Source organism: Euphorbia lathyris, chromosome 9 (assembly GCF_963576675.1).
Source record: "Euphorbia lathyris chromosome 9, ddEupLath1.1, whole genome shotgun sequence".
In the NCBI taxonomy this organism is placed as follows: domain Eukaryota; kingdom Viridiplantae; phylum Streptophyta; class Magnoliopsida; order Malpighiales; family Euphorbiaceae; genus Euphorbia; species Euphorbia lathyris.
Window position 1 is genome coordinate 10,428,619 of NC_088918.1, and position 71,353 is coordinate 10,499,971.

The window sequence follows — 71,353 nt, forward strand, 5'->3', positions numbered from 1 at the left end:
TGGTGAGACACTTATAAAGTTCAGGGAGTCAATCTACTATTATGGACAAGTTTAGGGAGCTGGTGATGTATTAGGCTTTTTTTAAACCTAACCAAATACTATATTTTATGCGATTTAAAAACGTTAAATGATGCTTCAAAAAGCTGAAATAAACACCCGTAAATATACACCTCGCTTGAAAATTATAACCAAATTTGCCCTTATCTCATAAAAAAAAATAGAATAAAAAGAAAAACAATCTTAGATTTTTTTTTATTCTTAGCAACTAAATAAGTCCAAAGAAAATCAAATTAAAAGAATAGTGTAAGAATGGTGCTAGATTAATCTTTTGAAATCCAATTAGTTAAAAAAAATATATCTAAACTAAATGCTTGACTTTTATTATTACAGTAGAACCTCGATAAATGAATACCTTTGAGACCAAAAAAAATATTCATTTCGCGAGATTATTTATTTATCGATTAATGAATATAATATTTATTTATCGATAAATGAATAATAATTCATTTAGATTATATTTTTAGCTTTTTTTTTGTAATTATATCATTTTGTAATTACACAAAATCAAGGATCAGATGCATTTTGGGGGAGGAAAGAAACAATCAACTTTGGAGGCATTTTTCGAAAAAATATGACTTATTAATGTGTTTGAAAATTAGTCATTGGATGAAATGTATTCATGATATATTATATAAATAAAAATATATTATTTGAAATATAGTGATTATTCATTTATATTTACATAGGGCCTATAAAGACTTCATTTGTATTTATTCGTTAATGCATTAAGCGAGGTTATTCGTTAAGCCCATTGGACCAAGTTGGGACCGAAGAAATTTATTCATTAGACGAGGTTATTCATTTATCGAACATTCATTTATCGAGGTTCTACTGTATGCATTTTACGATTTTATCTATTCATTTTTTTGGAAAAGACAATTTATTTTAATGTTGTATTTAACGATTTTGGTAAAAGAAAAAAAATTCAAGTTGAGTTAGTTAAAAGTCAAAATAGTATTTTTAATAAACAAAAAAATCATTCTATCCATTCTATCCTCAAATTTTCGATTCAAATAGCAGTATCCTTTTTTTTATTTCATATTATTTGTCATGTTTAGTTTTTAAGACAACTTTTTCTTATATTACCCTTATTAATGAGCTTAATATTAATTGCACTTTTAAGTTTTTAATGTATGAAAAGTGGATTAATTTAATGAGTGGTACAAAAAATGAGAATTGTAAATAATATAGATAATTAGTCTATATTTCCTAAATTTAATGAAAATCAATTATTTCCTTAATATGTATGCATTGTTAAATGTGACAATTATTTTAAAATGGATAGATATTATTTTAAAGAGTTAAATAACTAATTAGTGTTGAAAATGTTATAAAAAGAGATCGTACCTAATTGATGCTTGTATATTTTATTTCCAATACTATTTTCTCTTTGTTAATTAATCTATATTTTATTACTATGGCGTTTGGTTCAAACTTCGGAATCGGAATTGGAATCGGAATCGGAATGTTACGAAATGAGAATTGGAATGACTATTTATTATTTTGTTTGGTTTAATTCCGGAATCGGAATCCAATTACTTTTAAGAGTGTTTGGTTCAAATTTCGGAATTGGAATCAAAATCAAAATTCAACAAAATCAAAAAAATTTAAATTTAATAAAAAAAATGAAATATGAAAACCATTCATTATATGATAACCGAAAAAATATTAATTATAAAATTATTCATAAAATAAATTAATATATGAATAAATATACTATATTATTATAATATAAATATACCATATTCTTTTTCAAAAATAAAAATAAATATACCATATCATACAACCATGACTAGTTGCCTTTTTATTTTTTCTTATGTTATATGAGGCAGTTTTTTTTTATTGGTTATATGAGGCAGTTACATTACCAATGTGGTGGGTTGTTTTTTACTTTTTATTTAATTAAATTTACGTGTTTTTTTTATTTTTTATTTAATTAAATTTGATAAAGAAATGAGATAATGTGAATCAATTTATTATGGAAAGATTAAGTATTTTTAAAAAATGTGAATTAATTATTATAAAGAGAGAAACCTTTTTGAAAAAAAGAAAATGATTTATCATAGAGATAGAAATATACCTTTAAATAACCTGATAACCTATTGATAAATTGTTATAGGAAGTGACTTAATCAAAATACATTAATCTCTATGGATGGAGACTCTCCATTAAATACTCTTCCGTATATATATTTGTTTAGGTATTCTACATTCCGTGCGTCGCACGGGGTTGAGCGCTAGTAAGTGCTAAAGACCGGAGTTGCACAGACACGATAGACAGAAGGACGACTTCGAAAAGAAAAATGCTAGAGATTCCATTGTTAGGGTTAGGGTCTTTGTTGGAGGAGAAAAAATCGGTTGTACACAACAAGGGCGGGGATTTTTTGGCCCTAGTCATGCTGCTGGAGATTCAAGATGAAATCGACAAGGTACGTATTCTGAATCTTCAAGTTCATAGCATAAATTTGCTTGCTGTGTAATTATTGTAATGTGTTCGCAGATCAATAAAAATATGGTAGACACGATTTTGGAAATCGAGCACAATTTTAACGAGAGATGCAAGCCATTATATCATAGTCGAAATGAGATTATCAAAACAATTCCTCACTTCTGGAAACTTGTGGTTAGTATTACTGTATTTCATCTTTAGGCTTAACATATTAATGACTCGGTTCATCGAATTTTTTACTGATTTATGCAGTTTCGAAATCATCCGGTGATTCGGCCGTTCCTGCAGTCGGAGGATGTTGCTGTATGCATTTTATTACTCCTTTACTCTGTTTATCATTATTAGTATTATTATATAACCCACGATTTTTCATTTTCCCAACAGATACTGGATCACCTCATCTCCCTGGAGGTGGAGGAATTTAAAGATGGGAAGTCGGGTTACTCTATAACTTTTGTGAGTCTGCCTACTGTATCCAATGCTTGTCCAATTTCATAAACATGAATTGATTATTAGCTCGATTTTTCTTCTTTCCTATCAGAACTTCAAGCCCAATCCTTATTTTGAGGACAAGGAGCTTACGAAGACTTTCACATTCCTTGACGAAAGAACAACAGAAATCACTGCTACACCTATCAAGTGGAAACTAGACAAGGTTTGGGCTATATTTGGTTGTGCACTTCGATTTTTTTTTCACCCCGACTCTAATGTTAAATTTAATTTCTCACTATGAAGGCAGGGTATGTTGCTAATGTGAAGAAGAAACAAAAGATAAGACCTATTATTAATCAGAGGTTGGTTATCTTGACTGTACTTTTTTTAAAAATTCTGAATAAGTGCAGGAGAGAGGAATGAGTTCTTCACTTGGAAACAGGAAATGCTTATTCTGAGAAACTTTTTGTATCAACTCTGCAAACATGAAATGCATATTCTTGGAAAAGTTTATTGTGTTTTTCCTCTGTTGTTTTTTTTTGCACTGGTGATATTTCTTTTCAATGCTATATATGTTGGTCTTTGCTAATTCTGTTTTGATAGGAGGTAATTTGAGTTTACATATTATAGTAAGGTAGGCTTTGACAGGGATTCATAAATGGAAACTGTAATTTGACATGTAATTTTATGCAGCCTCCTTGTTTTCAACTTTTATGTGAAGTGAAAGTACTGTCAGGTTTCTAAAGGTTTTGAACTCATTGTTGTTCAAGTGTAGTTTTGCATGTCTTTTTTATAGTTACTTGCTATTTTCCATCTTATGCACTGGCCTAGTAAATAATTAATATTACCTAACATGGTGTTAAACAACATTCAGTATGGAACTGCATAGACATACTTTGTTTCTGTCCTGACCTGCGAATTTACCTTGAATTGCAGCTTCTTCACATGGTTCAGTCTTGTGGAGGAGAAAGAGATATTTGAGGATTTCGAGGATGAGGCATGCACTACCTGGCTGGAAATGCTGTATTTTCGTTTTTAAACTGTACTTTGTTACTGAAATTGTTTACAACTCACTTGAATTTGTGCAGATTGCAGACAGTATCAAGGAAGATCTATGGCCCAATCCACTCTCATATTTTGTGTTTACAATACTACCTCTTATTGCTTTTAACCCCAAACGGGATATAGTTGATGCCAGGGTAAATGCATAGCACCTAATGAACACATACCCACACACATCACATACCTACACGGGGTGTTTGTTAGAAGGGATATAGGAGGTGAGATAGGGATAAAAAATACGAGATAAGTTATTTCGGGTTTGTTTGGGAGATAGAAGAGTGAGATGGGTGAGGGATAAGTTTCTTATCCCTCAAATCCTATACCCAGAAGGGGGTGGTGTAAGGAGGTGGGATAAGCTCATGCAATTTTAATAGGATGTAAAAGTCCATCTTATCTCTCAAATTAATGTTATGTAGTTTAAATAGGGTTAAAATAGTAAAATGTATTATTTTATCCCTATCCCTATTCTACGCACCAAACATTGAATAATAATTCTCGACTATCATATTTTTATCTTTATTCCAACCATTTATCCTTATCCCTATCCCAACCTTTAACCCTATCCCTATCCCAATGGAATACCAAACGCCCTGACAGTACATAATCAATTAATTTTAGGAAAATAATTATATAATATATTAATGGGTATTACCAGAAGGAAATTGTGAAATGTGAGGTTGAGAACAACCAAAGCGATGATCCCCTCGTGGCCTCCTTTGAGAAGGTGCTGGAGATTCAAGATAAAATCCAGAAGGTATATATATATACTCCCATCTGCTCCTTTTTATTTATATCACTTTTGTTGTTTTCACTAGGAGTCAAGGAGCATTCATTAGTCTTAAATTCATAACATTATTAATAATTATAGAATGAAGATCTAAGGGTTAAATTAGAAAAAAGAACAATAAATGCTATGGAAAATCTAAAAACAGCATATATAGTGACATTTGGATTTTTCTCAACAGCGACAGATGAAAAGGTGCGGAATAAATTTGGTTTTAATGTGCACAGATATTTGCTTCTCTTTTTGCTGCTTGTAAAATGCCAATACTTAATTTAGTAAATTATAGCTGGGCAAGTTGAGCCGAAGTAAGACAGAATATTTGGAGTGTAAGTTTAGAGACGATAGGAGTAGGGAGGCAGGCACAATCACCCTAGATAGGAGAGTTGTTCAGGTCTCGGATTGCTTCTAGTATTTAGGATCTATTATCCAAACGGATGTAGAAGTAGATGTAGATATTGCTCATAGGATTAAATCTGGTTGGGCGAAGTGGAAGAGTATGGTAGTGGATAGAATAGAGTGGAGGGAGAGAATTTGTGTCGCTGACACGACTTGATTGCACGGTTTTATATGATGGTTCATGTTAGCTGACCCTGAATCTTTTCGGGACTAAGGCTTTGTTGTTTCTTGTTGTTTATAGCTGGGCAAGACATTTTCAGTGTAATTTCTGATGGAAACCGATAACAGAACTTAAACATCACAAACTTTGAAAAGATCAGATGTTTATTAATGCACTATCTCTGAGAGTGTTGCCGGGGCCATTATTATTTCTATCAGTTTTCTTGAATCTGAGATATGAATTTCTATTCTCGGCTGTGTGATTATTCTAGATGGATTTTATCGGTTATTGTTTTTTTGCTGCAACTTGATAGAGGAGCTGTTGTTTTTAAATGTTCATTTTTTTATTTTCTGTTATGAATTATATTCTCATACATAGGCTCAAATTACACTGCTGTTCAGTTAGATTCACGTAGTGCCCAAAACACCTTTTTTTCTTTAATGCAGAATTACAATATTTTGTGGCTGCAGTTTATTTTCCATAACTTGAATACACATGGTCAGTGAACTTTATAGCAAAGCTCAATGGTTACTGCTTTTGTTCTGTGGCTTTGTTCTCTAGCTGTGAACGTTACTTGTGCCGCTACAATATACATCTGCTTTCATGTTTTCTAAATAAAAAAACTTCGTATTTTGTGATACATAGTTATTAAAGGCGCGCCTTTGGCGCACTAGGCGCAAGCCTTAGTGCCATGACACCCCCATGGCGTGGCGCAACCGCCATGGCGCACACTGTGTGCGCCATTTTGTGCCAAGGGCCAATTGCCAAAGGCGTACCAAGGCGCGCCTTGGTGACATAGGGGCAGTTTTATGGTTTTTTTGACAGTTACATATCTGAAGGGTCCCAAATGAGAAAAGAAAAAAAAATATTAAAAAGGAAGAGAGAGATTATACGTTTGAATCAAGAGTTTGATGATGCTTTAGATGAGTGTGATAGTGATGATGAGGAGTGATGAATTTGGAGAGTTTTTTTATGAGTAGAACTTAGGATTTAGTATTCAACTTTAGCTTTCCAACATGAGGTTTATTTTGCATTTTAAAATTTATTTATGCTTAAGAATATTGTCATGATTTAGTATTCATTGCGTTTTTATGTTAGTTTTATAGTTTTATAATTTTTGTTTTTGTAAGTGCGTCTTGTCTCGCTATGGCGCATGCCGTCACGGTGCGCCAAGGCTCCAGGACCCATAGTGCCTTAGTGCGCGATGCGCCTTTAATAACTATGTTGTGATATATGTAAGCCATGCATCATCAGGTTTGTGGGATGAATGTTGTTGCTTACAAGGTCTAGTGTTGTTTATGTGTGTTTCCAGATCAACAAAGAAGCTAAGAATAAGGTATCGGAAGTGGAGCAGTGGCATAATGAGGTGTGCAAGGCAGCCTATTATAAGCGAAACGAAATTATCAAAACCATTCCACACTTCTGGTCAATTGCGGTTAGTGTTTATTTTCTGCTGCTTGTTTAGCGTCTAGGATGCACTGACACTTGTAGGAGGTTAACTTACGAGTGCCGGACACTCCGACACTCCGGGGACATGCACCCAACCTTACAGAGTGTCCCCACTTTCTTTTTAATTTTTAATTTTTTAATATGTCGACGCTTTTTCAGAGTTAATTAAGTAGAATGTAGGTTTTTTTAATAATATTACAAAAAAGAGGGGTTGATTTATAAAACAAAGAAATTAAAATCCAAAGAAAACATTTTAGGAGCCACCCTTTTTGGTAGTTCATATAGTTTGAAGTATTAAATGTTTCTTTTTGATGAATTTATTACTTATTATGGATGTTATTTATTGTTTATAATGACTTGTGAATGTTATATATATATATTTGGTCCACCGAACCCATCTCTCATGTTTTTTAGAAATATTGTTTGCCGCACCGCACCTACTCGTGTCGGTGCTTCCTCTATATTGGTCCATCAAATTTATGTTTTCCTGATTTATGCAGTTTTTAAGCCATCCTGTTCTTACTTCATTCATACGGGATGATGATGAAAAGGTTTGTATGTTTATTAATCTATGAAGTGAACTCATTTTTACTTTTCCTTTATTGCCCTCGTCACTTTTCTAAATTACTTTAGCTAAAATGGTGTCCTTACAGATATTCAAACACTTGACCTCCCTGGAGGTGGAGGGCTCTATAAATGATCCGGAGTTGGGTTACACGATATCATTTGTGAGTCTGTCTACTGTGTCCAATGTTTGTGCAATTTCATAAACAATTCATTTACTTTTCTTTCGATTGCCCACATTTTTGAAGAATTTTTTTTTTCTAGATTTCAACAAATGAGTTGAATAATAGCTCCTCTTTTTATTTTCCTTTTTCTTCTATTATTGCAGACCTTTGAACCCAATGAGTATTTTCATAACACGATGCTTACAAAGACTTACACATTCGTTGGCAAAGAAACAAAAATTACTGCTACACCTGTCAACTGGAAGAATAAGACGGTAAGTGCTATATTTAGTGGTGCACTCGGAAGTTCTAGATTGTTTTCCTTTTTTTATTATCTAATTTATTTTTCTGAGACTTTTGTTAAATTTGATTTTTAACTCTGGAAGGTACGTAATGTTGCTTATCCGAAGATGACGCCTGGGAGTAATGCGAGGTTGGTTTTCTTGATGTTGATTGCTGTGGCGGAGTCAGGAATTTAAAATGTGTAGCCTAACCAACTCAATTATCTTAAAGTATTGTAATAATACTACAAATACACTAATATGAACGAAAATTAGAGGGAGATGCAACCTACCGAAACACCACTACTCAAGGGTGGAGCCAGCGGCCGGAGCCCCCCAAGCCCTGGGCTGGCTCTGCCCCTGCTTGATTGCATGTTTTTGGAAAAAAATTTACTCCTTTTTTTTAGATGGAAGAATTTATTCTCAAAAAGTGCAGGAGTGAGAAAAGAGGTCTTCACTTGGGACCCTACCTCATAAACAAGAAATGTATTGAGTTGGATAGACATGTTCTGTCGCTATCCTGACCTGTGAATTTACCTTGAATGCAGCTTCTTCATGTGGTTCAATGTTTTGGAGTCTGCAGTGTTGAGGCAAATGGGGATATTCCAGGATCTCGACGATAAGGTATATTCTACCTGTGTGGAATTAAACTGTTCTTCATTACTGAATTTGTTGAACATCTGCAGATTGCAATCAGTATCAAGGAAGATTTATGGCCAAATCCACTCACATATTTACACTGTAAGCTTTTCCTTCTATGTCTTACGTATAAGTTCCAAATTTGCGTCTATCGTGTTTGAGAGTGCCGATTTACTCACGGATTATAAAATTTTACCTCTATAAAACTTGAAAATCAATGGATGAAGGGGGAAGAAGAGGCAACGTCGATGCAAAGTCTATATACGCGCGGTGGCCAGAACTGGAAAAGAGCTATGAAGCTGTCTAAATTTATATCAGAGGCCCAAAAACTTCGGTAAGAGATTTATTGTTTTGGAATTTGCATGCTAGAGTTTTGTTTTCTAGGTTCTAAATTGAATTTTTATTCAAGGTCACTAGAACGGGAAAGACATGGCACCAGCCATTTTCAGTTCCAGAATCGTGCTCTTTCTATGGCCAAATTTATACAGAAGCATACAAAATCTGGGTAATAGTTCTTGCTTTCTCTCTTCTTAACGTTTAAGATTTGTTAACTGTATTTCTTGTTTGGTGATTGACTAGGCAAATTGAAATTGATAAGGGGAAACAGCCATTTTTCCGCACCGATTTGAAATTGGTAACTGGGATAATGTTTGGTCGGCCGATAATCCAATCATTTTCGAAGATGCTGTCAGAATACCATAGAGAAATATATGTTCGTTTTCTCTTCTTATCTTAATAAATTTTGCAATCTGTTTATTTCATTTCATTTTATTTATTAATTCTTGGGCTTCTTTAGGGCGTTGATTTGGAGGTTGTGGATGTACTGTTAGATAGTTGTTGTCAAGGACAATCTCTTTCACCCGACGGTACCCAATGCAGTCAATGGTTTCATGTGAACTTCAAAGCTAATGTCAAAGATGATGATGATGGTGATTATGTGAAACTCTACTTTGCTGAATTGGTGGTGTTTAAGTTTCGGTTTATTCCCTTCTGCCATGTGGTTGCATCTCTTCCGATTGATCTGAACGCTTGTGGTAATTAATCGGCTTTTTTTTGTTGTTCATTTCCATTTGTTTTGTTTAATTTAATGTGTAAATCTGATTATATATTTTTTACTTGCTGCTTGTAGGAAATTCCTGTACATGCTTACTCAGTAACCCTTGTCCCGGAATTTGTCATCCAAGTCTGGACGTTTTTGATGATAAACTTTTTAGGTCAGCCAGATCCATTCCTTTGCACGTAGTAGCATTTGAAATGCTTCAGTATATTACTAGCAACAAAAGCAGGCAGGAAGATCCAACTTGGGTGTTTCTGTCCCGCCCATCATTCAGAGGGCCCATGAACACCTGTGACCCCATTAGGGGAACTCCCCCTTATGTGGAAGAAGGGGAAAGAGGAGGCAGCGGTGGTGCCACTACATGGATGGAAGAGGCAAAAGAATATCCGTAAGATGCATATCTATTCAGTTTTTATGTTTGGGAATTCTTTCTTTATGTGCTATGATTTGAGTATATACATATGCTTCTGTTTTGATTGAAGGTATGAGTGCTCATTGAAGGACATTCACATCTCTAACCGTATGAAGGAAACTCCAGCCCCATCACGTGGAGGTCCTTTTATTTCAAATGACATGGACATCCCTAATCAAAGAAACGGAACTCCAGTTTCAACTGAAGAAGGGGGGAGAGTAGGCAGAGGTGGTGGTGTGTTTACATGCGTGGAAGAGGGAAAAGAATATCTGTAAGGATGCAAATATATCCACTTCTCTGTTTGGCCATTTTTTCTTTATATGCACTAGACTTTGAGTCTATACATATACATCTGTTTTGATTGAAGGTACCAGAGGCAGGTGTCTAGAGATATAACAAAGGATCTGCACATCCCTCACCACAAAAACGGAACTTCAGCTTCGATCGAAGAAGGGGAAAGAGGGGGCAGCGGTGGTGCCATTATATGTATGGAAGAGGCAAAAGAATATCTGTAAGGGATGCATATCTATTAAGTTTTTCTATTTGGCATTCTTTCTTTATGTGCTAGGATTTGAGTCTGTACATTTGCATCTGTTTTGATTGAAGGTGCCGAAGTAAGGAAACTAATAAGATGCCTAGAGATATACCAGTGCCCAAAAAAATAATGTAAGGGGTTCGGGTTTAGTTTTTTTTTTATTGAAATATGCTTCTTTCTACTTTTCTTTGGTTCGAAATGTAATTTATTTTATGTGAAATTTTATCAAGGTTGTTAGAAGGGAAAAGAAACACCAAGCTTGTCCAGCGTTCAGAACTCGCACTTCAGATGGCCAAACGTATAGAAAACTATGGCAAACCCAGGTCATCTATATAACGGACACTGTTTTGTTTTTGGAATTTGTTTTCTGAGATATGATTTTGAAATGTAGTTTCTGTTTTTTGATTTTTCAGGCCGGACAGAAATCTGCAGGTTGAGACCTTTTTGAAGCTGCTGCCAGCATGCTACAGACAAAAATATGTTCGTTTCCTACACTCCACCATTTTTCTCATGCTCAAAATGCTACATAATCTTAAACTTAATCCCATATTGCTACACCTTAAACTAGTTTTTATGGAAGAATTAGTTAATTTGGGGTTTATTTCCTTCATTTTATGATTAAGATTGTTGTTATTTATCTATTTGTTGCATTTGAGAAATGTTGTTAATGATTTTTGTATAGTGCGCTCACCTATGTTTTAGGACCCTCTTGCGCCTTTAATAATCATGCTCATCAAATTGGTACCTGTTTCGTTAATTTATTCAATTTTTCATTCCTTAGGGTGGAGATTTGGAAGCAATAAATGATCTCAAAATTCAGGAATCATCATATTGTGAGCGTAGGCGTGCCGCAAAATGGTTCCATATGAACTTCAGTGCTAAGCTTAAACTAGATGATGGCAGTGATTCTTTGTCACACTATTTTGCTGAAGTGGTTAAGATTTCTGTTGCTTATCCACCAATACACCCTAGTTCATATTATATGACTGTTTGTGTTGCCGTAGACCAAAATGACCCTGCAGGTAATCAATCGTTTTATTTTTGTGGGGTTGAAGTCCAATTATACTCCCAATGTTTTTAGGCAAAGCGCAGTTATAACTTTAACTTAATCAATTGGGTTTTGCAGGAAATTACTCTACATGTGGAATGTGCAACAACCATGATGTCCAAATATGTCATCCAAGTCCCGGCTTGTATGATAGTGAGAAAGATCCATCCAAATTCCCCTTTTGGAAGAAAGCTGAAGTGTTTCTTAGAAAAAAGTTCCCTTTGGATTACACTACCCGTGACTATGGCAATCCCGTTGCAGTGTAAATATGGCGTTTGTACTTGAATTTGCGGTATATATATATGGGGACTATTTTGATAAAATACAAGTTCTGAAATACAAGTTATAGGGACTCTTTTGAATATGGCAATCCTTTTGTAGCCTAACTATAGAGACTATTTTGATATAATACAAGTGTTCTGAAATACACAAATTTATATAACTTGCCTAATGATCCTTGTTTTTATTTTTAGCATCCAATATTAGCACGTAAATAAGTGATCAGCACCCGGGCTGGTGAACAGGTCTATTCAAACTAACCCATGAGAGAGTAGATGGGTATAATTTATATTGGACACGCTCTTAAAAGTAAGGCCCTCATAAAAGGCTTCTTTCTCCCTTCTGGTTTTTGTCTCCACAAGCTTCTTTTTTATTTTTTAATTGCTCCAAAACTTATTATTTCAAAAATGCATATTTAATGTTTTATTGATAAAAACATAATTCAAGTAATGGTTATATTATTAATACCATATTTTAATTAATTGATATATTTATATAGTTTATATTAATTATAAATAGTATTTAATATGTAATCTTAGGGGTAATTTCCTCTGAAAGGAAATTAAAGCCTTGTAATTGCAATGATAAGTTTTCTATCTAGAATTGAGAGAATTTTGAAAACTCATTGGTATAAACTGCTTTTGATTTTCTAACAAGAATAGGACTAAGAGTGAAAGAAGATTTTGTGTGAAACTAAAAGAAATCAAAGGTTTATCATCATTCAATTTTTTTTTTCTAAACATAGTGGAGCCTCCCGATCTTTCAGTCCGGTGAAGCCTATTTGCTAATAATATAAGCAATGTTTATACTAATACAAAATAGTTTCATCAAAAGTGAAGCTCCATGGGAGCTGTGTGTGTCGTGTATGATAACTCTACGATCACCTGAGATCACAGAAGACGTCAGAAAAGGGGGCCGGAGTTTCGGCGAACCCTCTCTAATGCTGAAATTAGAAGATATTAGAGATAATAGCTAACCAACAAGTAACATAGAAATGAAGTATAAACTAGTTGAAATAAGATACCTGAACTTGTGGAATGTGTGCTATTTATAGATAAAATAAAGTATATCTGGACAAACGACAACTTCTGATAGGTCTTCGGATCCTATCTTTCCGTGCCACAACACCTCTAAACATAGAGAGTGTGTATTTAGAACATGCTCATTAGTCCACATGTTTCCAAATACATCTCCCGAAGACGTCCTTCGGATGAAAGGTGACCGAAGCCATGATTTTGGCAAGGCTTCGACCAAGATTGATTTTGTAAGGGGCTTTGGTGGAATTAGGCGCATTTGAAGACTTCAGACCACAATGGGGCCTGACTTTCCAAAAGCTCAAATGACTTAGTACTCCCCATAGTGCACTTATGAAATTCTTCTAGGTTTTCATTGATCAGAATGCAAAAAGTCATTACTCATACCTAATGACGTCACCGTCTTATTACTCAGTCGCCTTCTTCTGGAAAGATGAATGAAGAAATCTGCAGGGAAGAAAAACTTCTGGATTTCTACCATTTTTCAGATACTTCGTTTACAATTTAGCCAATTTCATTTTGTACTGTTTCAATTTTGATTTTAAGTTCTGATATTTGAAATATTTCGAGAGATTTTTTAAAACAAATTGTAAAAAGCTTTGAAGATAAATTTGGTATTAATGGCTTTCTTTTAAGTTTTGAATATAGCATGTCATGTCATGGTAGATTATTTGTTGAGAAACAGTGTAATTAGGAATGAATTGGTAGTGATTATCTGTTGATAAAATTTTCAAGTTTTTAGCAATTGAAAATTTGTATTTTGAGATCGCTTAGAGCGGTAAACAGGGAGATAATTGCATTAACCATCTTCGAATTTTGGCTACCATCTCCGTCCCGCCAGGAATCCTTGTCCCCTTTATTATTATTATTATTGTTATTATTATTATTATTTTTTAAGGTTTCAAAGGTTTTGATTGTCCAAAAATCCCCATACCTATCGGGAATTCCTATCTCTACACTGAAGCAATTTTTAGTTGGATGTCTGCTGGATGAGATCATCTCTGTCAATAATTCAACAGAGATGATCTCATACAGCAGACATCCAGAAACTTCAAAATGCAGTGAAAATGGGCAAGCAAAAAGACGGATGAATCCTCCAGGGTACAGTACTGCTCCCGAACACGTTTATTCGAATTATAATTTGGTTGTGAATTCGAACGACGTTTTCACATCGATCCGAATTAATTTGGTTTACGAATTCGAATGACGTTTTCACGTCGATCCGAATTAATTTAGTTATAAATCCGAATGACGTTTTCACATCGATTCGAATTAATTTGGTTATTTTTATTGATTCGGGATAACACTCGAATCGATTTATTTCCGTTTTTAAATTACGTGTACGGCGTACACGTAATCGCTTTTTATTGAATTAAAGTTCAATATGATTTTACGTATATCACATATACGATAAAATAGAATAAAGGATCTAAGGAGCGTATCGAATTCTAACAACGTTTTCACATCGATTAGAATTAACTTGGCCGCGTATTCGAATAACGCTTTCACATTAGTTCGAATTAATTTAATTATTGACTCGGATGACGTTTTCACACCAGTCCTAATTAATCTGATTAACCACATCGACTCGAGATGATATCTCGAAGTTCGTCGTGTTATTTCTCCGAATACAATATACTACATGCGTATATTCGAAAGCCAATGCAAAAATTTCTAATGAGGAATATCCTCACGCGTATCATTGAATTTATGCTATATTTTGTTTATTGACTTAAACCAATTTAAAAGGATCACGCGTTGCGTGTTTTAGCCTTTTTCGAGTTACCTTAACTATTATTATTTTTATCAAAGTAGTGTGTATCACATACACACGAAACCTTTACATTTATTCCACGAATCAGGAAGATTAAGCAAACGGGGATATGATTAATTTGTAATGGAACGGGACGAAGGGATAAGTGATTCACGTTAGGTTAAATCTGCCCTAAGAAAAATAATTTAATTGTTCATTAGCAATGATAAGAATGGGTTAATTATATGTTTGCGTAATGCACTAATCTTACCCCGGGTAACCCCGTATCTTATCCTAGGAGGAAATACTCCTATTTATTATCTTTTTTTAGTCTAATTTATTTATGACGTTATTAAAAGGATAATATTCGAACCATATGTTTAGCTATCACGAGTCAACGAGACACGAAACCGTGTAACTAGGCTTGTGGATATTAACTAAATCATATTGGGCTTCTACTCTCATTGCAATTTTGGCCCGTAAGAGCCCATGCCTTAACCTATTCTCCACACATCTAACCCATCCCCATTTCACAAACAAGGATCCCTAACTCTCCTCTTTCCTTCTCTTCACGCGGACGCCCTTCTCCCTCACTTCTCATGTGGCGATCGACTCCCCCTCCTCGGCTCCCATGGATTCCGGCGTTCCTTTTTTGTCGATTTCACTCTCATTTACTCGCTTTACCCGGGTCTATGGTTCTCGTTTGGTTTCGGGCCTGTAGGAGGCTCTATCAAACTAATTCCGGCGACGGCGGCGGTGATCTCCGCCTCCGATGAAGAAGCCTAGTGTCCTGAGGAGGTCCGGTCCGCTCCTAACTCAACATGCAAGGTAAATTTCTGGTTTCTGGTGTTCTCTCTACTCCTTCTCTGTTTTGGCTATTTCTCTTTGAGTTTACCACGGGTTCAGAGAACTCTTATGACCATGTTTGGTGTTTTTTGGGTTAAATGCTTGCTGAGTTGGTGCTTTTGGTTCTTTGAATTCCTAGAGTTCAAGAGCTAGATGAATGTTTGGTTATTCCTGTCTGGGTTAGTTTTTTGGTTCCTTATGCTCCTACGATTCGATTGCAAGGTAAATGTTTGCTGTGTCTATTCTAATTTAGGACGGCTATGGTTTCGTTTACCGTATTGGTTTGCTGCTTGGTTGTGATCACTGTGTTTGTGGTTCTGCTGTTTCCTATTGTTCTGAGCTTGAGTTATATACGGGGGATAACCTTCCGCACCATTCAAACGGTTCCGAAGACGCAACCAGAGCCGTGGTCGGCTCTGGAGGGTGCTTCGGTTCTCCGGGAGTGAATACGGGTCTCGGTTATTGTCTGATTACTTCCTTATTGTCGTATTCTTTTTATTACTGAAATTAAAACCATATGATGCCTAATTAGTAGTTAGTGTTGCTATATACAAAATCGTACCATTTTATACGGTTGAAGTTAATTTATACTTTCTTGTAAAATGATAGGAGTAAATTTGGACTTCATCCTTAATCTGTTTGAAGATTTTGGACCTCCCTTAATTAACGGGTCCTGGGCGGTCGCCCCCCAACTCATCCTTCAAGACCAGCCCTGAGTTCAGAGGACTAATAAATCGCTCTAAGAAAGTTTACGAGGCCAATAGGATTTTTTAGGCCACGTTAATTGAACCAGCGATCATTTATTCTTTTGAATTATGCTCTTAAACTTAATTTTCATACACATTGAACCTCTTACTAACTACTTGAACAATTACCAATCATAATTATCATTTGTATCATAGTTGTTAGAACGTACGAGTCGCGAGTCGATTCGATACGATTCAGGAGGATTTTGAGTCGACTCTATGGTATGACTCGACCATGAATTGGCCGAATCGGTGGTGACTCGGTTGAATCGGTCGAGTCACCCGATTCGGTCAATTCATGACACTATTTGAAAAAAAAATTATGAACTTACAGATGAGAGTTATGAAATAATTTATGAAGATGAGAGTTATGAAATAATTTATGAAGATATAGACAGTATCTAGGGTGGGGCTGGAGCCCCCGGGTCGCCGCCGGAAACGGGTGGAAATTTAATTTTCCAGCCTCCTGTGTATGGCGGCCGAGAGCTGGTTCCATAGATAAAGAGGACAAATAAGTACAAATAAGTTTAGATTGAAGATGATAGAATGGTTTATTATTATTTTTTAAAATAACATAAAACAATGCTGTTTTTATTAGATGAAACACATCGTTTCATTAAATTACACAAAATAATAGAATATGATGAATCCAACCAACTCTCCACGTGATTTAAGAGGTAGTGGAAGTTTTGTTTGATGGAAAAGAGGCTTGTCAAGCAAAAAAAAAGGTATTTTTATTGTGAAAAACATTTGTATGAAAATAAAAAAATTAATTTGTAATTTTAAATCTATATACATTATTAGTCCCTAATTTTGTCCAAAAAAAATTATTTCTCTCCCTATATTTTGAAAACTTACAATTTACTCTCCGAATTTATTCAAAGTGATGTAATATCAACTCCTAAAATGTACACTTTAAGTAAATTAATAATAGATTATTGTAAGTTCAACATCTTTTCTAATATTAATTTTATTAGGATTAGGATTGTATTAAATTTGAATTTTAATTTAAGTATTTAAATGATAACTTAATATAATTTCTATTTGGATATTAAAATTACATTTTAAACTCATATTTAAAGTTAATTATGATTAATATTTTATTTATTATAATATTTTGAATTTGATCCGAACCTTACGATTCGATTTGATTCACGAATCTCGATTCACAAAATGAGATTCCGAGTCACGAGTCGAATCTCGATTTAACAACAATGATACAAACATTTGGATTAATTAATGGGAAATTTACAGAGAAATTAAGTTTCAAAAATTTATCTACAATTATTTTCAAGAAATAATTTGAATTATGTTAAACTAATTCAATCATTATTTTTAATAATTTTTTTGAAACCATTTGTTAATATATTTTAAGGAATAGGGTTTATAAATATATATATATATAAAAGATTTAATTTATATATTAAAATATAAAAATATATTTTATTTGTTTGATATAGAAAATAGTAACATATTTGAAAATAAAGAATGATTTTATTCTATTTTTACAACTGATTATGATTTTTATGTATAAAATAAAAAAGAGCAGCCCTATCCATTACATGAACAATGGGCCAAGGAAATCTATTCGCATATTTCAGGTTCAAGTTCAACTTTTTATTTATTATTCCTTTTTTTTTGGTAAAATACATAAATATCATAATTAAGTACAATATTACAACTACATCATATTAGTAAATTTAATTCTTAATAATTTTATTAGTTTGATATTATTTAAATTAGTACTTGACATAATTGTAAATAAATTTTCAAATCTGAATTTCTGTGTAAATTTCCCTTCTATTTTTAAGCTGTTAATATAAATATTTGTAGGGACGATATCCAAGGAGCAGTCCTATTACATGAACAAATGGGCCATAGAGCACCCTTGTTACATGAACAATAGCCCAAGAAAACGTACTCATATTAAACTCATGCTATTTTTAGGTGCAAGTTGCAACTTTTTTTTAAATAGTTTTTATTACTAAAATTGAAATTATATGATGCCTAATTAGTAATTAGTGCTGCCATTGGGAGATAATTCCTGAATTTGGCTTAAAAAGACGATTTACCGTCCCAACTTTACTTAAAGTGACTGAATTTGTTCAAAGTGACCTATTGAACTTGCTTAGAGTGATCCATTTTTTCCCGTGAATTTATTTAAAATGATATACATTTTAATTCTCTCTTATTATGCTACGTGAATTTAGAAATGGATTAATTATGTCACTTTAAGCAAGTTGAGGAAGCCAATTGAATTTTCGACCAAGTTCGTAAGAATCATGATGCATTAAACCCTAAGCAGAAAAATCGATCGACCCCAGTGTCTTGTTGATAAGATTAATTAGTTAACGTCTTAACTGAGGAGAGAAATTGAGATGTATATATCACTATAGAGGACTAATTAATTAAAGTGATATGATTAACCTCCTAACTCACGGTAGAAATTGAAACATTTATAAGTTGAGTGGACAATAAGTCACTCTAAGTAAATTTAGGGGACCAAAATGATTATTTAAGCCAATAAATAGTGAAATGGTAGGTCATTGCCTCTAAATCCAAGGAAACAGTGCCCTAACTTTTATCTCAGAAGCTGCGTGATAGTGAAAGAAAGCGAACTCCTCTCCTCCATTTCCTGTTTATTCATTTGGTAAATCCCTAATCTTAGTGAGCTCCTCTCCTCCATTTCATGTTTATTCATTTGGTAAATCCCTAATCTCAGTGAGCTCCTCTCCTCCATTTCATGTTTATTAATTTGGAATTCCAATGAGCTTCTCTCTTCCATTATCTTTTGAACTATGTTATTTCATTGATGCTTATTGGATAATATGTGATTTGATGTAGAATGTCGCTAACTAGTTCAGCTCAGGCTGGTGAAGTTTTGTGTTCCAACCTCGAAACTGGACCTTATGGAGAAAATGTAATATTCTGAATTAGAAGTTCCTCTTGAGATATAGAATGTTGGTGTAGATACTTGAATTGAATTAGATTGTACTGTCGTTCAAAGTGGTTGATTTTGACTAATTTTGCAATTATTTTTCTTTTATATATTATTTTGTTTTCTTTTTATAGATGCCCGATTATATGGAAACAGATAGGTGCATGGAAGGGTTTGACTTACCTTTCCATGTACCATCTAAATTCGTCTTTCCCGATGGGCTTTTCCCCTATTCCGCTGGTGTTTTCTCAATCAACGTTGACGCCAAAATGTTGAATGTTCGGGAAACACGTTTTCCGTTGTGTGTCACGCCTCCGGTACATCGTCAAAAAGATTATAGGAAGTGTCAAATATATAATATCTATTTTTTATTTTGCTTGTATTGATCAATATTTAATTGTTTTTCTTTGTATTGATAGTATGTTTTTATAGGTCTATTATCTCAATTATCTCAGCAGTCCAGGGATGCTACTGCTGGACTATAAATGAAGATTGCAGTACCTTCAGTCTTGAAGACACCATTTGCTCCTTCAGATATGTGTATGATATTTTGGCTGTTCTTCGAAATACGGGGGTTCCGGTTGAGGGTTCAAACTCTAAACAGGTATCCTTCGTCTTAGTAGATTATGTCTTAGTAGTTAACTAGAACTTAACTCATTCATTTTATGGTTTTATTGTGTGTATTTGATGATTATTTGTGGCTAGTATTATGAATCTATGATTTTTTTTAGGGTAATTGATTTATTAGTCCCTATATTTTGACAAAACACACTGTTTAGTCCCTGTATTTTCAAAAACACACGGTAAAATCCCTAATGTTTTTCTCGGTGAACGGTTTAGTCCCTAACGTTTTTTCAGTGAACTGTTTAGTCCATGCCGTTAGACTCTCATGAAGATTTTGTTAGTCAATTTGGATTTGCGTTCTTCTTTTCCTTTATTTTCCTCTCCTTTAAACTCTAATGCATCTGAAATCAACTTTGAGTGTTATTCTTCTTGATTTTCTTCTTAATCATTCAAATTCCCAAGTATTGGGTCTGTTCTTTTTCTTGTTCTCCATACAAATAGCTTCTTCTTCTAAATTGAATTTCCTCTTCTGAAGTTTGAAGGTAAATAATAAAGAGTAATTTAGTCATTTCCGAAGTCATAAACGGTAAAAAATCTAACAAACAGATGAAAGGACTAAACAGTTCACTGAGAAAAAGGTTAGGGACCTTATCATGTGTTTTTTAAAATATAAGGACTAAACAGTGTGTTTTGTCAAAATATAGAGACTAATAAATTAATTACCCTTTTTTTTATGCGCCTCGTGTCGCTCGGACGGACGCCTTAAGTTGCGCCTTGCACCAAGGCTCCAAGACCCTCTTGCGCCTTTAATAACTATGAACCGAACAGATAGATTACTTCTCCCATCAGTTGTGACTTCTTGTTAGTCTTTGCTCTACATTCTCTTTCTCGAAAGAAAGTAAACCAGAAGCTTTAGACAGAAAAATATCAGCTCTGCCTTCTTTCTATTAGTCTCATAATTTAGATATTTATATTTCTAATTATTTTTATTTATTGCTAACAGTTTTTAACGGTTGGGCAGACGCTCCATAGTTGGAGCACCGCCTTCGGTCATGCTGAAATGAAGTCTATGCTGTGTAGACATAGCCCTATAGTGGGCATGATTATCATAACTGACGAGATTGAATTTTATGTGACTAATAAAAGATTAGTTTACAGTGGTATGGGGAAGGTGAAAGAAGCCATACATGGGATGACCAGATTACCCTGTTCAGAACATACCGTGCTACTCACAAGTTGGAATGAGTGTTATGATTCAGATACCAATACTATAGCTAGTTATTGGTTGACCCAAAATAACTGAGGCACCAAATTTGGCATCGGTGGTTATTATAGGATATGGATAGAAATGACTGTTGATTTGATATGTTTGAAATCAGTAACTCTAGCTACTGTTGCAGTTGAGGAAGAAGAGTTATTGGATAATGATTTAGTTGGCCCAAAATAACTGGGGCACCAAATTTGGCATCGATGGTTATTATAGGATATGGATGGAAATAACTGTTGATTTGATATGTTTGAAATCAGTAACTCTAGCTACTGTTGCAGTTGAGGAAGAAGAGTTATTGGATAATAATTTAGAAGCATTAATTCTAGTCACTGATTTACTTGGTATCTGAATCAACAGTCATCCCCTGCAAGTAAATCAGTGACTAGAGTTAATGCTTCTAAATCATTATCTAATAACTCTTCTTCCTCAACTGTAACAGTAGCTAGAGTTACTGATTTCAAACATATCAAATCAACAGTTATTTCCTTCCATATCCTATAATAACCACCGATGCCAAATTTGGTGCCCCAGTTATTTTGGGCCAACTGAATCATTATCCAATAACTCTTCTTCCTCAACTGCAACAGTAGCTAGAGTTACTGATTTCAAACATATCAAATCAACAGTCATTTCTATCCATATCCTATAATAACCACCGATGCCAAATTTGGTGCCTCAGTTATTTTGGGCCAACCAATAACTACCTATAGTATTGGTATCTGAATCATAACACTCATCCCAACTTGTGAGTAGCACGGTATGTTCTGAACAGGGTAATCTGGTCATCCTATGTATGCTTCTTTCACCTTCCCCATACTACTGTAAACTAATCCTTTATTAGTCACATAAAATTCAATCTCGTCAGTTATGGTAATCATGCCCACTATAAGGCTATGTCTACACAGCATAGACCTCATTTCAGCATGACCGAAGGCGGTGCTCCAACTGTGGAGCATCTGCCCAATCGTTAAAAACTGTTAGCAATAAATAAAAATCATTAGAAATATAAATATCTAAATTATGAGACTAATAGAAAGAAGGAAGAGCTGGTATTTTTCTGTCTAAAGCTTCTGGTTTACTTTCTTTCGAGAAAGAGAATGTGGAGCAAAGACTAACAAGAAGTCACAACTGATGGGAGAAGTAATCTATCTGTTCGGTTCATAGTTATTAAAGGCGCAAGAGGGTCTTGGTGCAAGGCGCAACTTAAGGTGTGCGCCCGAGCGACACGAGGCGCATAAATAAAATCATAGAGATTCATAATACTAGCCACAAATAATCATCAAATACCAACAATAAAACCATAAAATGAACGAGTTAATTACTAAGACATAATCTACTAAAACGAAGGATACCTGTTTAGGGTTTGAACCCTCAACCGGAACCCTCGTATTTCGAAGAACAGTCAAAATATCATACACATATCTGAAGGAGCGAATGGTGTATTCAAGACCGAAGGTACTGCAATCTTCATTTATAGTCCAGCAGTAGCATCCTTGGACTGCTGAGAGAATAGACCTATAAAAACATGCTATCAATACAAAGAAAAACAATTAAATATTGATCAATACAAAGCAAAATAAAAAATAGATATTATATATAGACGCTTCCTATAATCTCTTTGACGATGTACCGGAGGCGTGACACACAACGGAAAACGTGTTTCCCGGACATTTTGGCGTCAACGTTGATTGAGAAAACACCAGCGGAATAGGGGAAAAGCCCATCGGAACCCTTCCATGCACCTATCTGTTTCCATGTAATCGGGCATCTATAAAAAGAAAACAAAATAATATATAAAAGAAAAATCATTGCAAAATTAGTCAAAATCAACCACTTTGAACGACAGTACAATCTAATTCAATTCAAGTATCTACACCCACATTCTCTATCTCAAGAGGACCTTCTAATTCAGAATATTACATTTTCTCCATAAGGTCCAGTTTCGAGGTTTGAACACAAAACTTCACCAGCCTGAGCTGAACTAGTTAGCGACATTCTACATCAAATCACATATTATCCAATAAGCATCAATGAAATAACATAGTTCAAAAGATAATGGAGGAGAGAAGCTCATTGGAATTAGGAATTTACCAAATTAATAAACATGAAATGGAGGAGAGGAGCTCACTGAGATTAGGGATTTACCAAATGAATAAACAGAAAATGGAGGAGAGGAGTTCGCTTTCTTTCACTATCACGCAGCTTAAATAATCATTTTGGTCCCCTAAATTTACTTAGAGTGACTTATTGTCCACTCAACTTATAAATGTTTCAATTTCTACCGTGAGTTAGGAGGTTAATCATATTACTTTAATTAATTAGTCCTCTATAGTGATATATACATCTCAATTTCTCTCCTCAGTTAAGACGTTAACTAATTAATCTTATCAACAAGACACTGGGGTCGATCTGTTTTTCTGCTTAGGGTTTAATGCATCATGATTCTTACGAACTTGGTCGAAAATTCAATTGGCTTCCTCAACTTGCTTAAAGTGACATAATTAATCCATTTCTAAATTCACGTGGCATAATAAGAGAGTTAAAATGTATATCATTTTAAATAAATTTACGGAAGAAAAGGATCACTCTAAGCAAGTTTAATAGGTCACTTTGAACAAATTCAGTCACTTTAAGTAAAGTTGAGGCGGTAAATCGTCTTTTTAAACCAAATTCAAGAATTATCTCCCAATGGCAGCACTAATTAGGCATCATATAATTTCAATTTTAGTAATAAAAACTGTCACACCCGACCCTAAAGAAATTTAGACATGGACGTGACAAAAACTATTTAAAAAATAGCATGAGTTTAATATGAGTATGTTTTCCTGGGCTATTGTTCATGTAACAAGGGTACTCCATGGCCCATTTGTTCATGTAATAGGAATGCTCCTTGGATATTGTCCCTACAAATATTTATATTAACAGCTTAAAAATAGAAGGGAAATTTACACAGAAATAATATATATTAAATATTTGAATAATTTATAGTAATAATTAAAATTTTAAAAGAAATAAGACGTTACATTTGAGGGTAATATTGTCTTTTAATAAAAAAATCATCTATTCCATTCTATTTTATTCCACCAACCAAACATAAATAGTTATTCCTAATAAATTTCTTTTCCATTCTTTGCTATTTTATTCCTTTAGAATAGTCATTCTATTTTATTCTATACCGCTATCAAATGACACCTATTAGTAACAGATAACAAACATATGATTAAACGTGAAAAAATAAAAAAAAATTAAAAGAATATACTGTATTTTGTACAAGTTTAACAAACAAAATTCAAATATTTCACTGAATTTAAAAATATTAATCTTCAATTCTATTATTAAATCATACAAAAAAAATATGAAGGCCTTGTTTGACAATTAGCTGATAGTTTTGAGCTGATAGATGAGGGTAAATTTCATTAGTGGTGTACAACGTTTGTCCCATTTCACACTTTGGCGTACAACCTTAAATTTGTCTCACTAATATGTACGAACTTATAAGTAACCTCCCACTTTGGTGTATGGCCGGTTAAAATGACCGGTCAACGTGCCACATCAGCAGTTTGACCGGTCAAAAAGTGAAAAATTGACCATTTAGAATAAAATTACTTCTTTACCCTCTTCTTCCTCCTTTCTCCTTTCTCTCTCTATTTTATTTCTATTCATTTAATCTTTCTTCATCATTCCCCTTTTATGCCTACGCCAAAAGAGCAAAAGATCTATCCGCGTCAGTCCTCTTATCTCCAGATTAACTCGTGCATCTTCCAGGCCCTTCATATTGTTGTTGTAGTTAAACAGAACTTTCGTATCCAATCAGAAACTCCATTTTTTTTAAGTCTTTGAAATTGCAAGATCAGAAACTCCAACTGTTAAATATAAAGCTAATTAGCTAATATCTAAAAGCAAGAGAACTAATCCAGTTGATTACTGAATAAGCAGTAGAAATGACGAAAATTAAAACTTACCGGAAAACTTGCATATATGGAGGGGTACTAGACTATGCTTCTCTACGATCTCAAAATCAAAGAAAGAGTTGGCTAAACATACAAACCAATCTTATGACAGAAACTGAAAGTATTATTTGCACATTTATACACACTCTAGGCTTTTAATACTATTAATTTGAGATTAATGAAACATTTAGGAGCCTGTATAGATATTTATTTTTGCCATTAATTAATTTTTGACTCCAACACAAAACAATTTTTTCAAATTCAAACTGTTCATTTCAATTCTAGTATTATTTTTGGTAATTCCCTTATTGACATGTATGGCAAGTATGGGAACATGAAATGCCAGACTTTGGTTTTCTCAAATGAGTCGATCCCGGGATAGCATTTCCTGGAACGCTTTATTGACGAGCGCGTCACCGCGAAAGTGAATAAAGCTATATTGATTTTCAGAGGTATCCAATAGGAAACGAAACCAAGTAAATGTACATCTGGGTATGATTTAGACATTGTCTAAATGCAATTGTATTGCATATGGTCTTTGTGTCTTCAGAGGGGCAACTTCGCCGAATTTGGTTCTTTAGAACTCCATAATTTTGGCTGTTGTCGTAATAAAAGGATTATTTGAAGAAAGGATTGAAGAGAAGGAGAGGAGTTAGAGAAAGAGACACTACAAGAAAATTGCTTTTTGACAACAAGTTTTGGCAACAACAGAAAACGTTGTTGCTAAAAATGAACTTTAGCAACGAAGTTTTTTATGTCGTTACCAAAGGTTGTTACTGTAAATTTCTTATGCCTCTCATTTAAGAAAATTCGGAAGGCAGAGTTTGTGGAAAATATGTATTAGCTTTGGCAACAATACTTTCGTTGCTATAAATGAAAGCATTTATAGCATTTATAACAACAATAAATGTTGTTGCTGTAAATGAATATATTTAGAGCAACGACGGAAAGTTGTTATAGTAAATGAAATATTTATCGCAACGACAGACAGTTGTTGTTGTATAACTAGAATTTTTTAGCAACCAAACAGATCGTTGCAAAAGAAAATTATTAAATAAATAAAATATTATCGTTACATAATTGATTATACTAAAAAAAATAATGAAATAAGAACTTTTTTTTCAAAAATAATATAAATCAAAATAAAAAATTTAAAATGTATTTAATAATATATTTTTATTTTATATTTCACTAAATATTACAAAAATGTATTTTTTAATTGATTTTAAATTTTAATTGATATTTAAAATTTAAATATACATAGAATAAATTTTAAAAATTAGTAAATTACATAATTCAAAATTAATTGTAAAATACATAACATACTATTTTATTTATATTATAAATATTAATAATAATAATAGTTATTTAGTTAAAAGGTTTTTTTTGAAAGGATTTAGTTAAAAGGTTTTATTTTATATTATGAAAGGTTTAAAGTACTATTTGGTCCCTGGCTGATCCAAAATTTTGTCATTTGGCCCCAGGTCTATTATTTGGTTACATTTGGCCCCTGATCTATCCCAATTGGTGAAATTTCACCCAATTTGTATTAAAATTTAACTGAATCGTTATCTTATTGATAAGTAACAATATTTTGACATTTGAACTTAATAGATTTTAGCCTAGAATTTGTTCTTTTATTTATTTTTTATTTTTTAATCTAATCTGTGTCGCTGACACGACTTGATTTTCACGGTTTTATATGATGGTTCATGTTAGCCGACCCCGAATCATTTCGGGACTAAGGCTTTGTTGTTGTTGTAATCTAATTTAATTATTTCCACATAATATGGAAAAAAAAAACTTTAAGAAATATCACATGTCAAGTTCAAGTGTCAAAATATCGTTATTTGTCAATGAGATAATAATTCCGTTAAGTATTCTTACAAATTGGGTGAAATTTTACCAATTGGGATAGGTGAAAGGCCAAATATGACCAAATACAGTAAAACCTCTATAAATTAATACTCGATAAATTAATAAACTCTTTAAAATAATAATTTCTTCTGGTCCCGACTTGGGCCAGTTCAAAAAATGATCAATTTTAATAAATTAATAAGATAATAATTTTCTGAAACAACCCTTTATAAATACATTGTATTATTACCTTTATAAATTAATAATTTCTCAAATACATATGCGAAATATATATAGATATACATATTTGGGATAATTTAACAAAATATGAATCTATAGTATTTTGTTTTTTCTTGAAATTTAAATCTAGTTGAATTTCATCTCTAACTATTCTCAGTGCATTCAAAAGTTCCGGTGTATCCTTGTCAAATTTTAACAAAAAATTCTAAAGAGTGGATGATGATATAATTGCTTCCTTTCTTGTGACTGGTTTCAGAGATACCAAATCATTCTCAGCTTCATCCTCAATTGAATTTTGCATAACGCTCGATACAATTTCTTCTAAACTTTGGATTTGTAAGCATTTATTATTTTCATCTGGATAATCCAATATTTGATTGACATTCATTTAATTGCGGTAACCAAACTGACCAATCATTCCCTCAAGTTCATGAATGTATTCTTCCGTGATTGCTTCCTCTAAATTCGTTGTGGCATATTCATCTCATGTACGAATTTTGCAATGTTTGAAACAATTAGTAATTTAAAATTTATTTATAAAAATTAAAAATCACTATAAATTAATAATTATTAATTTATCGATTAATTAATATCTCTATAAATTAATAAAATTTCTTAGTCCCAACATTATTAATTTATAGAAGTTTTACTGTAATAAATCAGGGGTTAAAAAAATACTTTAAGCCTATTATGAAATCATTAGTTTTTACAACAACAAGTTTGTTGTATAAAATTATTAATTTGCAACAACAGTTTTATTGTAAAAAAATCTTCTTTTTTTTCATTTCCCTCCAGAAAAAATGTGGCGGGATGAAAATGATTTGAGCTTAAATTTTGAAGGTTGAATCCAGTTTTATTGTAAAACAATTCTGTCTCTCTTCTTCTATACTCTCCTCTCTTCATTCTTCGTGTCATCCATTTCCACTAAACTCTCTCTCCCGTAGGGCAAATCCATCTTCCCCCCTAAGTTAACCATCTTCCAACTTTTCATGTCGGCCATGGCATCGGCGCAGATGGAGCCACTCATATCAGGAGCTAGCAATCGCATCATTCCAATCCTTAAAACCCTAAGACATTTACTCGTCATTCTCCAAACAATTTTTTTCTCCCTCTCTTGCTTATCTTCCCTCATCATCGCTCCTCTCACCCTTTGTCGACGGAATTGTTTCTGAAGCGGCATCTCTTTGGCGACTTGAGGAGGAGGATACTTTAAGGAGGAGAGCTCTTGCCGAGGGCATCGATATGACCGATGATGGGGACTGCCAGTGCCAATGGAATACTTATCTCCTTGCCGGTGTTAGATGGAACGCACTCTTTTGCCGTTCGTGGTTACGGGTCAACGGCAATTTGAAGTAAGTTTGTGTTTCTTATTTGCTTTTTATTATTTCGTTTTGAATGTTTATCTTAACAGGATTTCATCTAGTATTGGAATTTTGGTGGTTTGACAAGGAAATGGATTTGATTTTATCTTTTTGTAACATAGGGGCGAAATTGATCTTGTTTGGAAATATTTGTGTTAAATTTGAATCATTTCATACTTATCCAATTTGCACTTTCCTGAAAATGTTAGGGTCAAATTTGGAAGTTATCCCTATATTTTTTTTTTATGCATGAACAGGCTCCATATTCTGCTATAGAATAACTCATTTTAACTGTTCTGGTTTTTTCAAGTTGGAATGATGTACTTGATGTGTTGGAACATGCTTTCAATGCTAATGGCATCACATATATCCGGATGAAAGGAGGCAGGTAAATGGATATATAATCTATTAAACATCCTTGATTACATAATATCGTATTGTTTTACCACAACCTAAAAGCAGCTTTCCGTAAATACAAAATTGCTTTCTTTAAAAGCTGGAAAAATTTGGAAAGCTGCTTTTAGGAAAAGCTATGATTTGTTAGTTCTTAAACGAAGTTGTGAACGGACATTCTTAGTTCAATTTCCACATTGCTTTGTCCTAAGGTTTCCGATCAGCTTTGTCATAATGAAACTTGCATTGATTCTAATAATCATAGCAAAGTGCTCACTTCAGTCTTTCTTGGATTGGGAAATTTGCAGATAAAAAAAACTTCCATTTTCAAATTGGAGTTGTTCCGTATGTGAAAAAATTCCGGTAATCATAAAGTGTTTTACATGTAACCAGAATAATTGAAAAACAAATAGAAATTTTTGAACTTGAGTTGATCTTGTCATTTATGGCCTTCATTTTTGTGGCATTGTGAGTGTAGGAAAGCTCATATTGGCATCAGCCAATTGAGGGGACAGAACAGCAATCCGACATGGACTGGAAAAGTGCGAGGTGAGAAAGAATCACCAAGATCCATACAAGTTCTAATGTTGTTAATCCAGCATGGAGAAAATGGACTTAATCTCCTAGAAGCACAACATGTTGTTCTCATTGAGCCATTACTTAATCCTGCAGCAGAAGCTCAGGCAATCAGCCGAGTACACTGAATCGGACAGGAACATAAGACGCTTGTCCATCGTTTTATGGTAAGTTCTTGTGCTGCCTCATTTCATTTACATTACTTGAAAATTTTGTGCTATTTTGTACGTGGGGCCTAAATTGATACTTTTCCAAAAACCATAGGCCTATTTTGATACTTTATCCCTTGAATTTAATTAGACTGTTTGGCTAAGTTGATGAATTATGTTAATTTGCGTTGAGATTACTAGTTCGATCATGGCTTTGGATTATGGTTCAAAATTGCCAATTGTCATTTTAGATTGTTTTGAACTCAAAAGTTTTTATTGGATTGTCTGATTTGTGATTTGATAATTGAGGCAATTGTTATATTATATGTGCTGCTTATTCAGCCACAGGAAACAATCATTATGAACTCAAAACCACAGGAGTACCTGTTTCCTTTTTGGTCACTCAACCAGAGGAGCTGTGGTTTTGAAAGTAAGGCATAGAATGATCTTACATATTTTATTCTTTATATGTAGGTATTAAAGCTTAAATCAATTGCACATGCAGCTACACATCTCCGCATAGAGAACATGCTAGAGGGAATTGTACTGACATCACCAGTTTTCCGTGTTAAGCCAGCACATCCTATTGTCAAAGTAAGTCTAGCTCCTAATTATTTTCATACTCTTTTAATGTACACCCGACTCATTACATGTGCTCATAGGACTAAGTGAATTTTTACAGATTTCTCCATGTTTCTAATACATTGTTTCATTCCTTGGACATACATGAATAAGAAAAAATAAGCTCAGCATCATAACAATTTGTTGTCCCAATTGATTTTGCTTATAATTCCAACCTCTCTATGAGTTTTTTTAGTTTTCGTTTATGTTCTGATTCTCCAAATTACTATTGACTTAAAAATTCGATCTTATTTATTTTGTTTCTCAGATTTTAGTGGTCTTAGGAGACCGTTGTCGTAGCTACTTCTTGACAGTAAGTTTTTTTATTATACATTAATTCATTTTGGTTCTCAATTGTCTTATATTTATCTTGACTTGAGGTTATGAAGCTTTTTTGTGTCTTCTTTGCACCAGGTATTGGTGTTCCTCCATCAGTTTTCCACTATGCACTCCTACTCTCCTATACGTATTCGTTTGTAGCTTGCAAAGCAGCTACATCAATCCCATGAGGATCAAGCCATGGAAATAATATGTTGCTGTTTGGTTGGGTCCAAATAAGAAGATTAAAAAGGTTAATTAATACATAGAGCTTCTTGTTTTGCTCGGTTATGTTGCAATCAAAAGAATACTTATAGAGAATATTTTATATTTTCTCAAGTACCGATGAAATTAAATTGTATATCTGTAGGATTTAGCTAGAAGTTTATGATTTATATAAAAAATATTCTTGCAAGCCTTACCTTTATCAATTTAAATATTAGGGTTTACTGCTTTTTAGTTGATTTGTATGGTAAAAGACTTTTTATCCCATGTTGTAAAATTCAATTCAATAATATAATCATTTTACTTTTTACTTTGTATGTCTATATTCGGGTTAAATTCTCGTCTATATATATATATATGTATAATATTAATATATACATTTATTGCTACAAGTTGTTGCCAAAACTTAAATCTATTTGTAATTAAAAGTACTTATTTATGGAAACAAATTTATTTATTTCAGAAAAAAAATTTTGACAACATAAAAGTTGTTAACCATTAATATAATATCAGCAACAATATAGTTGTTGCAAAACCTCAATATGTATAGCTACGGTATGAGTTGTTGCGAAAACTCTAAAAATATAACGTCAGAACTTGTTGCAAAATATAAAACATCTTCACCAACGATATATGTTGTTGCAAAAAGATAATTTTATTCTCTAACATGCATTCCATATTTCGCAACAACAAATGTTTGCAACAACACGTGTTGTTGCCAAAAATATATTTTTTGCAACAACAGGATGTCGTTGCAGAACGCTTTAGTAACGGAATGTATCTCAACAACTAAAAGTCGTTGCGAAACATGCATTGTTGTTGCTAAAAATATTTTTCGCAACAACCATCTCTGTTGCAAAAAATCAATTTTCTTGTAGTGAGAGAGGAGTTAGAGAGAGAGAAATGATTTGGAGAAGAAAAAGAGGGAGAAGGAATGATGGAAAGATGGTGTTTCTTATTTAAGAAGAAGGGTATTTTTGTAATTATATTATGTGGGTCTGTTTTATAAATAAATAAAATAAAAGATGATGAGGTGGCGCGTTGACCGGACGTTGACCGGTCATTTTTACCGGCTGTACACTAAAGTGAGAGGTCACCTATAAGTTCGTATATATTAGTGAGACAAATTGAAGGTTGTACACCAAAGTGTGAAATGAGACAAACGTTGTACACCATTGATGAAATTTACCCGATAGATGATTACATTAGAAGTTAGCTGATTACCTTTTTGGTTAGTTGATTTGACTAGCGGATTGTGTGAATTTGTTTGGTAAAACTTAGCCGATTGCTAATAGCTGTTTGTGTAAAATGACAAATAAGGACATGGTAAAGCATTTATTTAGAATTAAAAAGTATTAATTAGGGGTAAAAATATCCATAAAAAGAGATCGAGCAATAAGCTAATTGAAAAACTACTAAAATGAGCCTTTTCAAAATTACCTTTTTGGACCTAATAAGCGCTTTCAAATCCCTCTTCACCAAACACCACCATTAGAGGTTTGACTAGTCAAACACTATAAAGTGTCTCAAATCTCCAATTTTACTCCAAAAAGCTCTTTACCAAACATGGCCGATTTTTTTTTTAGAATCAACTTACATGTAATTTATGCAGAATAAGACATAAAATATCTGTATTTTATAATAATGTCTAAAATTGACCCAACTTGCCAATGTTAAGGGTAAAATTGCTCTTGACTGTCAATGTTAGGGTAAAATTATATCATTTAAACGTTAAGGGTAAATTGCTTCTACTTGTAAACGTTAAGGGTATATTCCGTTAGATGTGATTAACCAAAAAAACAAATTGAACACAGAAAAACACATGAATAAGAAAATTAGAAATTAAAATGAAAGAGTTAGACAAATCTGAGGCATGTATTAACAGTTTTCTTAACATAGATGTCCTCACTATTGACGATCATTTCCCAAGATACAACAGATTACGCAAGAGAACTCAAACCGTGTGTAGACTCGTTATCACCGGAGCAAGAAAACAAAATACTGTGCAAACAGATAAAGAGCAGGAAAATAGAACCCGAAAGGATATGTTTGTTCACGAACAAATACGACTGTGCACAGACAGATACGACTGTTCACGTATGAACACAACTGTTTATGACAGACATGACTGTTTATGAAATGAGGTGTTTGTTGGTATTTAAATTAATATATGATTTTATTCAAAATTTTCCAACATATTCCTCGTTCTTTTCCTCTTTTTGCTCTTCCTCTTTTTGCTCTCCCTCTTGAACTTTCTGATTGAACACATCTCTACAGATCCTTATCTTTAAGGGTTTGTTTGTTTTGGGTCTGTTTGTTTTGGGGTTAGATGAGAGGTTAATTAAAGAGAAGTTATTTTTCTAACCTTGCTTAGAAAGGAATTTAAATGAAGGGTATTTTTCTAACTTTGTTTGGAAATGAGTTTAAATGGAGATGAGGGTTAAATGAAGGTTAAAAAACTTTGAAATAACCTCAATTTCAGTCCCGCCAAATTGATGGGATCTGGAGGTTCATCCATTTCTCCCCCTTCTCCTCCCTCTAATGAATATTGTAAAACCTTCATCCAAACAAATTTAGAGTCGTGAAACTTTTTCGCTTTCTATATTAAGTAGATCATAAAACCGAAACCAAAACCAAAACCAACGTTTCTTATTGTTTTGGTAGTGACAGTAACTGTTAATGATATAATTATTGATACAATCGATGGAACCAAGGTCAACACATCGATGGAAATACAAAATAAAATAAAATAATATTAAATATATTTTCTAGGAAGTTTTCCCTTCTATATTTATATGAACATTGACAGCATGTGCATCCTTTGAATATTGGTGAAAAACATATAATATAAGGAAGGAAGAGGTAACCACGACCCAGTCCAATTGAGTTAAATACATTATTGGTCACTAAATTTATATGATTGTTTCAAAACGATCACTCAACTTTAATTTATTTCGATAAAATCACTTAATTTTAAATTTTATTCCAATCAAGTCACTCCGGCGGTTTCATTGATTAAGAAGAAATCAGAATAATGACATGAGATGACACGTTAGCATGATTCAACTCAGATATTTGAACGAAACGACATGCGGAAGCCACGTGTCGGTTATTTTTTATAAAAAAACTCAATTTTTTTTATAAACATAACTGACACGTGACAACCAAGTGGTGCATACATGGATGTTACATATTGTTTCGGGGCTTAATACATCATTTGCCCATTGAACTTGTCTAAAAAAGCTTGATTGCCCCCTGAACATTCAAAGTGTCCCAACAGCCCCATGAACTTGGATAAAATATTCAGTTAGCTCCTTAAACTTGCACAAAATGTAATCAATTGATCAATCGGTTAAGTTAAATGCGGAAGATATGTTGTACGAGTCTTAAAAAAAGTAAAACAACCAAAATTGGGGTATACGGTTCTAATATTAGAGAAGACAAGTTATATAGTTGAGCAAACAATAACTTCTTTTTTAATCTATTTTTGAATTATGTAATAAAATTTTAAGATGCGTGGAATACATTTTCCGCATTTAACTTACTTTTTTACACAAGTTTAGGAGGCTATCAGAACACTTTGAAAGTTTAAATGGCTAATTAAACTTTTTGAACAAGTTCAGCTGACAAATGATGTATTAAGCCTTGTTTCGATCATAGCTCTGAGTTTAATCATGCTGACATATCATCTCATGTCATCAGAATGATGCCTTTTTACTCACTGAAATCACCGGAGTGACTTGATTGAGACCAAACTTAAAGTTGAATGATTTATTGACACAAATTTAAATTGAATAACTATTTTGAAACAACCATATAAGTTCGGTGACCAATGGTGCAATTAATCCCAGTCCAAGTCATTCCTTAAAGTCATAATCATTCAAATTTAATTATTCATATCAAATTGAGAATCTGATTAAATACAATTAACTTAACCAAACCCCTTCCCAATGCCCTTCTTCCTCCTCCTGCTCCATCCAATGGACGACGCCGCCGCCGCCGGCGATCCTAACCCCTGTCAACCCAAAACATCCTTTTTTCTGGCCTGTTTTGGTTTTTCCGGCAAACGCAAAGATTCCACTAAAATACCAGACAAACTTCATAATCGTAATCGTAGAAGGTTGCTTCTCCTGAAACAATCCGCCGCCACAAAAACTGTCCCCCTCGACTCCGATTCTATGTTTAACAAGTCAAAGCTCAAGAGAAACGCCGCCGCTCTCAAACCTCTAATTACTCCGGCGCCTCAAGAGCAGGTAAAAACAAGTCAATTTGTTCGAATATCCAGGCATTGAATTCATCTCCAAAACCAGTTTTATTTTTTTTTCAATTCATGATGCATCTTTTCTACTAAAATTTTATACATGTACTCTGTCCGCATGGCATCCGTTTCACAATACATCTCTTTTTAGAGAATTAATTTTTTTTTTAAACTTAATACGTTATTTACCTACCGAACTTGTTCAAAAAAACTTGATTGATCCCTATAGCCCCTCGAATTTGCATAAAAGGTTCAGTTAGTCCCGTAACCTTACTTAAAATATAATCAATTGGCCACTCGGTTACAAAAAGAAGTAATTTAAATCCGAAATGCGGTTCTAATATTAAAGATGATAAATTTTATACATTTTTAATCTATTTTTTTAATTATGCAATAACATTCTAAGATGTGTAAATATATTTTCCGCATTTAACTTACTTTTTTTTTTTTTTGCAACCGAATGAATAATTGATTATATTTTACGTAAGTTCAGAGGATAACTGAATATTTTATGCAAGTTGAAAGGGCTATCGAGACACTTTAAAAGTTTAGGGGGTAAATCAACCTTTTTGAATATGTTTAGGAAGCAAATGATGTATTAAGACCTTCTTTTTTGTTCCATAATACATGTTTTTTTTTATTCAATTGATTTTTACCATATATACTCTAATTTAAGTTAGCTTAAGTTACTTTTTATTTTATTTTAGGAATAGATAAAAATTAATCATTGGATGCAATTATTGTAAAAGTATCAAAATTTTTTAATTAAAATTAATTATTTTTTTTAATTAATATGCCTTAATTTTAAAGTGAGCAGCTAAATACCGCACTCAAATTACTATCACCGCCTTCATTTGGACTTTTTTGCCCTTCTCATAATTTTGATCAAAAACTAAAAATTCTCTCTCCAAAATCATAAACCCGAAAAACAATAATTGAAATTATGAAAATAATTGATGTGTAACAACCTGAACCACGAAAATGGACGATTACGAGTCGGAAACATTAAAATTTATGTTTTTTTATCAAAGAACTCATGAAAATAATACATATTTTTCATGACGAAATTGGGGAATTTTGCATTTTTCGTCATAAAAAATTGATCGATTTAGTATTTTTCGTCACTAAAAATTTTACGATTTTGCACATTCAAAATTTGGCCTAAACGGATGCGGCATCCGTTCGGCCCATGGTGGGGGCGGACGTGGCACTCCGCCCCACCAATGGTGAGAACGGATGGCGCATCCGCCCGGCCCATGGTGGGGGCGGATGCGCCATCCGTTCTTGCCATGGGTCGGTCGGAGTGCCGCGTCCGCCCCCACCATGGGCCGAACGGATGCCGCATCCGTTTAGGCCAAATTTTAAATTTTTCTCTCAAATTTTTTTTCTCAAATTTTGAATCAAAAATTATGTAAAGGGTAAAATTGTCAAAAGATGGCGGTAGTAAGGAATTTAAGGACGGTAAATAGCAATACCCATTTTAAAAGACATATATTATGGAACAAATGAATATATAGTAGTAATTTGAATTTGAATTTGTATTTTTAATACAGATAAGGCGGAGTTTGGAAAAGAAAGTGATAACTGAAAAAGTGAAAGTTTTGGATAATACAAAAGGTCATGGTAGTTGTACGAATGAATCATTCAAAAGGAGAATAGATACTATAAGAAATGTGTATACCCAACCTGGTTCACCGGACACTAAAAGTAAGTGGTATCCAGTTCCACTTGTCCAATCAACATCATTTCCAACGGATAAAACCCAAAAACCTGGAGAGGGAATCGAAAGAAGAAGAAATAAGATTGATGCATTGATGGGTATGTCAATTATAATGGTGACTTTGGTGATAATCTTGATTTGGGGAAGAGTATGTGCAATTATCTGCACATGTACATGGTTATACTTTGTTCCTAGACTAAGACAGTATGGAGAGGCTCAGACTCAGCTCGTTAATCTGAAACCGGGTCAAACCCTTCAATTGGATTTTAGTTCCAACAAGTACAAAAAGCGAGTGGTTTTTGAAGGCTTTCTTGAGAGAAGAAACCACAGTCGCTCTGCTGTTTGAATTTTGTTTCACTTTCACACACATACATTACATATGATGGTATTTGTGTAAATTATTTGTTAATTTGTTGGAAGAAAATAATAATAAAAAAGGTTTAGTTAATTGGTCAAATTGCTACAACTTTTATCTTATATATATATATATATTAATTTAGGGATAAGGTGTAAAAATACTCCTAATGTTTACAGTAATGAGCAATTTTACCTTTAATGTCTTGCGTAATTTTACCTTAATATTGACAAGTTGGGTCAAATTTATACATTATTATAAAGTTGAAGATAAAATTATACTCCCTTCGTTTATATAAGTCGTTTTAGAAAGTGATTTTTTTTCAAAATATAAGTCGTTTTGGTTTTCCAAGAATTTTTAGTTTAGTTTTTTGGTCCAAACATTAAATTTTTTGTCTTCATCTATGTGTTTTTTAAAATTCCAATGCTTATTGCCCAACCATTACGTGAGAGAGATTTTTTTTTTAAGTTAACCAATGTAAAATTCATTAATTAGGCTCTACATTAATTGTATTTCTTAATTTGTGTGAAAATCTCTAGAATGACGTATATTATGGAACAGAGGTAGTACCATTTTAAATGTCACGTGATATTGGTGGAATTGCAAAACAAAAAAAAAAAAAAAACCACACCTGCAAAACCAACATTCAGCTCCTAGTACAAAATCTTAAAGGAAAGAGTTAGACAAATCTGAGGTATCACTATTGACGATCGTCTGCCAAGATACAACATATTACGCAAGCGAACTCAAACCGTGTGTAGACCCGTTATCACCGGAGTAAGAAAACAAAAACATTATGAACAGACAAAAGGTATTTTCAACAAACTTTTTCAACAACTTTTTTAACTTTTTTTTATGAATTTGACAATATATTCTATATTAAATAGAACTTGAAATGATATATCTTTTAACGAACGAACACAACTATTCACGGATACAATTGTTCATTAAAAAAGATGTTTGTTGGTATTTAAATTAATATATAATTTTATTCAAAATTTTTCAATATGTTCTACCCTTATAATTAAGGGTCCGGCCACCATAACTCTCCAGGAACTTATGGAATGTGAAGAGAAGAAGACGCAATGCTAGGGATTTCTCCACCCTATCATAGAAAGAATTGAGGGTCTTGGAAATTTTGACTTTAATTATGTAGTGATTTTTTTTATCTTCGGGATAAGGTCTAAAAATATCCGTAACATTTACGCCTATGATCAGTTTTACCCCTAACGTTTACAATTGTATAATTTTACCCTTAATATTGACAGTCAAGAGCAATTTTACCCCTAAAATTGATAAGTTGGGCCAGTTAGAAAAATTATTCTTCAAATTGTCTTCTCGGTCATGTATATTGTCATCTATACTTCACATGTACGTCATTTAATACCTTATTAGTAACAGATCACAAATATATTATTAAACCTGAAAAAACTAAAAAAAAATACTATATTTTTGTATGAGTTGGACAAAAAAAAATCAAATATTTCACCGAATTTAAAAATATTAATCTTCAAATCTATTATTAAATCACAAAAAAATATATGAAATATTTTTTTAAAATCAACTTACATGTAATTTGTGGATAGTAAGAAAAACAATATTTGTGCTTTATAATAATGTCTAAAATTGACCCAATTTCCAATATTAAGGGTGCCAACTTTAGAGTAAAATTATATCATTTTAGACGTTAAAGGTAAATTGTTTCTACCTGTAAACATTAAGGGTATATTTTGTTAAATGTGATTAACCAAAAAACAAATCGAACACAGAAAAACATATGAACAATAAAACTAAAAATTAAAATGAAGGAGTTAGACAAATATGAAGCTTGTATTAGCAGTTTCCTTAAGACAGATGTAATCGCTATTGACGATCGTCTCCCACGATACAACAATTTACGCAAACGAACTCAAACTGTGTGTAGACACGTTATCACCGGAGCAAGAAAACAAGAATATTGCGAACAGATAAAGAGCAGGAAAAATTCCAAAGAATATTTTTCCAAACCGTATGTAAATTTGACAATCCATTCTATATAAATAGAACCCAAAAGGATATGTCTGTTTAAGAACGAATACGACTGCACACGGACAAACACGACTGTTTATGACGTACACGACTGTTCATAAAAGGAGATTTTGTTGGTATTTAAATTAATATATAATTTTATTCAAAATTTCCAACATATTCCTCGTCATCTTCTTCTTCTTGCTGCCCATCTTAAACTTTCTGACTGAACACCTCTCTACAAATTCTGAATTGTGGTTCATACTTACAACCACTCAATATACATGATACATTATCCATTTAATAAACTTGATTTTATTAAACTAGCTGAGCCGAATGATTAAACTCTATGGATCCACCAATCACAAAGGATCAACCAATTAATTAAACTAATTATAATTATTTTAAAAATAACATATATATATATATATATATATATATATATATATATATATATATATATATATATATATATATAAGCAAAAGCTCAATAAACATTGAGTGGTTAATAAATGCTCAATATATTAAACTTACTCCAATAGAAGATAGTTTAATAAATGAGTATATTGAGTGATTCATCATACTCCGTTGGAGATGCTCCAAAAGTCATGAAACTCTTTCACTTTCTGTAGCAAGCAGATCATAAAACCGAAACCAAAACCAATGTTTCTTGTTATTTTGCAATGATATCAGAACCGGACCGGATATCAAATCGGATTGCTGACTGGGTCACAGGTCACTTGGTCGGACCGGATGGCTCGGATTGGTCGAACCGGATAACGTAATAAATAATATTTATATATATTAAATATATATAATTAATTTAAAATTATTTTTATACATTATATATATCCAAAATAAATTATAAACAACTTTTGGTTTGTTATTTTTTGTTAATTTGAGTCTTAAATATATAACGAATAAATTAAATTCGGAATAAATTGAAATATATCAACGTATTCTATGCCATAAGATCTTTTTAAAAATATATTATAAACTCAAAATAGACAAATGATGAATGAGAAATTGATGCTCAAAGTGAACGACTTGAAATGGTTTTGGAAAAAGATAAAATGAAATTAAACATTCAAATCCCAAATAGGAAAGAAATGAAAAACTTAACTAGTTTATAAGTAAATGGGTTTTACAAGCCTTTAACCAATTACTAGGTAAAATACTCTCTCACGCGCAGGGGGGTGCGATCGATTAACCATCGGGTTAGGGGCGCACCCGCACGACGCGAATGCCGCACCGTAATTACGTTCCAATACTTGACCAATTTTGCTGTTATTATTATTTTTTTTTAACTTTCTGATAACACGGGGAAAAATCCTTGATCAGAGAACGTCCATGTGAGGCGCCGTTGGGATCGACCGGGGACACTCCGATGCCAAAGTCAGTAAGAAAGATCAAGAGAGCAAACTGAATTGACAAAGAATAAGTGAATGTGTGTACCTTGATAGCCTAGGGAGGTAGGCTATATATAGTTGGTGAATTCGTAACCTCTAGGTAACTAGAAAGTCTCCATTAATGCTCATTTAATGGCGGTTACAAGTTACTCTTAACCTGGTGGTTTAAGACTATTAATGATTCATTTAATGATCTTTATGGCCGAGTTGGCGGTTAGCCGTTACTGTGATGAATCAGGTGAAAGAGGAGATTCGCCTCATAGGTTCGCCAGCGGATCTCACTGAGCTGAACCGTGGAGATCCGCCATCTGGTTCTTCTTGCGGCGTTCTCAAGGTGAATATCCCTTTTGGTCCTTGGGATAATATTCTTTGATCCGTCAAGACATGTGTACGCTCTCCTTGAGAGATATGGCGGGTCTCTGCTACTTGCTCTCATTAGGCGTATCTCGCCATGGTCCACGTGGCGTGGCATAGTGCTAGAAACTCCTTCTTTTTCCTCATTATTTGCATATTCTCCCCTGCATTAATTATCATTAATGTCACATTAATCATGTATAAATATCTCTTTTAGAATGAATAATGGTTTGCCATTATTTCTATTAATTTTCCCTTATTCTTTATTCAAGAATAATTTGGGTTGTTATCAGAAGCCCCCCTAAAGGTATAAAAAGCTCTTTAGGGCTGTCTAATCGTATTCCATGCTATTGATCTTTTAAGTGTTCAAACTTCTTCTGAATTTTCTCAAGGTTTCAAACTTGTTATGTTTCGAGGTAGGTGGCCAACCATATCCCTAGAAGCTTATGATAAGCTTTATGGATTTCTTTCCCTAGGATCCAATGTATGGAGATTTTTACGTTGTCTGTGAACTCTGACCGTTTATAAGGAGATTCGCCTTAGAGATCCGCCCGTGGATCTCATATGGCTTAGTCTTGATGATCAACTTGCTACCTATCTTCGAGTGATCTGTCCAAGGCAACTTAGAGTAGGTGGCCAGCCATACCCTTGTATGAAAACCTTTGTGAAGGCTTGAACCTTGGTGAAGGTTTGTGTGCTTGGTATTCCTTTTGAGGGAATCAAGCTACCGTAAGCGTTTGATCTGCTTCCTCTCTTTGAGGTGGATCAATCTGCCATAGGTGTAGAAAACTCCTCTTTTTGAGAGAAGTTTTGAAGGATGTAAAGATCTCACGTCTGAGAAATGTTTTAATCCTGGCGGTGATCAGGGCTTGATCCGCCGTGTTTTATTTTTCTATCTTGGAGGAAAGTGGACCCGTCCTAGATGGGGCCATTTGTTCCTACCGTATAGGATTATGATTCGCCTTAGGGACTTCTTTTCTTCAGTTCTGCCATATTGAGGAGAATGACCCGCCCTTAGGGATCAGTAAGAATGATCAGCCATTTAGGGACTTTTGTGCATTTTGTGGAGGCGAGACTTTGTTATTTCTATGATGAAGATGCAGATTCATTAATTTGATGAACACGAGACTTCATTAATTGGATAAAGACGAGGCTTTATGAATTGGATGAAGACGAGGGTTCATTAATTGAATTGGATGAAGACGAGGCTTCATTACTTGAATTGGATGAAGACGAGGCTTCATTACTTGGAGATGAAGACGAGGCTTCATTACTTGGAGATGAAGACGAGGCTTCATTATTTGGAGACGAATCCCTTTGCTTTTCAGAACTATTTTTACTAATGCATTATATCTTTTAGCAAGTAATTTTCTAGAATCTGGTTTACGATTTCTCCGATTGTTTAGGGTAGGTGGCCAGCCGTACCCCAATGTGTGAACCTTTGTGAAGGTTTAGAAGCTGTTCTATTCCTTCTAGAGGAAGTAAAGCTGCCCAGGGGATTAACTTGCTACCTATCTTTGAGGTGAAGCGATCCGCCCGTAGGACTTGTGAACCCTTCTTTGGGAAGGGAGTGAGAGAGTGTAAAGTCCTTGCGTCCAAGGAATGTTTTAACTCGTTTATGGTGTCCGACCGAATGGTGTCCGACCGAATGGTGTCCGACCGAATGGTGATCATCTAAAGATGGATCCACCCATGAGAGTGTTCTCCTATCTTTGAAGAGAAAGTTGAGGGTGTAATGATCTCATGTTTGAGACGATTTTAACCCGCTTTTGATGGTGGTCAATCCTTTTCCTGTCTTTGAGGAGAGAGTTGAGCTCATTTGAAAGCTCCTGAGGGTCTGTGCTTCTTACCTTTATGGAAAGGGGATCCGCCTGTGATGGGATCAATTGTCCTATCTTTGAGGTAATTGATCCACCTGTGGAACTTATGATTCGCCAGCCACTGGACGTATATCAGCACTAAAAGCTAGGCAAGTGAATATAAGAAGTATGTCGAGAAAGAATAAATTATAAAATATAGGATACTATAACAGTTTAATGCACCTATAAGAATATGTAAAAATACTGATTTTTAGGCCCATGGTTCCGTCTTTTCTGAGCAACTAGAACCACATCCTTAATGATGTTTAACTTATGAGTGATCACATCTGGGCTTATTCCTGTACGGATCTCATTCTCCTATGCAAATAGGCTTTCAGACTCAATGATGTTTAATCCTTTGGCGATTCGTACCCGCTTTCCATCAGCAATAAGGAGCGTTTCTGTGTCGCCCAAAGCTGTAGTGACAAGTTAATATTTCTCACCTTCGTCCTCTTTGGATTGTGGGCGAATTGATAGTGACGCTGAGTAGGTCTCTTGAACCGTCTTTTGGTTCCCGCTAATCATTACTCCTCCTTTGTTGGTGAGAATGTACCTATGGTGATGATATTGCAAGAACTGCTCGTATCTACCATTACCCGCCTCATTTCATCTTCCATCCTTCAATTGTCATCGCATCTGTATGTGGAGAGATTACTGGACCTGTTTCTGCAAAAGGAGCAATGAAGGGATGTTTTATCTAGAGCGGATATTTTTTGCTTTTTCCACGGGTGGCTGATACTCTGGTCCATCTGCCATGACATTAATGACACTTTTGAATTTATTTTTGGGATCTGTCTTCTGCTTGTCATCTTGTTATTTGTTATTCTGGACAAAGCTATCTAGTTTGCCAGCTCCCAGCAAGCTTCAGTGTGGTGGCCAACCAAAGGGTGGTAATAATCTTAGATTGGGTACCCCCTCAAATTTGACCACTAGAATATTTATATTACTTGTACTAAAGTCCTGTTTATGGAGGAAGAACCCCGATTTTTGTCTTTTTCACGATCTCGATTGTGAGATTCGCCTTTGGTTTTATGTGATGGAGATAACGATTCGCGGCGTATGTCATCTACCTCCCTGAATGCTTTGCATCGTTCAATTAGATTCGCCATATTGCGGGGTTTTCTCCGGATCAGATCCTCCTGTAAGCTTTTACATGTTGTATTTTTGGCCAATGCTTCTGCAGCTGATCCACCGCCGCCTGAACCGCGTATATGTAATCGGTCATGACCTCCTTGGTTTCCTACGGGGACATGACCAATGTCTCCTGGTCGGGAGGATGATGGTGGTGGGCCGGTACTCCGGGGTGTATCAATAGGCCTCTTACTACGTCAGCGTATTGGAGAGGGAGGTGACCTACCTCTGCGAGAAGAGCCCTGTCTTCGTGGCGAAGATGTTTTACGATGCTTCTCATTCGAAACTGACATTTGCACAGTTTTGTAGTTAGCTCAAGACATGAAAGTTTTGTTTATCCAATTTGGCAATTCATCAACCCATAATGGCCTTAATAGTTAGGGACAGTTACATGATGATCACAAATTGATTTAATATGTTCAATTCTCTTACGTCGGTAAAAGAAATTCTAATAATGTCAGATAAACAGTTTTTATATGAATAAACACATCCTTGTAAAAAAGGGAATGAAATAACTGTTTGACAAAACAATATTCAAAAATATGAATTTTTGATATTAAAAGTACTAAATAGGAGAAAAGCCATATATGGATGGTGAATTGTACAAGGAAAACCAAATATGATTTTTTGCAATTTCTTCTAATAGTTATATGCATGTTCACCCAAAAGACCGACTAGATCTAAATCCTTTGCAATTACATGAGCAATTTTATGATATTTTAATATCAAATGACAAAATCACATTGAATGAATGATTTTTCCTTTTGTAAATCCCAAGATCACGGGTCTTATACATGCGTTTGTAATGGTTCAATGATAATATCATATTACACTTGTCATGCATAAAAATATGAGGGCATAGTAAGCATGCAAGGTTTAATGAAAGATTTGCGTCTATGACTTCATCTTTTAAATTTTATTAGATTTATCATAATAACATATAACGATATTCATAGCACTTTATAAGAGTGAGGGATCTCAATTTTCTTTAATCAAAAAATGGAATAAGAAATGGGAGGAAACTTATCTTTTTCATCATAAAATTCCAGATTTAATGTAGAAAACTCTTTCCCACCAATATATGGAGAACCGTATCTTTGGATAGATTTGTTGTACTGATTGAGCCAAAGTTGGAGATTGTGATTTCTATTCTGTTGACTCCATTGTTTTGTTCTTTGTGAAACTCTATACAATCAAGATTTTGTGATCTTCTGTTTGTTAGAGATCCACGCTCACCGCACCAATTGATAACACGGGGAAAAATCCTTGATCAGAGCACGTCCCTGTGAGGCGCCGTTGGGATCGGCCGGGGACACTCCGATGCCAAAGTCAGTAAGAAAGATCAAGAGAGCAAACTGAATTGACAAAGAATAAGTGAATGTGTGTACCTTGATAGCCTAGGGAGGTAGGCTATATATAGTTGGTGAATTCGTAACCTCTAGGTAACTAGAAAGTCTCCATTAATGCTCATTTAATGGCGGTTACAAGTTACTCTTAACCTGGTGGTTTAAGACTATTAATGATTCATTTAATGATCTTTATGGCCGAGTTGGCGGTTAGCCGTTACTGTGATGAATCAGGTGAAAGAGGAGATTCGCCTCATAGGTTCGCCAGCGGATCTCACTGAGCTGAACCGTGGAGATCCGCCATCTGGTTCTTCTTGCGGCGTTCTCAAGGTGAATATCCCTTTTGGTCCTTGGGATAATATTCTTTGATCCGTCAAGACATGTGTACGCTCTCCTTGAGAGATATGGCGGGTCTCTGCTACTTGCTCTCATTAGGCGTATCTCGCCATGGTCCACGTGGCGTGGCATAGTGCTAGAAACTCCTTCTTTTTCCTCACTATTTGCATATTCTCCTCTGCATTAATTACCATTAATGCCACATTAATCATGTATAAATATCTCTTTTAGAAGGAATAATGGTTTGCCATTATTTCTATTAATTTTCCCTTATTCTTTATTCAAGAATAATTTGGGTTGTTATCACTTTCATTGTGCTAACATTGACCCTGGAAATTCCCGCCCGCCTAACTAAATACCCAGGGCCAACAAATTTCTAGCTACCCATCTAAATTTTCAACCAATAATTTTTTTTTAAAGTTCTTTGAGACCCGGGGTCGCACCAATTCCTGGCCGGACCGCCGGGTCCCGGTCCAAATCCAAATCTTTCTAGTTATTTCACTACTAAAATAACCAGACTGGCTTCCTCTCCGGTTTTTGGTTCGACCAGTTGGTTCGGCCCGCCTGATAACATTGTTATTTTGTCAATGACAGTAACAGCTAATGATTTATTAATTAATGCAATCGAACCAGAGTAAACACATTGATGGAAATACAAAATAAAATAATATTAAATATATTTTCTGGGAAGTTTTCCCTTCTATATATATATATTTATTTATTTATTTATTTATATGAACATTGATAGCCTGCATACTTTGAATATTGGTGAAAAACATATAAAAAAGGAAGAGGGTAGCATAGCAACGACCCAGTCCAAGTCATTCCTTAAAGTCCTAATCAATCAAATTTAATTATTCATCTCAAATTGAGAATCTGATTAAAGTCCAATTGTTTCGCCTGTTTTTATTTGCTGATTGCTGCTACCGGTAATTATTTACTGTTTACTATTACTGATATAGATAACAGATATTAGTTAATTTTTCTGTAAAAAACAGCTGTTTCGAATTTTTATTAAATGTTTTATCTCGTACATAAATTTAAAAGATAAAAAAACAATTCCGAAAATTGAAACAAACAGACACTAATGTTCAAAAGCGGTTCTAACTTTATACATTAAAAATAAAATTAACTTAGCCAAACCCCTTCCCCATGCCCTTCTTCATCCTCCTGCTCCATCAAATGGAGGACGACGCCGCCGCCGATCCTAACCCTTGTCAACCCAAAACCTCCTTTTTTCTGACTTGTTTTGGTTTTGCCGGCAAACGCAAAGATTTCAGTAAAATACCAGACAAACTTCATGATCGTAGTAGGTTGTTTCTCCTGAAACAATCCGCGGCCACAAAAACTGCCCCCCTCGACTCCGATTCGATGTTTAACGAGTCAAAGCTCAAGAGAAACGCCGCCGTTTTCAAACCTCTAATTACTCCGGCGCCTCAAGAGCAGGTATAAACAAGTCAATTTGTTCATTGAATTCATCTCCAAAACCTTTTTTTTTTTTTAAATTCATGATGCATCTTTTCTACTAAAACTTTATGCATATACTCCATCCGCATCCGTTTTGGTAGCTGATTTTCGACCTCCTGTTTGCCTTTTCACTTTGAAAAGGAGAGTTTAAGGTGTTTGGTTAGACACCTCCTGTTTGTCTTTTGTAGCCGAAAAGTAGCTTTTTATAAAAGCAGGCTCTGCTTTTTGAAACAGGAAACAGCAAACAACAACAGCAAACAACAACAGCAAACAACAGGTAAAACAAACGGACCCTCATTTGGCTTAATAAATCATTTGTCTCTTCAATTTCAATTTGTTAAAAAAGTTTGATGGATCAGATAGCTCTCAATTCGCATAAAATGTTCTGTTATCTTTCTGAATTTGCGTAAAATATAATTAATTGATCATTTGGTTGTAAAAGAATCAAGTTAAATGCGGAAGATATATTACAGGTTTAAAAAAAAAGTAAAACGACCAACATCGGGATATGCGATTCTAATAGTAGAGAGGACAAGTTTTATAGTTGAACAAGTAATAACTTCATTTTTAATCTATTTTTTAATTGTATAATAACATTTTAAGATGCGTGAAATATATTTTCCGCATTTAGCTTATTTTTTTTTGCAACCGAGTGATTAATTGATTACATTTTACGCAAGTTTATGGGACTAAATGAATATTTTATGCAGGTTGAGAGGACTATCGAAACACTTTGAAAGTTCTTGAGACTAATCAAACTTTTTGGACAAGTTCACAATTAAGCCATTCTTTTTTGTTCTATAATGCACTTTTATAAAAAAAAAATTATATTTTTTACTTTAAGAATAGATAAAAATTAATTATTGGATTCAATTAATGTAAGGGTAACAAAGTTTTTAGTTAAAATTAATTAATATGTCTTAATTGTAAAAGACATGTATTGTTTAGTAATTTGAATTTGTTTATTTTAATACCGAGAAGACCGAGTTTGGGAAAGAAAGTGATAATTGAAAATGGGAAAGTTTTGGACAATACAAAAAGTCATCGTAATTGTAGGAATGAGTCATTCCGGCGGAGAATAGATTCCACAAGAAATGAGTACATCCAACCCGGTTCACCAGACACCAAGAGTAAGTGGTATCCACCAGTTGTCCGATCAACATCATTTCCGGTGGATATAACAAAAAAACCTGGAGAGGAAATCGAAAGAAGAAGAAATAAGATTGATGCATTGACGGGCATGTCAATTATAACGGTGACATTGGTGATAATCTTGATTTGGAGAAGAGTATGTGCAATTATCTGCACTTGTACGTGGTTATACTTTGTTCCTAGATTAAGACAATATGGAGAGGCTCAAGCTCAGCTGGCTAATATGAAACCGGATCAAACCCTTCAATTGGATTTAAGTTCGGACAAGTACAAGAAGCGGGTGGTTTTTAAAGGCTTTCTTGAAAGAAGAAACCACAACCGTTCTACTGTTTGACGAGCATCGAATAGAGTAATCGGAAAAATTATAAAAAAAAAAATTTGTTATTAAATTTTTGTACATTTTTTTTACACCGTATGTATAATTTGTCCTGTTACTTAGAAATCATGAATCCATCCCTACTTATATATGGTTATACTTTATTCCTAGACTAAGACAATATGTAGAGGTTCAACTGATTAATCCTAAACCGGGTCAAACCCTTCAATTGGATTTCAGCTCGGATAAGTATACAAGAACGAGTGGGTTTTTTTGAAGGTTTCTTGAGATAAGAAACCACAACCGTATTTGAATTTTGTTTCACTTTCACACACATACATTACGTATGGTGGCATTTGTGTAAATTACTTGTTAATTTGTTGGAAGAAAATAATAAAAAAAAGTTTAGTTAATTGGTCAAATTTCAACTTCTATTTTACTTTTTTTTAAATGGAGGTTGGAAATGTCACGTGATGTTGGTGGAATGGCACGTGATATATGAATTTTTTAAATTACATTAGTGGACTTTGATTGTATTAGTGACCAGAATATTGGGTAAATTACATCCATTACTACTAAACTTTACTCATTTTAACATTATGGTACTGAACTTCAGTTTTAATGGTGTGATCACTTAACACCTAAGAATGACCATTGACTGTCAAAAAATAAAAAATTCAAAGAGTTAATAATATTTTAAAGAACTTTAATTCTTGAAAATTTTAATTTCGAGATCATTTAGATGATGTTTGGGGAAAAATTATAAAACTGGGTCAAATGGGAGGTCCATTTACATTTTCAGACCCATTATCAACCAACTTACATATATAGACTATGCCTGAATACTTTCCCGAAATGCCTTCATATATATATAAGAACTTATGCATTTCAGCCCCTAACATTTGCCAAAACTCGAACAACGAACACCAAAAACTCGAACGATGAACATCTTCAACACCACCAATCTTTACGTTTCTTCTTCCAGCGACTTCCAACCGATTCCAATGGCAAGAACCGGCAAGAAGGTATGTTATTTTGTGGATTTTGATTAGGTTTTAATGCTTCTATTCTTATACTACGGTGATTTTACTTCTCCTGCGATTTAGAAATAGGGTTTGCAAATTTATTGTGTTTTTTCGTTGGTTCATAGCTTCGTTTTGTTAGAATGATACTTACAAATAGTTAAAATCAGTTGCGGCGACCAAACTTTGCAGAATCGACCAATTCGCGAATATGAGTTTACTTCGCGAACATCGGAATATGCGATGTAAACTCATATCCACGAAGCAGTCGAGGCATATGCTATTGTTCCGCATATGCGAATTCGCGAATATGCTTGTCAGTTCGCGAATTTCATATTCGTGAAGTTACTATTTACTTGACTAATTTGCTCTACTTTATGATTTGGAAGGGTGATCATTCTAAGACTAATTCCAAAAAGAGGAAGATGACATCAATACCCTGCTATGGGGAACAGCTTCGCAATGCGATTGTCTCGGAGGGGTAGGTTGTCCATCATTTACCGTTTCCTCTGTTTCATCATGATCCCAAATGTCATCGTCGTACCTCTGGTCCTCCGAACGATAAACCGGATTTGAGCTAATATCATCTAAACCAGGAGTGTGGGATGCAATATTGCACTCAGTGATTGGTTCTTTTCCTGGCCTATGAGGTGGGCGTTCAACAGTTGTGTTGTCTACTTCAGGAGTTGTTTCAAATACAACTGTGGCATTGGCATCACAACTTGAATGAATAACATTCTCTACCTTCATGACTCGCGGTTGGATTGTTCGTGACTCAAAATTAGCATATAGTGGGGTAACATCGTCAGTTTTCATCCGACAATAATCTAAAAAACACTCAACATCACTTGAATCAACAATCGGAACTACTGCCCTAGGTAGTTGCTTTCGACCGTAAGTTAACTGCATAGTCATACGCAGATCAAATGACATTGGATCAACATTCGCAGTAGTGTATACTATCTCTTGCAGCCTTTCCAAGCTCATTCCCGGAGACATCTTCAGCAATTTCTTCTCACCCCCTCGTATGTCATGTTCTTACCAACTGTTTTCCACCGGCCATTCCACATGATCACACACAATAAAAACTGGGCTGACATGTTTTTATCAATAATAAACAAAAAAAGAATGAGATAACAGCATGAAATAACATACACTTCGCATAATTCGCAATTATTCGAATATGCGAATTCGCATATATCGCAAATACATTCGCAGACTTCGCATACTTCGCAAATACGTAAAATATGCGAAGTGTGCGAATCCATTAATGGAACACCATCTCTTCGCATACTTCGCGTATATTCCATATGCGAATTCCGCGAAGTATGCGAATCACAATCGTATACACAGCCTTCAATCGACTTCGCATATTAAGATTTCGCGAATCGAAATCATAATCTGCGAGGCACGCGATCTTCCGCGAATCAAGTTCAGATTTACAAATTTCTAACCTCAAAAACAACATCAACAAGTTAAAAGCGATTTAAACATATGAAACTAACATCATACTTACATGACAAGGCTTGGGCTTGGATTGATGTGTTCCAATGAAGGATCTTAAGGAAAAATAAGAGAGTGTGAGAGAGCTGAGAGAGATCTTAAGTAACTTATATATATGAAGGGTATTGTGGGTATTTCGAAATAAATCAGTCTATATATGTAAGTTGGTTGATAATGGGTCTGAAAATATAAATGGGCCTCCCATTACATCCATTTTTGCAATTTACCCTGATGTTTGGTTAGGGGAGATGGTGAATTTTTAGAGAAAGAAAGCTCCAACAAGTGTGATTTTGGAAAAAAAAAATGTGTTTTCATAATAAATGTCGTTCTGAAGAACTTTAATTCTTGAATATTTTTATTTTAAGGTCGTTAACGGTTAATTTGGAAAGTTAGTTAAAGTTAAGTGACCACCGTGATATTAAAAAGTGTAAAGTTTAATGACGATACTGTTAAGAATTGAAGTTGAGTCCCCGTAAATTTTAAAATGGATAAATGGCTATGGGTGTAAATAGCCGTTGCAGCTCTATATTAATCTTTAACTTCCCCCACCACACAAAAGTAACTTCTCCTGCAGCTACCTTATTTAATTTCCATCTCCTTTAAAACCAATTAATTTTACCATATCATCACACCCACTCAACATTTACTCCACATCAACCAGTAATAAATTAATACGGGTTGAAATGAAAATAATGAAAAGTTATGGGGGCAAAATAGAAATATTAAGTTAATTTGCTGCAGGAATTCCTATAAAACTAATAGTCTCTTCATTGCTTCCTTGCATCAGGAGTTCTTATTTTTTCTCGCATTTTATATGAACAGAATGAATTTATTCTTAGAGATGAGAAGAAGGAAGATCCAATGCTACAAATTTCTCCATCCTATCATAGAATTAGAATCGAGAGTCTTGGAAATTTTTGTAAGTATTTTCGCTACTCTTAATAAAAGGGGATTTACCTTTCCATGTAAATCCGTCTTTCCCGATGGGTTTTCCCCCCTACTGCGGTGGTGCTTTCCCATCAACATTGATGCCAAAATGTTGAATGTTCGGAAAACATGTTTTCCATTTGTATGTCAAAAACAAAGTAAGCATTACATATATATTAATTGTTTTTCTTTATGTTTAGCATGTTTCTATATGTTTGTTCTCTAATGATGCTACTTATAGATTATAAATGAAGATTCCAGAATATTCGATCTTGAAGACACAATTGGCTTTCTCATATATGTTTACGATGTTTTGACTGTTCTTCGAAATATGGCACCAAATTTGGCCACAATGGTTATTTTAGAATATGGATGGAAATGACGGTTGATTTGATTTGCTTGAAATCGGTAACTCTTAGTACGGTTGCAGTTGACGAAGACTTGTTGGAATTTGATGATGATTTAGAGGAATTACTTGTAGAAGAACAGTTTCTAAGCCTCTCGCTTTGATTAAGAATCATATATATTTAGGTTTTGTTTGGTAAGATGTGATAACTTTTGTAATGGAATTACCATGTTTGGTTGCTTTACAATTTTGTTGTAATAAAATGAGAAAACAATGAGTTAAATTTTGCTCAACAACTCTTGTAAGTAACTATACATAGAAAAATGACTTAATTTTCATTACATCCAAAACATATGTAATCCTAATTTCTAATTTCAAAGCTATATCTAACCACTCATTTGTCTAATCTCACATCGTATCATTGTCAAGAACGTAACAGAAGAAAAACATGAAAAATTGAAATTGAGAAAAATGAAAAAATGCGAAAAAGGGAAACCGTAAAAAAAAAGAGAAAAAAGATAAACGATGAAAAATGTTGAAAATGAAAACTAAAAAGACAAGAAAAATGTAAAAAAAAAGTGAAAAACTATACACTAATTTATTGATTTCAGTTAATATAATTTTGTATTTGATGTAGATTCAATTTTTCGCATTTTTCATGTTTTCCTTTTTTCACATTTTTTTTCCTTTTTCACGTTTTCATGCTTTTCATTAATTTTAATTATGTAAATAAAATTTTATGATTACATTTAATTAGGAAAACATAAGTATTCTGTTCCAAACATGGTAATAGAACACTACAGTAGTGTTCACATTACATTACAAATTTAATTGCATTACGGTATATCAAACAGACTCTTACTGAATCATATTTTTATTCTTTAAATTTCAAATGACTGACAAACTTTGGCGTCTAAACTAACCACTTGTGCCACATCACCATAAATTTCTAAATATTTCCGTTATCTGCATTCCTATTTTTTTTATTAATAATTTATCAACATATTATTTTCCGGATAGTACTCGTTTAACTATGGTAAAGTCGAAAGAAGTTAGTCCGACTTTAAAACTGTTTGCTCGAATTCTTTATGCTTCATGTAAGTCAAAAATTAAGCTTACACTCCGAACATGAAATTCAGATGAAGTTCACATGACTTCATGGTATTTAAATTTTTTTTTTACAGTTCACGACACTCGTCCAACTTATTTACAGTTCGAAAATCGGACAAATTTTGTTTAACTTCACCCTAAATAATGTTTTATCAGGCCATTTAACAGGAGTAATGCTCCATATGCCCATTATTATGAGCCAAAATCCAATAATTACACAAATGTTTATTTAAAGGGTTAAGGTGCAAAAATACCCTCTAATATTTTGGGTAAGAAGCAATTTTACTTCTAACGTTTAAAATGGTGTAATTTTATCCATAATGTTGGAAGCAAAGAGCAATTTTACATCTAATGTTGATAAATTTGGTCAATTTCAGGCACTATTATAAAACACAAAATTTTTTGTTTCTTATTCTCCATCAATTGCATAACAATTCGATTTAAAAAAAGGATTTTATGTTTTTTATAATTTAATAACAGAATTGAAGATTAATATTTATAAATTCGGTGAATTTTTTGATTTTTTTGTCTAATTCGTACAAAAAGACAATATATTTGTTATTTTTTTTTCAAATCCCAACATATGTTTGTGATCTGTTACTGATAAAATGACGCACATATGAAATGTAGATGGCAAGATTCATAATCGAGAAGACAGTTTGATGAATTATTTCTCAAATTAACCCAATTTATCAATGTTAGAGATAAAATTGCTATTGACTTCCAATGTTAGGGATAAAATTATACTATTTTAGACATTAAAAGTAAAATTGCTCATAATCCAAAATATTAGGAGTATTTTTTGCACCTTTAACTTTTATTTAAAGGTCCATGAAGAGATTATTAATATTCAATTAAAGTGAGGTCCTTATCTACCCTATGTATTTCACATGATTTATCATAAAGCTGACATGCATTAGAAACAAGCTCAATATTCTCTGAATTTCAACATAATTTTTTTTACTGTGGTAATTAATGTAGGATCCGTCAACTGACTCTGCTCTGCAACACCAAATAGTTGTGAGTATTTTTACCACCAGTTACACCTGTTCAAAAGCCCATTGGTCCACCCAACCCGTCCAAACCCGCTCTTTAAAGACTGGATTTGGATGTATATATTTTGTAATAAGCCCGGCCTAGCCCAAGCCCGCTTAGGCCTGCATATAGAGTAGGTTGGGCTTGGGATTTGTCTCAAACCAGGCCCAGTCCAGCCCGGCCCGAAATTTTAATAATAATTTTAATTTAATAAATTTTATAGTTTAATAAACTTTATATTCCAAAAATAAAAATTTTAAATTTCTTCAACATAAAAATTTCCAAACCATATATTTTTTAGAATGGGTGAATGTACATATTTTTGTTACTATTTTATTTATTACTATAAAAAAAAGTAGTTTTTTATTTAGGATTGTGTTAATTGATTTTTATTGAAATAATCCTCTAAAATTTAGTTTATTGTATTTTATTATTTATATTTATAGTATAATTTTTTAGTTTAATTTTAATTTTTTAAAAATAGAACGATATTAGTTGGGTCTGGCCGGATTGGGAATTAGTTCTTTTAGCTTGGCCCAGCCCGGTCCGAGCCCGATGTAGCGGGTTTGGTTGGGTTTGGACAAAGTAATTATGTGACAAGCCCGGTTAGGTCCGGTCCAAGCCCAGCCCGACCCAGTCCATGAACAGATCTACCACCAGCCTTTGACTGAATAAGTTCAGACTGTTGAAATTGGGAAAATGTTTACTTTGCTCCTTATACTTCACTAGCTTTCTTCAACTAGTGTTTTACTTTGAGATTTCTTCAAACACTTCTACTTTTTAACTAATAATAAAACTAATTAATTTTGTTGGATAAAACACAACCATGACTTTATGGCCAATATAAAGTTTTTTGAACTTTGAACTGAAATATTTTTCTGATTTTTTCAGTATTTGGTTTCTTAAAAAAAAAATAAGTCAATAAAATTTTGTAGGTTAACTTAAAACTTGTCTTATATGATATTAGAACATTATTACTCCGATAGTTGTCATTTTACTTTTCTAAAACACATACAACACTATTTTCGTATGGAAAATACTTTTTTGAAACCGAGTGATTAATTGATTATATTTTAAGAAAATTGAAAGAGCTATCGATACGTTTTAAGCAAATTGAATGAGATATTAGAATAATTTAAAAGTTTAAGGACCAATCAAGTTTTTTTTGGATAAATTCAGAGCCAAATAATGTATTAAGCCAGTATAAAAATACTCAAGGACAATAATGGAAATTACTTTTTTTATTCTCATATATGCTTATTTATTTCCTAACTTATAAAAAGTTTCAAGGATAGAATCCATCTAACTTGTTCCAAAAATTTGACTGGCCTCTTAAATTTATAACGTGTTTTGTTAGTCTTTACAAACTTATTTAAAATAATATATTGGTCAACTAAATTTGTTTAAAGTGATTTATTGACTCTCTGAATTTGCTTAATGATCTATTTTTCTTCTAAATTTATTGAAGCGATATACATTTCACTGTGTATAAATCTATAAAAAAAAATTCAAAACTTAAAAGATAATAACCTAATTCATGAAGGAGACATCGTTTCAGGCTAGGAACATTTGGTGAGACTTTACAGAGAGATCTAAACTCTTGTATTGATTATTTTTCTTGAATTTAATTGTTTCTTTTGTGGTCTTTCTATGATCTGCAGATAACAACAACTTTAGAATGTCACTTGTTCTTCTTCTTTTCATTCTCTTTTTCCCACTTCGAGAATTTTCTCAAGGCTTAATCTATGGAATCTTGATGACTACAACACGTAGAATTGGGAGTCTTGGAAAAACTTGTAAGTAATTTTTATTTTTATTTTCATTTGTGTTTTTTTTTTTTTTTTTGCTTTAAAGAGAATTAAAATTGTTTATATTGATTGGCCTAATGTTTTTATGTAGTGGTTTGGAATAGGATTTCCAGACAACTATCAATGATTCTTAAGCCATATGCTTCTAGAAGGTCTCGTGTTCGACCTACGTTCATTGCACCAAATGATATCGGATTATCCTTAAATGCCTCAATGTTACTTCTAAAGATCTGAAAGATAGAAAACAGTCGGATAGGGGCGGTTAACGATCTCACTATTATTAATAACAAATTGATTGAAGTAGACAAAGAAAAACAACAAGTCTTAGGAAAATTCACAAGAAATTGCTTGAAACCCAAAAAAACGAAGCGAATCGAGAAGGAAAAAATTCTTTGATAATAGAATAAACTCACAAAACGAAGAAGAAGATTTTCTCACAAGAGAAATGAAAAGCAGAAATAAAAAAATGTGGAAAATTGCTCTGATACCATCTTAATATTATAGAAGAAGGAATTATGTAATGCTTATTTAAGAAGATTGAGAATAAATATACATGACTGAATTAATTGGTTAACAGATAACAATGGATATTGTATCAGCAAGTATCCGACATTATTCGACCCTAATAGGATTATTTGTGCCCTATATAAAAGTGTATGGAATGGGTATGATATCAAAACCATTACCCGGTATGGGACGAGTATGTGAATACCTCTAGGATACCCGGTACCCATCATCCGTCATAAATCTTTTATATATTAATTATTAAACTGATTTCTAATTACATTCTAAAATAATTATTAATTTATAGGTGAAATTAACAAGTGTTTTAATGGATGATGTGGAATAAATGTGGACACTTGCCAATATTTGGTTGGAAGGCCTTTAATTGAGTTGGAGACTCATGGCCCTAACATTTTCAAGTTTTCGATAACGTAGGGTAAGGTTAAATATGATATTGTTTAGAAATGTTAGAATCAAATTTATACCATTTCGTACGTTAGAGCCAAATATATACTTTCTAACAAATGTTAAGATTAAATTTGCCCATATCCCTAATTCAAAACATAAGGTTTGCATGATTACCAACAGGATGATTCAAAATGGAAAATTCTAAATAGTTTAGAACCACATGTCACATTGATTCAACGTTTTTTATTATCCAAAATCCTTTTTTTTTTATCATTTTTTCACTCCTAATCAACATTACATAAATCACTCCAAAACCAAAAATATAAGAATTAATCATTTAAATTATATCTACAGTGGAAAGTTACATGATTATTTATCTTGATGAACTATAAAATACAAAGTTGAGGGCTATAATGTTAAATTTTAAAATTCATGAACTATAATAAAAAGAAGTGAAAAAGTTCAGGGACATGGGTATAATTTTACCTTTTTATTCTCATATATGCAACGAACACAAAAGGTTATAATTTGGTCCATACAAAGAGATGTCCATTGGGTATTTGACATGGCACACAGATAGCGATCCGAGCGACATATAGCACAAAGATATCTGACGACTGCAGGGGCGGATGTAAGGGGGAGGGTCAAAGGGGGCATTTGCCCCCCTTCATCCCATTAAAAAAAAAAAATTTAATCCAAAATTAAGGTTTAAAGTGCAAAAATACTCCTAATGTTTTGGGTCGGGAGCAATTTTATCCCTAACGTCTAAAATGGTACAATTTTATCCTCAATGTTGGAAGCCAAGAGCAATTTTACCCCTAACGTTGATAAATTGGATCAATTTGAGAAATAATTCATCAAACTGTCTTCTCGGTCATGAATAATAGTGTCTGAAATTGATCCAATTTATCAACGTTAGAGGTAAAATTGGTGCAAAATTACAAAATTGATATGCAATTGGTGCAAAATAAAGAAAAAAATGACTGTATTTTATAATAGTGTCTGAAATTGATCAAATTTATCAACGTTAGGGATAAAATTGCTATTGGCTACAAACATTAGGGGTAAAATTGCACCATTTTAGATGTTAGGGGTAAAATTGCACCTGACCCAAAACGTTAGGGATATTTGATGCGTAACAACACGAGAATCCCAGAAATGGATGATTACGAGTCGGAAACATTATAATTTACGTTTTTTATAAATAAAAAAAATCATGAAAATAATGCATGACAATTGAACGATTTTGCATTTTTTTCATAAAAAATTGAACAATTTTACATTTTTTGTCTAAAATTTTTTTATGTAGAATTTTGACCCCGCTCCCTCAAATCCTGGATTCGCCACTGTCTGACTGTCCGTCGACTATTTTGACAATCCAACGGCTCCTAATCTCCAGTCACATTCACTATAAACGCTCTGCATATAGAGGAGTTTCTCAAATTCAAATTCTGCACTCATCAATGGCTTCATACTTATAATCTGAGTGGTCAAAAGCCAATTTTAAAATATCAATATAAAACTTTTTAAAATTAAACTAGATTGTGTATAAAATTCTTAACATATAAAAAAATTTGTGTTCAATAACAAAATTTGGATTTAGAGAGTACTTAACAGACAGTAAAAAAAAAAAAAAAATAGAAATTTGGATTTAGGAAACGCCTAACACTTCTCCGACCATTTTGGAGGCAATTAATATTTTTTGGAGACACCAGATCAAATGCCCAATTTATCAAATATGTAATCAAAGTTTAATTGGCGATAACACCCAATCCTTAAATTTTATGAAGAAAGTAAAGACCGAAACTACCACTAATCATGGTGGTTGCGGGGCACTCCTGTAGACACCCCTGATGGTGAACAACAATTAAGAAAACTCAATGCATTCTGCAGAATAGCAGAAGTAGGTAATGGAATTCATATTTGGTGGAGATGATAAATTATTGATGTAATAATGGTAGTTGAGTCTTTTATTACCCTTTCCTCTTCAGTGTAAATTCATTTCTATCCTTTATAAAGCCATTAATCTCTAAATCTCTTTTCCACAGCCTAACTTCATGTATGTATGTCGAAGCCAGGTCTGTTTTTAAACACAAAATCATTGATATTCAGGTAATAACAACTTCGAAAAGATGTCAGTTGTTGTTCTTATTTTCATTCTCTTTTTCCCGCTCCGAGAATTTTCCGAACGTTTAATCAATGGAATCTTGATGAGTAACAAATCTGATAGAATTGGGAGTCTTGGAAAATTTGTAAGTAATTTTTTTTTTATTTATGGTTATAATTTTATTTTCATGTTTGTTTTTGGTTTTACGGAAAATTAACGTTGTTTGGATTGACTGGACTAATGTTTGTATATATTTGTTTTGGTTAGTAATTCCAAAAAACTGTTAATGGCTCTTGAACCATATGCTTCTATGTTTAAAATGACATTCAGATTACCAATATGACCAAACCGTTGCCAAATTCTCGAATCGAGCTGAGCCTACTTGGTCTTGGTTTAGCTACTTAACACATCTAATGATGCTTACATTGTTAGAAAATGACTTTGTTATTGAAGAAAATGACTTTGATTGGTGGAGTATATTTGTTAGCAGGGATTTTGCTCTTAAGAGCTCTTTTCCTATCCCACATGGAAAACTTACCAACAATTGGGCTTTATAAGCCTTTAAATTGTGTTAAGTGGGTTTTAACAAATATACCACATGCGCACGCTCGCTCGTTCGTTCGATGCCCGTCCCGACTAGACCTGAATTTTATTTTTATTTTTATTCACAATATCCGTTTCACTCCTTTGAAGTTTTTTTCAACAGTTTATTTAGTAAAAAACGGATCCTTATTTTCCTCTTGTTTTACCTCCACGTTCTAACGTTCATATACACGTTCTAACGTTTTGATTTTTCAAACTTATAAATACAAGAAGTTTTCAGCTTTGAAGATACAGTTTTCTTTTAATCTTTTCTCTTCACAAACTTTCTGGGCAATTAAAAACACCCTTGTTGTTCCATTATCTTCGACTTTGAGTGCACAAGTTTGAATATCTTTGTATTAACCTTGGAAAGCGACTGGATTTCAGATTGCACCTCAGTCTGCCGAAATCGCTTTCAAGGCAGTGGCCTCCGCCACGGCACAATTCGTTTCCGTTTCAATTTGCGATATTTGCGATTTGTTTTTCTGTAACCCTATTGTAAGCGAGTTTCAATTGCGAAATCTCTTTTTGACCTCTCCAAACTTGAGCCTCTGGACGGTCTTAATTACAAAAGATGGTCACAGAAAATTCTGATATTTTTTGAACAACTCGAACTAGACTATATTGTTGTCCAGGATCCACTCTTTGACCCAAATGGTCCTGCCATGTCTCTGATTGTTTATAGCCCTTCATTATTTTGCTATTGTCTACAATTTTTATGGCAGGTTTCTTCAAGTTGTAGTCACTTGTATCCTAACCATATCCTCTCGCTTCAAGTTCAATCGCAAGGTCTGATACTGATGGAACATGGAATGGTATCTGCTTTCTTTAACCCTCTTCTCTTAAAATCTCCTGGATTCGATCAATGGACACTTTAGTTTGAGTAGCCATGGAAATGAGCTCCGGCAAGTTCTAAATTGGCTCTTGCAAAATTCTGAAAGTAACTAAAGCAGAAAGCACTGTGCCTGCAAGAATTGCTTGAAAAAAAAGGGAAAAGTGGGAGGAAGAGTCAACAAGGAAACATGATGAAGAATTGAAGAAGTTGCATGAGATGTATCAAGAGGAGCTAAAGAAGTTTGAAGAGAAAATGGTCTAAAAACTAGATCGAATGGAGAAACTTGTGTTCAAGGGGATTACGAACGAGGAATCCCCAGCAGCTGCACCAACAACCAATGTCCTTCTAGAAAAATTTCCTCCTTCCTGGAGTGATTTAAGAAACCAACTGAAACACAAAAAAAAGGACTTCAGTCTCTAGGAGCTTGTCAGCCACATGAGAATTGAAGAAGCAAATAGAATGAAAGATAAGCAACTTTTCTCAAAATCTGTTTCAATTAATGCTAATATTGTTGAATCTGGTGTGGTGCCAAAAGACATGACCAAAGGACAATCAAGCAAATTCCAGAAAGGCTCAAACTAGAACAAGCCTTTCAAGAAGAATGGAAGAATTCAGAAGAGGAAGGTTGAATGCTCTGTGTGTGGTAAACCTGGCCACAAGGAATTTCATGTTGAAATATAGGGACTAAGATAGTAATTTACAAGGGATAAATATGTAACTTTTTGATAGACTTATTGTATATTTTTTGGAATTAGAAATTGACACAGAAAGAAAATCCTTTATTGAACTGACAGTAAACACACAAAATGAGACTCTCTAATTGAGGTACACTCCACTCAATTATTTTTTGCTACATCTATCTATCTATCTACATATATATATATATATATATATATATAATGTCAAGCACACATTTTTGACTAATTTGGATCCATACAAGTCCAAATTTATTCACTAACCACAATTTAGTATTCATGTAATAAATGCATCACCTTATCTTATCTCATCACGTGAACATGCATCTTTTTTCCTTTTTTTTAATATAATTAAGTTTATTAATTTTAACATGCCCCCTTAAACTTAATTTTTTGTGAATCCCAGTTGAGCTCTCAAATGGCTGAACATATCGTACTTTAACGGTTTCGTGAAAATATCTGCAATCTGATATTGCGTCTTTACGTACTTCAGTGTCACCTCTCTTTGCTCAATGCACTCCCGAATAAAATGATATCTCGTGTCAATGTGTTTGCTCCGGTCATGAAACACTGGATTTTTCGCTAGTGCCAATGTGGATTTATTATCAACAAAAATTTCCGTTGGTTCACATTCTTCCATCTGAAATTCCTTTAACAATCTTTAGAGCCATATTGCGTGACAGACACAAGATGTTGCAACGACATATTCAGCTTCGCAGGTAGATAACGTCACGATCGGTTGCTTTTTTGAACTCCATGTGAATGCAGTATCACCCAGAAAAAATACAAAACCAGTTGTACTTTTTCGGTCATCCTTGTCACCGGCCCAGTCACTATCACTGTACCCAACTAACTTGAAATCATCAGATTTTGAATAAAGTAAATCCAAATTAGTTGTACCTTTAACATAACGTAGAATTATTTTTGATGTGTTCCAATGTGACAATGTTGGGGCTTCCATGTATCGACTTACTAAGTCGACTACATAGAGAATATCCGGTCTCGTACATGTCAAGTGTTGAAACACCTTTCCAACATGATTTTGATTTGACAAAATTATTTAATTTAATCCATGATTAAGACAATTAAATTTAAGTGCTTTGATTTAATTATATTAATGCGTTTGTTCAATGTTAAGTATAAAAATATTTATAAGAAAAGGAATCAAATTAAGACAGAACGTAGTCAGCATGACAACATAGCGCGGGCTGAGTAAAGAATAACTCAGTACGAAAGAAGGAAAGTCTTCTTCAGAACCGAAGCTTACAAATGAAGCTGATCATAGAAGCTGAGTGAAAAGCAACTCAGCATAAAAGAAGAGAAGTCTTCTTCGGAACTATATCTTGCAGAACGAAGCTGACCATGGAAGCTGAGTGAAAGGCAACTCAGTATCGGAATTGGCAACAATCAAAGACAACGGCTATCAGAGTCATGCTGAATGTTTTTCAGGACATCACCAATGATCTGTTTGCTAAAAGACAAGATCCGACAGAGATCTGCGCCAATTCAGAAGCTTTGGAATCATGCATGGATACAGTTTCGAGACGCATGGGTCAAATATCCGCTGGCTAAAAGACAAAACATGTACAAGAAGACAAACCTGCGAGAAGAAGACAAGCCTGACGACTGTGGAATTCAGACGACAGGATTGGCCTGCAAATCTGAAGCTAACCAGAACATGTCGCAAGAAAAAGCCGTTTGAATCCAACGGATAATTCCAGATTCAAATCATTTCTGCTTCAGACCTCAACTATAAAAGGACAAGTTCATTCTTGGATCATTGGCCAAAAAAAATACAAGAGAAAAAGAGCATACATACAAAGCACATCAAAACAAGAAAAAGATATTACACCAAATTTCTATCTCTGTGTAAAAGCTAGGTTGATTTTGTAATCATCTAAAGTGTTCTTTGTCTAAAAAATAACAAGTTTGTATCAATTGTAAAATTGAGAGAGTGGTGCTGAGTACTCGGTTTTAAAGTACTCAACGGTAGAGAAATCTAGGTGTTCGGTTATAGCACTTAGTAGGAGTTGAGTAGACGAATAGAGGAAGGTACTCTTGCATATTCAACTGCCTTGTAAACGGTTTGTGCTTTACCTTTAAAGAGCTCAGTATTGGATTGAAAAAGCGCGGAGGGATTCTAGGGACTGGACGTAGGCGGAGAGGCCGAACCAGGATAAGTCGTGCTGAGTAATTTCTAACTCTCTCTCAATATATATCTGTATGTGTTGCTTGCTATATTTACTCAGTATATAAATTGTTTAAACTGACACTGAGTAAATCAGAGTGCTGAGTTGGAAGCTGACCACAAAAGTGTCATTTCCCAACTCGCAAGTAAAACAGCTCTAGTCAGTATCTGACTAAAGCCGTCTTACGCCTCACTCGGCCGTGCTGACCAAAACTGAGTTGTGAAACTCAAAGAATTATATTAAGTCAGCATAATTAAAAAGAAAAAAGTTATATTAGTTCCTAACCCCCCCCCCCCTTGGAACTAATCACACGGGACCAACATCAAGTATCTGAGACTTCTGACCAAGCTTCGGAATAATGTCAGGTTGACTCCGTCTCCATCTTCATCTTTTGTCAACTTGATCCCACATTCGACTGGCGTGCTGACGGAATTATAATTTTCCATATTGAACTTCTTTAATATCTCCTTTGCAAAACCACTTTGAGAAATAAAAATTCCGTTTTCATTCTGCTTCACTTCAATGCCAAGATAATATGACATTAGACCAATGTCAGTCATCTCAAACTCACGAGCCATTGTCTTCTTGAACTCCTCAAACATCTTAGGATTGTTCCATGTAAAAATGAGATCATCCACATACAAACAAACAAGTAACATATCTCTATTTTTCACCTTTGCATACAGGGCATATTCATGTGGGCATTTGACAAAACCATTTTCTTGAAAATATTTATCAATGCGACTGTTCCAGGCTCGTGGTGCTTGCTTGAGATCGTAAAGTGCCTTTTTCAATTTTAGCACTTTATTTTCTTGATCTTTCACAACATACCCAGGTGGTTGCTGGATATAAATTTCCTCTTCCAAATATCCGTTGAGAAATGCGGATTTCACGTCCATTTGATGGATTCTCCAACCGTGTTGAGCAGCTGCAGAAATTACCAGTCTGATACTCTCCATTCTGGCAACAGGAGCAAAAACTTCATTATAGTCAATTCCGGGTCGTTGATTGAACCCTTTCGCCACCAATCTTGCTTTATGTCGGACAATTTCACCGTTTGCATCTTTCTTTGCTTTGAACATCCATTTAACTCCAATGGGTTTTTGACCGACCGGAAGTGATGTCAGCTCCCATGTTTTATTTTTCTCAATCGAATGAATCTCCTCTTCCATGGATTTTCTCCATTTTTCATCTTTCATTGCTTCTTCTAGATCTGTTGGTTCATCATTAACAAAATTACAATAAAGAGTTAATTCATCATTGAGATTTCTTGTTACATCATAGAGATCTTTAATAGTATGAATTTTTTAGGCTTTCCGGGCGGATGTTCATCTGAACTGTTTTCATCACTCGAGGATAAACTCAAATTGGATGAGCTTGTTGATGTCGAAATGGTTGTTGGTGTTGTGGCTGCGACTGTGGCTGGTTCTTCCTGATCATTGTCTTCATCAATGAAAGGATAAAAACTGTAGTTGTTTTCTTTTTCACCGGTCCAGTCCCAAACTCCTTCATTAATGGTGACATCTCTACTGATGACGATTTTCTGAGTCTGAGGATTGAACATTTTGTACCATTTGGAATGTTCTAAATAGCCCACAAACAAATATTTCTTGTTTTTATCATCTAGCTTCTTGCGTTCTTCATCCGGTACATGGACATGAGCAACACTGCCAAAAACACGCAAATGAGAAATACTGGGTTTTATTCCGCTCCATGCTTCTTGTGGAGTTTGATCCCAAACACTGACAGTTGGTGATATGTTCAACAGGTAGACAACACAATCTACTGCTTCGGCCCATAACTCCTTCGGTAAATTTTTGCTTTTTAACATGCTCCTCACCATGTTGAGCACTGTTCTGTTCTTTCTTTCGACTCCGCCATTTTGCTGTGGTGATCTGGGGACTGAAAGGAAATGACGGATTCCATGCTCTTCACAAAATTGCTTGAAAGAGATGGATATGTATTCACCGTCTCTGTCCGATCTAAGTGCCTTACTAAAATGACCACTTTCTTTCTCCACTTGAGCTTTGAATTTTTTAAATGTCTCAAAAACTTCTGATTTTTCCTTCAAAAAATACACCCAAGTTTTTCTACTATAATCATCAATGAAAAGTAGAAAATATTTATTTTTTCCCAGGGACTATGGAGTGATAGGTCCACACACGTCTGTGTGAACTAGCTCAAGTGGCACATTTGCTCTTGACATGGACTCCTCTGGAAAACTGGTTCTTAATTGTTTTCCAACAAGACATCCTTGACACAGTTGATGAGGCTAGTCAATGTGAGGCAATCCGTTTACCATCTGCTTCTGTCCCAACTGCTTCAGTCCTCCAAAATTGAGATGCCCATACCGCAGATGCCAAAGCCAATGAGGACTTTCCACACAAGCTTTCAAACATTTGGCCATGTCCATCTGAATGTTAATTGTGAACATTCTGTTTCTCGCCATGGGTACTCGTGCAATCAGCTACTTTTTCTCATTCAACAGGAGTAGTTTCCGGTCCACCATGTGAACTTCATAATTTTTCTCCAGTAACTGTCCCAAACTCAAAATATTTCTTTTCATGTTGGGAACATAATAAACATTATCAATAAACTGGTGTGCGCCATTTTTGAGCCGAATAAGAATGGTTCCTTTGCCTGTAATAGGAACCTTAGAGGAATCTCCAAATACAATATTACCGCGAACGGATTCATAGAGTTCCACAAACATCTTTTTGTCACCACACATATGGTTACTTGCCGCATTGTCAAGATACCATATATTATTTTCGCGATTTTCTTCACTTTCGTAGGTAAGTAACACTGTGCCTGTTACTTCCTCATCTTGAACATTATTAGCAGTCTCCTCTACCTCCTTAGGCGGACTCCAACATTCCACCGCGTAGTGACCATACTTGGAGCAATTATAACACTGAATATTGGACTTGTCGCGTCCTTCATTCGGCCTCCAGTTTCCTCTTCCTTGACCGCGTCCTCGACCGCGTCCTCTACAGCTGGTGAATTGAGTGCTTCTGTCATTGTTGTTGTTTCCGTTTTCATTTCTGCCTTGACTTCTGCCTCGTCCTCGTCCTCTACCATTCCCTCCTCGACCTCTTTCGCGTCCTCTACCGGACTGACTACTTTCGCCATTTTTAAACACAGTCTTTGTTGCTGAGACTTGTTCTGCGCAATCTTCTCTTCGTTTCTCAAACCGCTCCTCACGTGCTTGTAATGACCCTACAACTTCATCAACGGACATTTCACTGATGTCTCTGGACTCCTCCATAGCCACCACTACGTAATCAAATTTTGGTAGTAGTGATCACATAATTTTTTCAACAATTCTGGACTCTTCAATTTTTTCTCCATATTGTCACATCTGATTTACTACAGATTTTACTCGGGATGAGTAATCACTAATGGCCTCTGTCTCTTTCATCCTCATCGTCTCGAATTCTCCTCTCAGCATCTGCAAATGAACTTTTTTAACTTTCTCCTCCCCTTGAAGAGAAACTCGTAGGATTTCTCATGCTTGTTTGGCGGTCATAGCTTCGGCCACTTTCTCGAACATTAATTCATTCAAACCATGATGGATGAGAGTAAGCGCCTTTTGATCGCTTTTGCGATTTTTCTGCAGAGTATCTTTTTCTGCCTGTGTCAATGCTGCCTTGTTGCCTGGGACTACGTACCCTTTTTCGACAATATCCCAAACATCTTGACATCCGATTAACGCCTTCATCCGAATACACCAACTTGAATAATTGGTTTTGGTGAGCTGAGGGTATTGATAAGGAAATTTGAGACCATCTGACATTTTTTATAGGGTCTGTTTGGCGGAAGACTGACTCTCGTAATATGACTCTGATACCACTTTGTTGAAATATAGGGACTAAGACATTAATTTATAAGGGATAAATATGTAACTTTTTGATAGACTTATTGTATATTTTTTGGAATTAGAAATTGACACAGAAAGAAAATCCTTTATTGAACTGACAGTAAACACACAAAATGAGACTCTCTAATTGAGGTACACTCCACTCAATTATTTTTTGCTACATCTATCTACATATATATATATATATATATATATCAATCCAAGACACTTACATTTTTTATATATATATAAATGTCAAGCACACATTTTTGACTAATTTGGATCCATACAAGTCCAATTTTATTCACTAAGCACAATTTAGTATTCATGCAATAAATGCATCACCTTATCTTATCTCATCACGTGAACATGCATCTTTTTTCCTTTTTTTTTTAATATAATTAAGTTTGTTAATTTTAACATTTCAGTGCTACCAAAGAAAGAACCAACAGAACACCAATCAGAATCCAAACAACAGAGCTGCTCCACAATCTAATCTGGTGGAAAATGAAGAAATTATTGATGCTGTTGTGGTTGAATTTAATCAGGTGGAAAACAAAACGATCTTGGTGTTGGACACTAGAGCTACAAGGCACTTATACTCAAACAAGGACCTGTTTCATCACTTTGAGGACGCTGCTGATGGGGAATGCGTCTATATGAGAAACACCACTACTGCTGGTGTGGTCGGTAAAGGAACAGTTTTAAAAGTTAACTTCTGGAAAAAGCTTGTATTTAAATAATGTGTTGTATGTGCATGCTATTCGTCGGAATCTTATTTCTGGTAGCTTGCTAAATAAGGCTGGTTTGAAAATTATTTTTGAGGCTGATAAGGTTATTCTCGCTAGGAATGAGACTTTTGTGGGAAAAGGATACCTACCTAATGGCCTTTTTATTTTGAACACTGTCTATGTGAATTCTGTTGGAATTAATGCAAATACCTCTACTTCTGTTTACTTGAGTGAATCTATTGATCTTTGGCATGGTAGATTAGGACACGTAAATTTTTCTTCCATTAAAAAGTTGGGAAATATGCATGTTATTAATGTTGCTAATTCTGAAATTAATTTCAAATGCTCTGTATGTGTGGAAGCAAAATTTGCAAAGAAACATTTCTTACCTATTGAGAGTAGAAGTACAGAACTGCTTGGTTTAATTCATTCTGATTTGGCTGATTTTAAAAATTCTGTTAGCAAAGATGGTAAAAGGTATTACATGACTTTTATTGATGAATTTTCTAGATATACCAAAGTGTATTTATTGAAATCAAAAGATGAGGCTGAGCATATGTTTAATTTTTTTTGGGTAGATATTGAGTATATGTTTATTAAGTTTAAATCAGAGGTAGAAAATCAATTAGATAGGAAAATAAAAAGGCTTAGGTCCGATAGAAAATCAACTTCATTTATGTCTACAAGGTTTTTGGCAAATAAATAATAGTCAATCTAACATTTTCAAGTTTTCGGTAACGTAGAGTTAAAAATGATCTTGTTTAGAAATGTTAGAGTCAAATTTATATTATTTCGTACGTTAGAGCTAAATATATGCTTCCTAACAAATGTTAAGATCAAATTTACCCATTATCCCTAATTCAAAATAACAGAAGGTTCGCATTACAAACATGATGATTCAAAACGGGAAATTTTAAGTAAAATTGTTTAAAACCACATAAAGCCATAACTTTTATTACACAAAGAGTATTTTACAATGGAAGCAAAGGATGATCTTACAAATGAGCTAAGGCTTCCTTATATAGGAAAAACCTTAGGAACAAGACAAAATAAAAAGATAAGAATAACATCTTATCTTATCTTACACACCACTCATCACACCATTATCTTTTTGAAAGATAAGATAAGAATCTTACCTTTCTTACACACCACACCATTATCTTTAAGAAAGATAAGAATCTTATCTTTCTTATTACACATCACATCACACTAGATTATTATTACAAGAAAAATACAAACTTGATATTTAAACCACAACTTTCTGGACAAGTGGCACTTATGTCTTCTGGATATTTTCATATGTAATGACTAGGAGAGAGATTGAAGTTCTTCCAGTCTTCATCATCCGAATCAATGTCGCCATACAGAGATTCGTACCATGGTCCTTTCCTTACTCGTGGGTCCGGATAAGGGTCTTGGGAATCTTGGAAGTAATGAGGTGGAACTTGAGGTTCTTGAGTTGGCACTTGAGTTGCTTGGGGTGGCATTTGAGGTGGCACTTGAGTTGCTTGAGGTGGCACTTGAGTTGCTTGAGGTGGCACTTGAGGTGGTCTTGATCTGGAAGAAGATGCTTGTCCTGGTTCTGGTTGTTGTTGTGAAGCCATAAATGGAGTCCGATTTGACACTAAGTGAATGTTGACTGGCTTGGCAGGGTACAGTGTTGTACTAAGAATTTGGTTAGTATTGAGATCATAACCATTAAGGCAACAAAGATAATTTTTGAGTGCCATTTGTTCATTGCCTTTGGTTTCCTGTATTGGAGTTAAGAAAGTATTCCACTCATAAGCTTCATTTTGAGTCCAAAATTTCCCTTGCATGTCTTGGAAGTATGGCCTGTGGATGATAAAGACTGCACTGGTTGATAAATGGGACGTTGCACTATCCCAGAGCTTGAGTCTTTCAATTATTTTCTGGAGTTCCTTTCGCCACCACGAAAGGGGGGCATACCAGTCCATTAAAGTCCATAATAGAGAATCACATTGCTGTTCTTCATGGAGGTGATGAAACATTTCCAAGACTGGTATTTCAATGGCAATGGAATAGAGAACCGTTAAGCACCAAATGCACCATAATTCGGAAGAGAGGAGATCTTGTGTGGGTTTCAGACGGAAAAGGATAAGGAAAGGGCAATCTTGGTAAAATTCATCAGGTTTAGGGAGGTTCCTTGCAGTGAGGAAGTCTTTGAAGTGAACAAACAGGTGGGTTTTGGCATAGCACTGAATTTCAAAAATATTTTTGAAATTAGTTCTAGGAGGAAAGGGGCGAAGGGCTACAGGATTCTTAGGAGTAGAGGATGCCATGAAGATGAAAGGTAGGGAGGCTATAGAGGTAATAAGTGAAGGTTGTGGTCTGGAAAGCAAGTCTGGGATGAGGTTCTGATGTCCTTTTATATGCTCCACATGGAAGTCATATTTTGCAAACCAGTCCTTAAGTCTCAATAATTGTTGGCTAGGGAGAGACTTATTTTTGAATTCAAGGATTTTCGGAAAAGATGAATTATCCATTCTGACAGTGAAATGATGGCCGATGAGATGGAATTCAAATTTCTTTATACCATTTTTTACCGCAAGAATCTCTTTGATCGTGGTGTGATAATGTTGCTCTGCAGCTTTGAATTGTCCACTAGCATGTCCACAGTAATGAGAAGTTCCATCAACTTCTTCAATAAGCAATGCACCCCAATGTTCATCACTAGCATCTGTTTGTAAAACACGCTTTCCAGTGCCAGGTATCTTTAATGCTGGAGGATTTTGAGCCACAACTTTAAGTTGCTGAACAACTTTAGTTTGGACATGACTCCACGATGGTGCATTCTTTTTCAGCATTTTTGATAATTGGCTAGTGTGCTCAGAGACATGAGGGATGAATTCCCGGATGTAATTGATGATTCCCAAGAATTGCTGAATTTGCTTTACAGAAAGATTCTCATCAGGGAATTTCAATAATTCTTGAGAAATGTGGGGTCCAGGCTGATATTGGCCATCATGGAATCTCATGCCTAAAAACTCCACTGAGTCCTGTCCAATAATGCTCTTCTTTTCAGAAAGCATTATGCCATGCTGGTCTACAATGTGCTGGAATTGGGCCAAAAGACTATTATGGGCCTGGACGTCTTTTGAGAAGAGTAAGATATCATCAATGTAGATAAGAGCACTATGAAGGATGGGCTCAAAAATCTTAATCATGGCCTTTTGGAACAGAGATGGGGCTGTTTTCAGCCCAAAAGGCATAACTCTCCATTGATATTGTGCTGTAGGAATGCAAAATGCTGTCTTGTAACGATCTTCTGGATGAATCCCAAGCTGCCAAAAACCTGCTTTGAGATCAAATTTTGAAAAGATATGGGCTTCATTGAGATGGACAAATAAGGA

General features: G+C 34.1%; 3 protein-coding genes across 15 annotated transcripts; all 3 read left to right on the plus strand.

Annotated features, from left to right (window-relative positions):
* Positions 1–2,286: 2,286 nt before the first annotated feature.
* Positions 2,287–11,936, plus strand: LOC136205643 (uncharacterized). Of its 2 annotated transcripts, XM_065996325.1 has the most exons (19): positions 2,287–2,488; positions 2,560–2,682; positions 2,761–2,811; positions 2,893–2,964; positions 3,050–3,163; positions 3,244–3,302; positions 3,877–3,937; positions 4,029–4,139; positions 4,658–4,756; positions 6,655–6,777; positions 7,292–7,342; positions 7,445–7,519; positions 7,684–7,794; positions 7,906–7,952; positions 8,349–8,424; positions 8,487–8,541; positions 8,667–8,773; positions 8,849–8,944; positions 9,019–9,062. In XM_065996325.1, exons 1-17 carry the CDS (start codon positions 2,363–2,365, stop codon positions 8,744–8,746), a joined length of 1,434 nt encoding a protein of 477 aa, XP_065852397.1. In that variant the 5' UTR covers positions 2,287–2,362; the 3' UTR covers positions 8,747–8,773; positions 8,849–8,944; positions 9,019–9,062. The 2 variants fall into 2 exon arrangements, with proteins under 2 accessions (XP_065852397.1, XP_065852396.1); XM_065996324.1 differs by lacking the exons at positions 2,287–2,488; positions 2,560–2,682; positions 2,761–2,811; ... (9 more) ...; positions 7,684–7,794; positions 7,906–7,952 and adding exons at positions 9,236–9,473; positions 9,569–9,884; positions 9,979–10,179; ... (4 more) ...; positions 11,225–11,465; positions 11,570–11,936 and having other exon boundaries at positions 9,019–9,151.
* Positions 11,937–15,096: 3,160 nt separating this feature from the next.
* On the plus strand, positions 15,097–30,921 carry LOC136206315 (uncharacterized ATP-dependent helicase C144.05-like). 12 transcript variants are annotated; one of them, XM_065997327.1, is made up of 8 exons: positions 15,097–15,385; positions 28,143–28,320; positions 28,640–28,717; positions 29,201–29,271; positions 29,395–29,465; positions 29,922–30,041; positions 30,337–30,381; positions 30,483–30,921. In XM_065997327.1, the coding sequence occupies exons 1-5, from the start codon at positions 15,379–15,381 to the stop codon at positions 29,424–29,426; spliced, it is 366 nt and encodes a 121-aa protein (XP_065853399.1). In that variant the 5' UTR covers positions 15,097–15,378; the 3' UTR covers positions 29,427–29,465; positions 29,922–30,041; positions 30,337–30,381; positions 30,483–30,921. The 12 variants fall into 12 exon arrangements, 10 of the variants coding, with proteins under 10 accessions (XP_065853399.1, XP_065853400.1, XP_065853401.1 ...); XM_065997328.1 differs by having other exon boundaries at positions 29,953–30,041; XM_065997329.1 differs by having other exon boundaries at positions 29,398–29,465.
* A 3,616-nt stretch (positions 30,922–34,537) lies between these two features.
* Positions 34,538–37,046, plus strand: LOC136206359 (uncharacterized protein At5g23160-like). Its single transcript, XM_065997383.1, has 2 exons — positions 34,538–34,864; positions 36,423–37,046. The coding sequence occupies exons 1-2, from the start codon at positions 34,562–34,564 to the stop codon at positions 36,933–36,935; spliced, it is 816 nt and encodes a 271-aa protein (XP_065853455.1). The 5' UTR covers positions 34,538–34,561; the 3' UTR covers positions 36,936–37,046.
* Positions 37,047–71,353: the final 34,307 nt, after the last annotated feature.

Excerpts from the sequence above, each read along its gene's own strand:
- LOC136205643 (XM_065996324.1), top strand. The coding sequence starts at position 8,688 with ATGCAAAGTCTATATACGCGCGGTGGCCAGAACTGGAAAAGAGCTATG. Across the intron at positions 8,774-8,848 it reads TCAGAGGCCCAAAAACTTCG|GTCACTAGAACGGGAAAGAC; the intron begins GTAAGAGATTTA and ends TTTTTATTCAAG. Across the intron at positions 11,466-11,569 it reads AGACCAAAATGACCCTGCAG|GAAATTACTCTACATGTGGA; the intron begins GTAATCAATCGT and ends TGGGTTTTGCAG.
- LOC136206315 (XM_065997320.1), top strand. Across the intron at positions 28,321-28,639 it reads CGGGTCAACGGCAATTTGAA|TTGGAATGATGTACTTGATG; the intron begins GTAAGTTTGTGT and ends GGTTTTTTCAAG. Across the intron at positions 28,718-29,200 it reads ATCCGGATGAAAGGAGGCAG|GAAAGCTCATATTGGCATCA; the intron begins GTAAATGGATAT and ends TTGTGAGTGTAG.
- LOC136206359 (XM_065997383.1), top strand. The coding sequence starts at position 34,562 with ATGCCCTTCTTCCTCCTCCTGCTCCATCCAATGGACGACGCCGCCGCC. Across the intron at positions 34,865-36,422 it reads CTCCGGCGCCTCAAGAGCAG|ATAAGGCGGAGTTTGGAAAA; the intron begins GTAAAAACAAGT and ends TTTTTAATACAG.